The sequence below is a fragment of the Musa acuminata genome, chromosome BXJ3-2 (assembly GCF_036884655.1).
Source record: "Musa acuminata AAA Group cultivar baxijiao chromosome BXJ3-2, Cavendish_Baxijiao_AAA, whole genome shotgun sequence".
NCBI classification, from domain to species: Eukaryota; Viridiplantae; Streptophyta; class Magnoliopsida; order Zingiberales; family Musaceae; genus Musa; species Musa acuminata.
The window spans coordinates 1,926,610-1,997,302 of record NC_088350.1 but is presented as its reverse complement, the minus strand read 5'-3'; the positions used below and the strand labels follow the sequence as shown (position 1 = coordinate 1,997,302).

General features: G+C 37.1%; 6 protein-coding genes across 18 annotated transcripts; 2 read left to right on the top strand and 4 right to left on the bottom strand.

Moving 5' to 3' along the window:
* Positions 1–18,346: 18,346 nt before the first annotated feature.
* LOC103974241 (CRIB domain-containing protein RIC10) lies at positions 18,347–20,225 on the bottom strand. Of its 4 annotated transcripts, none has more exons than XM_009389012.3 (5): positions 19,867–20,225; positions 19,491–19,585; positions 19,303–19,400; positions 19,118–19,208; positions 18,347–18,924 (listed from the first exon to the last, which is right to left on the bottom strand). In XM_009389012.3, the coding sequence occupies exons 2-5, from the start codon at positions 19,549–19,551 to the stop codon at positions 18,515–18,517; spliced, it is 660 nt and encodes a 219-aa protein (XP_009387287.2). In that variant the 5' UTR covers positions 19,552–19,585; positions 19,867–20,225; the 3' UTR covers positions 18,347–18,514. The 4 variants fall into 4 exon arrangements, with proteins under 4 accessions (XP_009387287.2, XP_009387286.2, XP_009387289.2 ...); XM_009389011.3 differs by having other exon boundaries at positions 19,491–19,592; positions 19,867–20,224; XM_009389014.3 differs by having other exon boundaries at positions 19,118–19,205; positions 19,867–20,224.
* Positions 20,226–21,007: 782 nt separating this feature from the next.
* Positions 21,008–24,882, bottom strand: LOC135631135 (glycolipid transfer protein 1-like). The gene is made up of 7 exons (XM_065138570.1): positions 24,572–24,882; positions 24,055–24,194; positions 23,403–23,458; positions 23,023–23,153; positions 22,040–22,175; positions 21,423–21,554; positions 21,008–21,333 (listed from the first exon to the last, which is right to left on the bottom strand). Exons 2-7 carry the CDS (start codon positions 24,170–24,172, stop codon positions 21,298–21,300), a joined length of 609 nt encoding a protein of 202 aa, XP_064994642.1. The 5' UTR covers positions 24,173–24,194; positions 24,572–24,882; the 3' UTR covers positions 21,008–21,297.
* A 1,439-nt stretch (positions 24,883–26,321) lies between these two features.
* On the top strand, positions 26,322–28,190 carry LOC135632122 (large ribosomal subunit protein eL14-like). Of its 2 annotated transcripts, XM_065140548.1 has the most exons (5): positions 26,322–26,431; positions 26,557–26,658; positions 27,498–27,627; positions 27,706–27,818; positions 27,906–28,190. In XM_065140548.1, exons 1-5 carry the CDS (start codon positions 26,429–26,431, stop codon positions 27,960–27,962), a joined length of 405 nt encoding a protein of 134 aa, XP_064996620.1. In that variant the 5' UTR covers positions 26,322–26,428; the 3' UTR covers positions 27,963–28,190. The 2 variants fall into 2 exon arrangements, with proteins under 2 accessions (XP_064996620.1, XP_064996619.1); XM_065140547.1 differs by lacking the exon at positions 26,322–26,431 and having other exon boundaries at positions 26,548–26,658.
* A 1,150-nt stretch (positions 28,191–29,340) lies between these two features.
* On the bottom strand, positions 29,341–52,807 carry LOC103974244 (serine/threonine protein phosphatase 2A regulatory subunit B''beta). Of its 2 annotated transcripts, XR_010494416.1 has the most exons (14): positions 52,147–52,807; positions 50,473–50,724; positions 50,255–50,360; positions 50,073–50,172; positions 47,742–47,847; positions 47,484–47,574; positions 44,883–45,024; positions 43,437–43,584; positions 43,178–43,287; positions 41,669–41,825; positions 41,469–41,594; positions 41,218–41,370; positions 35,596–35,754; positions 29,341–29,936 (listed from the first exon to the last, which is right to left on the bottom strand). XR_010494416.1 is itself a non-coding variant. In XM_009389017.3 (13 exons), exons 1-12 carry the CDS (start codon positions 52,294–52,296, stop codon positions 41,230–41,232), a joined length of 1,629 nt encoding a protein of 542 aa, XP_009387292.2. In that variant the 5' UTR covers positions 52,297–52,807; the 3' UTR covers positions 29,341–29,936; positions 41,218–41,229. The 2 variants fall into 2 exon arrangements, 1 of the variants encoding a protein (XP_009387292.2); XM_009389017.3 differs by lacking the exon at positions 35,596–35,754.
* Positions 52,808–54,145: 1,338 nt separating this feature from the next.
* Positions 54,146–59,943, top strand: LOC135631649 (uncharacterized protein At1g03900-like). Of its 2 annotated transcripts, XM_065139389.1 has the most exons (4): positions 54,146–55,470; positions 58,898–59,179; positions 59,275–59,331; positions 59,635–59,943. In XM_065139389.1, the coding sequence occupies exons 1-4, from the start codon at positions 54,961–54,963 to the stop codon at positions 59,701–59,703; spliced, it is 918 nt and encodes a 305-aa protein (XP_064995461.1). In that variant the 5' UTR covers positions 54,146–54,960; the 3' UTR covers positions 59,704–59,943. The 2 variants fall into 2 exon arrangements, with proteins under 2 accessions (XP_064995461.1, XP_064995462.1); XM_065139390.1 differs by lacking the exon at positions 59,275–59,331 and having other exon boundaries at positions 54,152–55,470.
* An 889-nt stretch (positions 59,944–60,832) lies between these two features.
* Positions 60,833–65,541, bottom strand: LOC135585850 (protein GRAVITROPIC IN THE LIGHT 1-like). 7 transcript variants are annotated; one of them, XM_065138152.1, is made up of 3 exons: positions 65,405–65,529; positions 62,755–62,810; positions 60,833–62,599 (listed from the first exon to the last, which is right to left on the bottom strand). In XM_065138152.1, exon 3 carries the CDS (start codon positions 62,520–62,522, stop codon positions 61,176–61,178), a length of 1,347 nt encoding a protein of 448 aa, XP_064994224.1. In that variant the 5' UTR covers positions 62,523–62,599; positions 62,755–62,810; positions 65,405–65,529; the 3' UTR covers positions 60,833–61,175. The 7 variants fall into 7 exon arrangements, with proteins under 7 accessions (XP_064994224.1, XP_064994223.1, XP_064994221.1 ...); XM_065138151.1 differs by having other exon boundaries at positions 62,755–65,264; positions 65,405–65,491; XM_065138149.1 differs by lacking the exon at positions 62,755–62,810 and having other exon boundaries at positions 65,405–65,541.
* Positions 65,542–70,693: the final 5,152 nt, after the last annotated feature.

Below are 70,693 nucleotides of genomic sequence, written 5' to 3'. Positions count from 1 at the left end.
ACCGGAAGGTTCGTTGGAAGTTCGCGGAGCTCGCCGAGAAAGATCGGAGCTGGCCGAAGAAGCTCGTTGGAACTCGCCAAGATCAAATCGTGAAGTCTAGGAGCTTGCCGGGAGTCCGCAGAATGGTTTCCGAGAGTTTATCGGAAGACCGTCGGAAGTTCGTCGGAAGCTCGCCGGAAGAAGTCTTGACTTACAGACTTTGTAATAGCTTAGAAAATGTCTTTAAATTCATAGTTAGCACATTAATTAGGGTTAGGATTAGGTGTTAATCCTATAACCCAAGTAGGGGCCAATTGGGCCCGAGTTCAGACTGGTTTGGGCCAAGTTTGGAGCCCAACCAGTGAGTTGAATTGGCCTAGGCGGTGGCACCGCCCAGCACCCGAGAGTTGGGCGATGGCATCGCTTGACTGGGCGGTGGCACCACCAGTCCACTGTCAGTGTTAGACACTGACAGGCGGTGGCACCGCCGGCCTCGGAAACGAAAGAGAATTCAAATTTTGGAGCCCAAATTTGAGTCCTCTTGAGGCCTATAAATACCCCTCAAATCTTAGCTGAGATGACAACCTTTTGAAAAGCAATAATTTGAGTTGAGAGCTTTAGAATAGTCTTTGCAAGCTTGTTTTTCATATTGCTTAAGTGTTCACCTCCTCCCATCTTGTTGAAAAGAATTATAAGAGTGTGAACTACTTATAAATGTTGTAAGAGGGGTATTAGTCCTTCCCCTACAAGAAATTTACTAGTGGAAGTTGGAAGCCTCTTCAAAGAAGGCTTCGCAAGTGGATGTAGGTCATTTTGACCGAACCACTTTAAAAGCTGCTGCGTTATCTGGTTTGCACCCTACTCTTGCCATTTATATACTGCAAACTTCTCTACTTAGTTACTACGCTTCCATACATTTCTAAGTTATCAAGCTTCTAAAATCGGTTTCCATTGATATTGTTTTTCATCGTACGAAAGATTTCTTCAAAACTGAAGTTTTAATCCGCTGCACTAATTCACCCCCCCCTCTTAATGCTGCTCCGATCCTAACAATTGGTATCAGAGCCCGGTATTTCTCATTTCGGATTTACACCCGAGAGAAATGGCTATTCATGGCTTTCAAGAGGGCTTATCAGTTTTTCGTCCACCGTTGTTTAACGGATTGGACTACACTTATTGGAAAACTCGAATGAGAGATTTCTTGATTTCTATGAATTTGGATTTATGGAATATCGTTGAAAACGATTTTCAACTTCCCTCTAAACCGATGAACGAATGGTTGGATTTGGAGAAGAAGTATTTTTCTTTAAACGCAAAGGCTATGAATGCCTTATTTTGCGCTTTGGACAAAAATGAGTTCAATCGGATTTCTACATTCGAAACGGCTTTTGATCTTTGGCGAACACTTGAAATCATGCACGAGGGAACTAGTAGAGTCAAAGACTTGAAAGTTAACATTTTATTGCATGATTTTGAGCTTTTTTTAATGCAACCAAGCGAGACTATAGGCGACATGTACACCCGTTTTACGGATGTCGTCAATAATCTAAGAGTTCTTGGTAAATCTTTTTCGAATTTTGATCTCATAAGCAAGATCTTAAGATCCCTTCCAAAAAGGTGGAATCCTAAAATAACCGCAATACAAGAAACAAAAGATTTAAATATTTTTCCACTTGAAGAACTAGTTAGTTCATTGATAACATATGAAATGATGCACAATACACATGATGAACGTGATGAACAAAATCACCTTCCAAAGAACAGGAAGGATTTGGAACTCCGAACAAATGAATACCACTTGAGCGATGACTCAAGTGATGAGGACAATGATGAACTTGAACTTCAAACACTAAATCTTAATAAGTTTATTAAACAAAAATCTAAAATAAATAATGAACTTGAACGTAGAAAAAGGCCAAAGAAGAGGAAGGCAACCAAGGATGAATCAAGAACTTCCAAAGGTGAAACGGCAAATTGGGCTTTGACGGGCTTCGACTATAAGGTAAGTAACTCAACTCTCTTGAATTATTTTGAAATTACTTAAAGCCCTTCATGAGTGCTTAATTTAGATAGTAGGAATAGGAAATAAAAATTTGTTTTTCAAAAATTATATCATGTTTTTCTTTGTAGCATCTTTGAAAAATTAAAAAAATTTGATCATGAAAAGTATATTGCAAAGGTTTCATACATGTTATGTTTTGAAATGTTGAATGATGTATGCAACATTATGGATGATAGTTATATGATATGTGATAATGCTTAGGATTAATCCATGCATGTGTATTTTGATGATTTTATGTCATGCATGAGTTTTTAAAGTAAATGTTGATTTGATACTCTCATTTTGGATTAACATGTTGAATCTCGGATTTTGATGATGAAGTCAATTGTCATTTGTTGTCTAATCTATGTGTTGAGATAAGTGTGCAGGATTAACTACGATGAAAGATAGACAAGCAGCAGGAGTTGCGCCGGAGTCAAGTTCATGATCACGTTGGGAGTTCGAGAGTTCGACGAAAGTACGGACGGTCGTCGGAGGTTCTGCGAGAACAAATCCGAGAAGTCCAGAAGCTTGCCAAGCGAAGCTCGTCGGAACTCGCCAAGTGGATCGTCGCAAAGTCCAGGAGTTTGCCGGAAGTCCGCAGAAGCATCACCGAGGGTTCATCGGATGATCGACGGAAGTTCGCCGGAAACTCGCCGGAAGAAGCGATTGACGTACCGAAGCAAAGCTGCAGAAATTGTCTTAGATTTAATCGTAGTTAGCACGGTGATTAAGTTAGAAATGGGAGGTGATCCCATTAGCTTAATCCTGGGGCAATTGGGCCCCTGAAGAACTCAAGTTGGGTCGAATAGTTCAACCCATTCGAACCCAAGAAGCTGTGGGAGGTGCAACCGCCCAGGCAGGGAGGTGCCACCGCCCAGGCTAAGTCTCCCAGCGAGACTGGGCGGTGCAACCGCTCCAGCCAGGCGGTGCAACCGCCCAGGCTAAGTCTCCCAGCGAGACTGGGAGGTGCAACCGCTCCAGCTAGGCGGTGCAACCGCCCAGGGCTCAGTCTCCAAGCAAGACTGGGCGGTGCAACCTCCTCTGTCAAGCGGTAGCACCGCCTGAGCTCAAGTTTCGAGCTCTGCCTGGTGATGCAATCACCGAGCTCAGTCTTCGAGCTCTGGAAGAGAAGTACGACCTCTCTGGCCAGGAGATGCACAGCCTAAGCTCAGTCTTCGAGCTCTGGCAGAGAGGTGCAACCACCTCTGGCAGAGAGGTGCAACCACCTCTGGCAGAAAGGGGCGATCACCTCTGACAGAGAAGAGAAACTTCTCTGGTCAGGAGATGCACCGCTTGAGCTCGGTCTTCGAGCTCTGGCAGGAAGGTGCAACCACCCCTGACAGAGAAGGTGGAACCGTCCGAGCTCAGTCTTCGAGCTCTGCCAGGCGGTGCCACCTCTCCAGTCGAGAGGTGCAACCGCCTGAGCTCAGACTTCGAGCTCTGCCAGGCGGTGCCACCTCTCCAGTCAAGAGGTGCAACCGCCTGATCCCGGAATTCCGGGATTTGATCGTTTTGAGCTCGAAATTTGAATTGGGTTGGGGCCTATAAATACCCCACCCATTCAGCACTGAAAAGATACAGACCAACACCGAAATCTTGATCTTTTCTGTGATTCTAAGAGCTCAAAAGTGTTGTAAAGCCTTTAAGTCTCCTCCTTCTGTTCTTCAAGTTTTCAGTTGTAAAGTGAGGAGAGAAAGGTCTGTAAAGGTTGTCTCCTGAGCCTGTTAAAAGGAGAGAAACTGTAAAAGGGCAGTTTGGCCTTCGCCCATTGAAGGAAGGCCCCTAGTTGACGTCGGCAACCTCGTCGGTGGAGGAAGCCAAAAGTGGAGTAGGTCAAGGCTGACCGAACCACTCTAAATCTCTGGTTTGCGTTTATTTTTGAGCACTTTATCATTACTGCAAACCTCCTCCATTACTACTGCTCTCTGCGCTTTCACGAACAAGTTCTAAGTGCTGTTCTTCCGAATCTGCATTCAGACGTAAATTCGTATTTTCGTACATTACAGTTTACGTTTACGTTTGATTCTGCAGAACTGTCTTCCGTGCTTTTACGAAAGAGTTTCCTTGCAGTTTACACTTACATTTTGATCCTATTGATAACTGCAAACTGTCCTCTACAATTTTACGAACGAGTTTCAACATTTAGACGTAAAACTGCATTTAGACGTAAATCGGCTTTCCTCTCACAATCATCAGTTCTCAGTTCACTTTTACGTCTTGATTTCAACTGCATACTGCCTTCTGCGAGTATACAAACGAGTTTCAAAGTTTAGACGTAAATCTGCGTCTAGACGTAAAACAGCGTTTAGACGAAAATCTGAGTTTAGACGTAAATCTGCGTTTAGACGTAAAACTGCGTTTAGACGTAAATCTGCGTTTAGACGTAAAACTGCGTTTAGACGTAAATCTGAGTTTAGACGTAAACTGCGCTTAGACGTAAAACTGCGCTTAGACGCAAACTGTGTTTAGACGTAAACTGCGCTTAGACGCAAACTGTGTTTAGACGCAAACTGAGCTTAGACGCAATCTGCGCTTAGACGCAAACTGCACTTAGATACAAACTGAGAATTAGCTTTTGCATCATAATAGTTTTTTTATTGAATGAACGCAGCTTTTGGTTTTTAATCGCTGTAAGATTTCCGCTGCACTAATTCACCCCCCCCCCCCTCTTAGTGCTCTCGATCCTAACAATTGGTATCAGAGCCCGGTTAACTCTCAAAAGGATTAAAACCCAAGAGAGATGGCTTACGCCGGAAACCAAGAGGGCCATTCTATTACACGTCCACCCATGTTTAATGGGACGGACTACACCTACTGGAAAACCCGAATGAGGATCTTTCTTATTTCTATGGATTTTGAATTATGGAATCTTGTCGAGAATGGTTTTTCAAAGTCTTCTCTTCCAATGATCGATTGGAATGATTTGGAGAAGAAGGCTTTCGCTCTAAATGCAAAGGCTATGAATGCCTTATTTTGTGCACTCGATAAAAACGAGTTTAACCGTGTTTCAACTTGTGAAACTGCATCTGATATTTGGCACACACTCGAAGTGACCCATGAGGGCACAAGTAGAGTAAAAGAGTCAAAAATCAATTTGCTGTTACACTCTTTCGAACTCTTTCGGATGAAACCGAGTGAAACCATTGGCGACATGTTTACCCGTTTCACGGATGTCGTCAACGGTCTAAAAGGACTCGGAAAGAGCTTTTCGGATTTTGAGCTTGTTAATAAGATACTAAGATCCCTTCCTAAGAGTTGGGATCCTAAAGTCACCGCTATTCAAGAGGCAAAAGATCTGCGAAATTTCCCTCTTGAAGAACTAATCGGGTCACTAATGACCTATGAAATGACTTGTAAAGCTCATGAAGAGCAAGAAGACATCCTTCCAAAGAACAGGAAGGATATGGCACTCAAAACGTCAGAATACCACTTGAGAGAAAACTCAAGTGATGAGGACTGTGATGATGACTTGGCACTTCTAACAAGAAAGTTTAAAAAGTTTTTTAAAAGAAACAAGTTTAAGAATAATGCAAAAAATAAACTTGAACCCAAAAAGGACCAAGTGATCTGCTATGAATGCAAAAAGCCGGGACACTACAAAAGTGACTGTCCCCAAGTCAAGAAACGAACAACAAAGAAGAAGGCGCTCCAAGCAACATGGGATGATTCGAGCGCATCTGAGGAAGAGGAGTCCAACACCGAGCAAGTTGCTCATTACACCTTAATGGCCATCGAAGACGAGGTAACAAATTCAATAGATGCTGATTTATCTTTCGATGAATTATTAAATGCTTTCAATGACTTATTTGACGAATGCAAGAGTATAAGTAGAAAATATAAATTGCTGAAAAAGATGCATGATAGTCTTACTTGTGAGTTTGATAAGTTAAAAGTCGAACATCATGATAGTTTAAATTCATGTATCAAATGTCATGATTTAGAAACTATGCAAAAAGAAAACCTGCTACTCAAGGACACCTTGAAGAAATTCGAGGTTGGTAGCAAGTCATTAAACATGATCCTTGCAAACAAGGGTCACATTCCAAAAAGGAGCGGGATTGGATTTGTGAGAAAACCTCACCAAAATCCAACCACCTTCATAAAAGGCTCCATCTTACATGTTCAACACCAAACCAAGTGCAACTTTTGTTGCAAATCTGGACACAAGACACATTGTTGTCCATTCAAGAAAATAAGTCCAAACAAATTAATTTGGGTTCCTAAAGGAACCATGATAAACTCTATGCAATATGATAGAAAATGTAGATCTATTTATGAGGCACCCAAAAGCAAATGGGTTCCTAAAGATCATCCCTTCCTATAAAAACATTAAAAGTCTAGGCCGGAGCAAGAAATGATATTCTGCTCCTTGACTCTCAATGGTCATAAACCAAGAATCAAAAAGGAACTCGCAACGCTTAAGTAACAAGTGGAAGTTGTGAAATCACAAATTCGATACAACCTTATTAGAAACGTATGATATCCAAATTCACATACCCCCCTGATCTTCAAAACCCGTTCATCTACGAATTAATTCTTGTAGAAACTAAATATGTCATGATCTTAAAAGGGATACCAAACAAACATACGTATGCACGTTAAAAGATCTATCTTGATCGTACAAGAGCTTCTTCCTTAAATAAAAAACTCATACGAAATCATGTAACAAACATTAATTGCTCTGAAACTCTCCTCAAGGCAAAAGCTCCCTAATCAAATCATATTAGGTGCTCACTGGCTGCAGGCGGTGGCACCTCTCCAGCTGGCGGTGGCACCTCCAGCTATCACGGGTTGCCAGAGGTTGCACCGCTCCAGCCAGAGGTACAACCGCCAGCAGCTCTGCCCTTTAAACCCACACTAGGGCCGGCTGTGAAACCGACCCCAGCTCACTTCCCTTCCCTTCTCTACTCCCCCAAACCTCCTCCATCTCCACTTCACCCCGTTGAGCTTCCCAAATACCTCCCATTTCGGAGCAAAACATCAAGAATCCTTCTCTCTTTTGAAGAATCAACCAAGGTATTCTCTAAGAACCTCTTAAATTCTGTTTTGCTCTCCATTCACTCTTGCTCATCTTTATCCCTCTAAAATGTTGTAGTTATGGGATCTAGAAGATCCTCAAGGGACAAGGGAAAGAGGAGATTAGTAGAAGAGTTTGATTTCACCCTCTTTGATTCGAAAAATCATGCTGAAAAATTTCCCTCTTTCGAACTTAGAAGCATCCATAAGGGAAAATACGTAGACATACATGAACTTAGAAACTTAGAAACTATCCAATGGTTTGCAAACCTAGATCTACTTCCAATCTTGCAGATTAATGAACCCATCTATCCTAGACTAGTTCGATTGTTTTACAATAACATAAAAATAGATGAGGAAGAAATGATGTCCACCTATCTTTTAGGACAACACATCTCAATCACTAATAGATTCATTTGTGATATGATAGGCATTCCCATGAAAAGCATAGGACTTTACTTTAGAGGATCATGGGTTGATGAAACTATTGGAACATCCTATGCTGAAGCCTTAGGAACAATCTTGGACAATCCCGACATAACATTAGTTCCTAAAAGTTGTGAACATCTACTACCTATGAACACTAAATTACTTCATCATATCATGACTAGTATAATCCTTCCTAAACAATACCATCATGATGAAGTGAGTCAATTAGAATTAGGAACTATGTACTTAATCATGAAGGGACATGACATCTGTCTTGGCTATCTTATCCAACAAAGCATGTTAGAATTATCTAAGAAAGATATGATGCTCCCATATGGTGGTATAATCACTAGAATAATAAAAGCTTACGACATTCTAATATCACCAGAAGAAGAAGTAATGAAAGTAGATCGATACAGCATAATAAACAAAAATCTACTTCACCGACTAAGATGTTACTATAGAAACGGTAACTGGGTTAGACTCCCTAGAAGGACAGATCACCCTCAATCTGAACCAGAACCGGAAACACCAGTATTTAGGGGTACTCAATCTCCTCCAATCCTTCCCCTTGAGGAAACACATCCAGTTGAGCAAACTCATACATCCGTCGAAGAAATTGGGATTCGAATGGACCGATTCGAACAGAGACAAGAACGGATTAAACAACGACAAGATCAAATTCTATCAGAGCTACAGCAGATTCATAGTCAATTCGACTCCTTGTTTAGGCACTTTAATTTTCCACCTCATGAATGAACTTGTACGAACATTTGTTGTTGTAAACTTCTTATGTTACTTCTGACATGCTGGTTGTAAACATCTATTGTGGTAAACATTTGACATGTGCTTTGTGGTAAAGGTTATCTCGAACTTTAATCATATCGTTTTTTTTTATATGTGATAAGAATATTGTGTTCTGAAACTAAAAGTTTTGAAAACCTTGTGCATTGATTAGGAATGTTGATGTGTCCGAATAAATAAACTTGTTAAAATTATTTTTCGGACTATATTGAATGATCAGATCACATGAATGCCATTTTCTATGATTATATGTGAAAATCTGTAACAAAATCTTGTCCAAATGCATCTTAGTTGTTCGAATGCTATAAAACAGATTTATTCGTACACTTTCATGAAAAATAAGTTTTTGAATTAAATCTGATAAAGTGATTCCTGAATATGTATTTCATTCTGTAATATCTTTACGGGTAAAATGAATTATAACAAAAGGGGGAAGAAGTTTTCAAAGCAATCTATGTAAAATCCCTCTATAAGCTTTCGTCTAAATTGGTCTTCCTTGTATAACAATGCTTTTTGTTGATGACAAAGGGGGAGAAATATATGAATTGATAAACACTGTGATTAGAAATACCTTGAGTGATGCTATAAATAATGTTTGCACAATGCCATCCTTGCATCACCAAGAGATATATGAAACATGTGCTATAGTTTGCATTATGTCTTGAGTTGATATCCTATTTTGTGAAGTAAATGCAAACTTGCTAGAATGATAATATGTGTGCATCATGTAATAGTCCTTCGAGCTTTAAATGATAATGTTCAATTACATGATGAATAGTCACAAACACTATCATACAAACTTGATGATGAATGTCAAGCTTTGACATCATCCTTGAAGAGATACATCATGATAGGTATCATGATGGGAGTATTGATAAGTTTAACTGATCTAACTTATCAATACGTCACTTGAATTCTTAGGTCTTGAATTCAAGGTTGACTTATCTCAACTATGGCATATAGACAGGGGGAGTTAAGGATAACTCCATTATCAATTGATTGTCATCATCAAAAAGGGGGAGATTGTTGAATCTCGGATTTTGATGATGAAGTCAATTGTCATTTGTTGTCTAATCTATGTGTTGAGATAAGTGTGCAGGATTAACTACGATGAAAGATAGACAAGCAGCAGGAGTTGCGCTGGAGTCAAGTTCATGATCACGTTGGGAGTTCGAGAGTTCGACGGAAGTACGGACGGTCGTCGGAGGTTCTGCGAGAACAGATCCGAGAAGTCCAGAAGCTTGCCAAGCGAAGCTCGTCGGAACTCGCCAAGTGGATCGTCGCAAAGTCCAGGAGTTTGCCGGAAGTCCGCAGAAGCATCACCGAGGGTTCAGCGGATGATCGACGGAAGTTCGCCGGAAACTCGCCGGAAGAAGCGATTGACGTACCGAAGCAAAGCTGCAGAAATTGTCTTAGATTTAATCGTAGTTAGCACGGTGATTAAGTTAGAAATGGGAGGTGATCCCATTAGCTTAATCCTGGGGCAATTGGGCCCCTGAAGAACTCAAGTTGGGTCGAATGGTTCAACCCATTCGAACCCAAGAAGCTGTGGGAGGTGCAACCGCCCAGGCAGGGAGGTGCCACCGCCCAGGCTAAGTCTCCCAGCGAGACTGGGCGGTGCAACCGCTCCAACCAGGCGGTGCAACCGCCCAGGCTAAGTCTCCCAGCGAGACTGGGAGGTGCAACCGCTCCAGCTAGGCGGTGCAACCGCCCAGGGCTCAGTCTCCAAGCAAGACTGGGCGGTGCAACATCCTCTGTCAAGCGGTAGCACCGCCTGAGCTCAAGTTTCGAGCTCTGCCTGGTGATGCAATCACCGAGCTCAGTCTTCGAGCTCTGGAAGAGAAGTACGACCTCTCTGGCCAGGAGATGCACAGCCTAAGCTCAGTCTTCGAGCTCTGGCAGAGAGGTGCAACCACCTCTGGCAGAAAGGGGCGATCACCTCTGACAGAGAAGAGAAACTTCTCTGGTCAGGAGATGCACCGCCTGAGCTCGGTCTTCGAGCTCTGGCAGGAAGGTGCAACCACCCCTGACAGAGAAGGTGGAACCGTCTGAGCTCAGTCTTCGAGCTCTGCCAGGCGGTGCCACCTCTCCAGTCGAGAGGTGCAACCGCCTGAGCTCAGACTTCGAGCTCTGCCAGGCGGTGCCACCTCTCCAGTCAAGAGGTGCAACCGCCTGATCCCGGAATTCCGGGATTTGATCGTTTTGAGCTCGAAATTTGAATTGGGTTGGGGCCTATAAATACCCCACCCATTCAGCACTGAAAAGATACAGACCAACACCGAAATCTTGATCTTTTCTGTGATTCTAAGAGCTCAAAAGTGTTGTAAAGCCTTTAAGTCTCCTCCTTCTGTTCTTCAAGTTTTCAGTTGTAAAGTGAGGAGAGAAAGGTCTGTAAAGGTTGTCTCCTGAGCCTGTTAAAAGGAGAGAAACTGTAAAAGGGCAGTTTGGCCTTCGCCCATTGAAGGAAGGCCCCTAGTTGACGTCGGCAACCTCGTCGGTGGAGGAAGCCAAAAGTGGAGTAGGTCAAGGCTGACCGAACCACTCTAAATCTCTGGTTTGCGTTTATTTTTGAGCACTTTATCATTACTGCAAACCTCCTCCATTACTACTGCTCTCTGCGCTTTCACGAACAAGTTCTAAGTGCTGTTCTTCCGAATCTGCATTCAGACGTAAATTCGTATTTTCGTACATTACAGTTTACGTTTACGTTTGATTCTGCAGAACTGTCTTCCGTGCTTTTACGAAAGAGTTTCCTTGCAGTTTACACTTACATTTTGATCCTATTGATAACTGCAAACTATCCTCTACAATTTTACGAACGAGTTTCAACATTTAGACGTAAAACTGCATTTAGACGTAAATCGGCTTTCCTCTCACAACCATCAGTTCTCAGTTCACGTTTACGTCTTGATTTCAACTGCATACTGCCTTCTGCGAGTATACAAACGAGTTTCAAAGTTTAGACGTAAATCTGCGTCTAGACGTAAAACAGCGTTTAGACGAAAATCTGAGTTTAGACGTAAATCTGCGTTTAGACGTAAAACTGCGTTTAGACGTAAATCTGCGTTTAGACGTAAAACTGCGTTTAGACGTAAATCTGAGTTTAGACGTAAACTGCGCTTAGACGTAAAACTGCGCTTAGACGCAAACTGTGTTTAGACGCAAACTGCGCTTAGACGCAAACTGTGTTTAGACGCAAACTGCGCTTAGACGCAATCTGCGCTTAGACGCAAACTGCACTTAGATACAAACTGAGAATTAGCTTTTGCATCATAATAGTTTTTTTATTGAACGAACGCAGCTTTTGGTTTTTAATCGCTGTAAGATTTCCGCTGCACTAATTCACCCCCCCCCCTCTTAGTGCTCTCGATCCTAACATAACATGTTTTTGGTTTAATCATTTTTATGACGAATTAAGATGACATTCTCATGACATATTAAGATGACATAGTGCATGTACATATATGTATGAATTTCTTGATAGTCTTTTGATGATAGATGTGATATCATGATGTTTTATTTTTGATGTGTTTGGTCTTGACGGCTTCATGACAAAACTTATGTTTTGATTTTAAATGATGATACATATTTTCACAAAAAGACTTGAACACCCTCACATGAAATCAATTGTATGAAATGGAAATGAATTTTATATCCTATTGAGATTAATGAATTTAGTTTACCAATCTTGTGAATCTCATGAAAATAAACATGATGAATATTTTGAAAACAAATGAGTGTATCATGCATTTGGTCTTAATGATTTCTCTTGAACATACTTTTTGAAATCATACTTGATAATGAATATCAAGATATTAAAAGGATGTTATCATGGAATCATGCTTGATAATTTATTTTACGAAATTTACCTTTCTATCTTGAATGTTGACATTTTTTTTTAAAGCAAAGGCATGATTATAAGAAGCAAATCACATGAATAGAAATTTATAAAAATAAAATATAATCCTCTATCTTATTGATTTTTCAATAAATCTATGCTTGTCATATATGAATTTATTGAATGTAATTTTGAGAATGATTTCAGATTTGACAAATGCTTGATTCATATTTACGACATAAGATACATTTTAAATATGAATCATGCTTCAATCATGTTAAATGCTTCAATCATTTTCTATCTCTAGAGTTCTCGATTTTGATGAAATACAAGTGGTAAATTCATTTATGATATCTTGTAAATCACTTGAATTATGAATGAGTTTTTTTTTTATGATGTGTTAAAAGAATCACTTAAAAAGAAAATGCTTTTCTCATCTTATCGAGATTAATGATTTCATGATATTGTGTGAATCTCGAAATTGATTTTGATGAAATAGTAATAACATGTTATGAATCTCAAAAATGATAATTTGATTATGATTTTTTTTTTTTTGTAACTTGTCTTTTGATTTCTCAGAATTCAATGAAGTGTCATATTGATATCTTGATACTTGGAATATTTTAAAATGTGATCTTGATAAGAATGTTTCAAATTGCTCTTTGTGCTATATCTTTTCAAATGAATCATGAGCCTTGATATCATATATTTCATAATATAGAAATAACAAGATTTCTTTGCCTTGTATGTCTTGTGTGATGATTGTACATCAATTTACTTTATTATGAATTATATGAATCTTGATCATGAACTTGTTAAGAAGAATTTTAATGAACCATGAATCATATCTTTGGTATTCACGAATTGATCCTTATTGATATCTTTCATGAATTCTTTGCATATTTGGCTTGTTGAATGGTTGAAATTTTTAGCCATTGAGTTCTCCCTTCTTTTCGATAATGATAAAGGGGGAGTTAGTTTACTAGCCTGCATATTTCAAAGGAAGAAAAATTTGCTAGCTCGATCATTTCATTGAAAGAACTTGCTATCATGAACACTATCAATGAATTACAAATCTTGCAATATAAAGAGAAGCAAAGAATTGCTATTTCGAAAGAAGCAAAAAATACAAAACTTAGAAAACTTGCAATATAATTGCTCTTGTCATGCTTTGTATCAAAAATAGGTTGATATCCTTAAAAGCATCGCATTAAAGTTTTTAGTGTATCGCAATGTATCACATGTATCACAAATTAAAATTTTTGAGACTATTATCATATCATGTTTAACAATTGATATCTTTCATTGATATGATAAATTATCATCTCATGATATATCGCATAATTATATCATGCTTTGTGATTGTATCATGTGATCTTTGCTGAATTTTCACATTGATATCTTTTATGACATGATTTCTTTGCATTATTGTCTTGTATGCTTCATGTGATAATATGAATATATGAAACACTTATGATATGATTTTTATACAATTCCGTGTATTCATAAAATATTTATCTCATCACCCAATAACTCTTCTTGATATTCCTTATGAGATGAAATGAAATAATGCATGAAATACAAATGAGAAGTCAATGATTATGCATGATAGGATGTAATGAATTTTGACATTTAGATACCATCATTTGAATAGCTATGATCATGTTGCCAAAATGATATATCATGAATGCTTGAATATCATGTTTAATATGCTCATAATAATGATTTGGTATCGTGCATAAAAAAAAAAAATGAAATGTAATGTTAATGAATTTGTGCATTGAAACTATAATGATGCACAAAGAAGAATGATTACTTACCTTTGTCATGATTTAAAAATTGATGTAAATGGTTTTTCCCTTCTTTTTTATAATGACAAAGGGGGAGATAGATTGCTAGCACAATTCAAGAAAAAAGCAAAAATTACACTTCTCAAAAGAGAAGAAATTGCTATCTTGAACATCACCGAGAATTGCTAGCTTGAAACATCAAGAAAATGCAAAAATGTGCTCTCGTGCCTATCTCAAGAAAAGCAAATATGCCAACTTGCATATATTTGAATTTGCTAGCTTATAAAACTTGCATATTTCAAGAAGCAAGAGTTGCTTTCTTGAACATCTCTAAATTGCTAGCTTACAAGTTCTAAAACATTGTAAAATTACTAGATTGCATGATAATAAAAATTTAATATTATGTTTTTCATGCAATGAGTTGAACCCATATAACAAATACTTGATTGTGATACTTCTCCTTTTTGTTGATGACAAAGGGGGAGAAGTATGTTGATGACATGACATGTGATGCATAAGTTTATGCATATGTTCATTATGATGTGTTGCAAGTATTCATGATGAATATTGCAATGACTTGAATTTTGTTTGAATTCAAGGTTCTATCAATATGGCATATTGATAGGGGGAGTTTGTTTAAACTCCGAGAGTTAAGGTTAACTCCGTCATCAAGTGGTTGTCATCATCAAAAAGGGGGAGATTGTTTAATCTCGTATTTTGATGATGAAACCACTTGATATATGTTTATAATTTAAACTACATTTTGAGTGATGCAGGTCTACTCGATCAGGATTAGACAATTAATGCAGGAGGAATTGACGTTGCGTTGGAAGAGATCACGTCAGGATATTTGATGGCTGAACGCTTCGGACGTCGGGCATCGGGCCAAGGAGAGCGGAATTGCGCCAAGGATATCGAGGTTGCGGAGGTCAACCGCCGATTGGGCAACAAGTCGCAAGAGAGGACGATGCGCTGAAGAATCGGATGAAGCGCCAACCAATGACGTACCGGGCAACAGAATGTCAATTCGCGTTGTAATAATTGTCTAGATCGGAGTAGAGTCTTTGCTTGTGTGTGCAGGATTAACTATAATAACGATGAAGACATAAAGCAAAACAAAGTGTCGGAGTCAAGCACGAAGGATTCGTTGCGAGTTCGAGAGTTCGACGGAAGTCCGAAGGTTCGTCGGGAATGCTGTCGGAACTAGCCAAGAATAAGTAGGGAGCTTGCCGAAGGGTTTTTCGGAAGCTCACCGGAAGGTTCATTGGAAGTTCACGGAGCTCGCCGAGAAAGATCGGAGCTGGCCGTAGAAGCTCGTTGGAACTCGCCAAGATCAAATCGTGAAGTCTAGGAGCTTGCTGGGAGTCCGCAGAATGGTTTCCGAGAGTTTATCGGAAGACCGTCGGAAGTTCGCCGGAAGCTCGCCGGAAGAAGTCTTGACTTACGGACTTTGTAATAGCTTAGAAAATGTCTTTAAATTCATAGTTAGCATATTAATTAGGGTTAGGATTAGGTGTTAATCCTATAACCCAAGTAGGGGCCAATTGGGCCCGAGTTCGGACTGGTTTGGGCCAAGTTTGGAGCCCAACCAGTGAGCTGAATTGGCCTAGGCGGTGGCACTGCCTAGACTGGGCAGTGGCACCGCCCAGCACCCGAGAGTTGGGCGGTGGCATCGCTTGACTGGGCGGTGGCACCGCCAGTCCACTGTCAGTGTCAGACACTGACAGGCGGTGGCACCGCCGGCCTCGGAAACCAAAGAGAATTCAAATTTTGGAGCCCAAATTTGAATCCTCTTGAGGCCTATAAATACCCCTCAAATCTCAGCTGAGATGACAACCTTTTGAAAAGCAATAGTTTGAGTTAAGAGCTTTAGAATAGTCTTTGGAAGCCTTGTTTTTCATATTGCTTAAGTGTTCACCTCCTCCCATCTTGTTGAAAAGAATTGTAAGAGTATGAACCACTTATAAAGGTTGTAAGAGGGGTATTAGTCCTTCCCCTACAAGAAATTTGCTAGTGGAAGTTGGAAGCCTCTTCAAAGAAGGCTTCGCAAGTGGATGTAGGTCATTTTGACCGAACCACTTTAAAAGCTGCTGCGTTATCTGGTTTGCATCCTACTCTTGCCATTTACATACTGTAAACTTCTCTACTTAGTTACTACGCTTTCATACGTTTCTAAGTTATCAAGCTTCTAAAATCGGTTTCCATTGATATTGCTTTTCATCGTACGAAAGATTTCTTCAAAACTGAAGTTTTAATCCGCTGCACTAATTCACCCCCCCTCTTAGTGTCGCTCCGATCCTAACCGTCCCTATTTTCATAAACTTTAAGATGATTGGATTCACGTAAAGAGTCTCGAGTTACGTTTTGCCTTGAAATGTTTTCCTATTCCTTGTGCTCAATGGCTGGCATCTTTTGCTGCCCGGGATGAGAAAGAGAGAGGTTTCTTTAGAATAAGGAACTGGAGATTGGACATGACAACTCCAAACTCGAAGGTGGTATGAAGTTGACATCCTGAGTGATTCTTCATAATGCAAAAAGACTATCCCCAGAATTCAATATAGTCAGTCCTCTTACTTATGTTGATCCGAGCAAAAGATAAAAAGTGAAGAGTGATAATAAAATCTAAGATAACTTAATATATATTATTGTAGTTGATCCGTATTAGTTATTCTGAGTAAACTATTTGGTGAGAATTTAAATTTCGAATAATTCCAGGTATTTTATTTGTTTAACTTGAAACATAATATTGGATATGATTACAAGTGATTAACATGAATATTTTGGATGGATATTAACGAGAATTACATATATGGAGAATCCTAATATTTGAAAGCATATGAATGCTATATAAAAAATTATAATTGCATACGTGCTATTTCAAAACTTTGAAAGGTTACACAATCACTTATGCTATATAAAATCGCAGCTTTTTCCCTTTTTTTCAATTCTATTTCGTTTAGCATAGAAAAATTGAAGGGAGAGGGAGATAAGGAAATTTTTTAAATAAAAAAAGTAAAGATTAATAATTAAAAATATACTGAAAAGTTGATATAAAATGTAAATTGATTGGATAACTCTGGTCTATATCTTAATATATAAGATCAATTAAAGGATCCTTAGGTTATATCCCCACTCGAGTATAAATTTTCTTGAATACCCTCTTACAAAAAAAAAAATTAACTTCTTTAAAAACCCTAAAAAATATCTTAAGAGTACCCTTTCACTGGTTTAGTATCTTCCCTATGCTGATATGTATTCATGCATACTGGAATTAAAAATTTATTCTTTTCTGCTTCGCTTGTTCTTTTTTTTTATATTTGGTATGGATAAGTTTAACATCATATATAGTTTTTTTAGGTTAATTACATATTATCCCTTAAAGTCAGTTGTGTTTAGTATTTCGATTCCTATATTTTTAAAAATTATATTAAAATTTTTATAATTATAAAAATAAAATATTTAATCATATCAAAAATATTATACATATTATCACATATAAAAAATAATCTTAAAAAAAGTAATTTTATAGCCCCTGCCGCCATCTCTCGACACGAGACGCTCCATCGCAAGATCGCCAACCTCGAGAAGATCGGCTTCTCTGATGATGAGGTCATGGCACTGTTAGCACGTAGCTCCAACGTGCTGACGCTCTCCGTGGATAAGGTCCAACGAAACATGCCCTTCATAATGGAGACCGTCGAGCTCACTCGCGAGGTTGTCCTCCGATACCTCTCGCTCATTTTTTGCAACCTCGACAGAGTGCTCCGGTCGCGGCACATGCTTAGCGTGAAGCAAGACGAGATGGGCTTGGAACCCCCGGATCAAGAGGCCGCTTTTGTTGACCAGGGTTGTGAGGATGAAGGAGTCACGGTTCTTGAAGGTGTTGGTGAAGTGAATTGCCACCCAGAGGATGGAATCATTAGTTTAAACCCCGAACCCTAATCCTACAGATTTAAATCCCAGCCCAGCCAAGAATGCATTGTGGGCCCATTTTGGCTTTCTTCACCGCATCGTGCTACTCCCAAGACCTGACCGAATCACCTCCCGAAAGTTTTCTCGGGTGATATGGCCTTCCAACATCGAGTTGTGTGGTCAAAGCCCTGAAGGTGTTCAACGATGCATCGGTCTCACGTCTGCGTACACACCATGCGAAATTTGGCACTAATGTCTCCATGTTGCACGTGATTTGCACGTGCCCATATTCTCTCAAATACATTACAATGGAAATTTTAATTTTCATAATTTTATAGATGAATAAATAGATTAAATTGTTCGATAAATATATATATATATATATATATAAGCCAAGCAAAATAAAATAAATTAAATATTTTGTTAAATCATGCTAAATTTTGTTATACATCAAATATATTTTGTTAAAGCATGATGTAAAATTGTTTGACGACACAAATCCAACGAAAGGAAGTTGACAGTATAAAAAAAAACTAGCTCATGAACAGAGAGTATCTTTTGAAGCATCGTAGTTAAATGGCAGTTATGCAAACAACAACAGCAAGGCAAATCCCATCTCTTTATGTGTTCACGACATTCATCCACATTGACATGACTCCTCGTCCACCTCCAGCGATCTCTTGCAATACTTGGCAACTCTTGTCACTGCGCTGCGTGGTCCTCCCCGGCCGACGGCATCGCGGCCACCGGCGCCGGCTTGGTGCTTCCCTCCTCGGTCGACGCTGGGGCCTTCGACTTGGCCGCTCTGTTTTTCCTTCGGTGTGACTGCTTGGGAATAGCCGGCATGTCCTGCGCCGGCGAGTCGGAGGGGCCGGCTGCGTCCTTCTTGCGTGGCTTCCTGCCGCGCCTCGATCCGTCGGCGGAGTCGCGACTGGGGGAGTCGCTGGGCAGGCTTCCATCCGACTGATGCCGTCTTGAATGCCTTGGCTTGGTGGATGCAGGAGCCACGTCGGGGGAGTCGGGCGAGGGTTCGGCCGATGCAGCGCTGAGCCTGGAAGGCTCCGGGGTTTGCCGAGCCGGGGAGTCTTCGATGCCTCCTCCTCGAGAGAATTCTGACATCACCAAGTGAGACATATGACTTGCGGCAAGCACGCTATTCAAGCATGCATGCAGAGCAGAGAAAAGACGAGATTTCACGACCGGTCTTTGATGCAGTAATGGTGCTTTTTCTAGGCGGGGCTTGAATTGGATGGCACGAATGATTCGGATGCTAAGAAACTAGTGAGACAGAAGAAAAAATCTGACCTTGAGAACCCCATGAGTTTGATGGGGGGCTTTCCCTGCCATCTGCACCGAATGAGGAGCTGAGCGGTGCTGAATGGTAATCCTTCATCTGCTATCAATTCAAATGGAAACATCAACTGTAAGAAACAAATAAACAAACATGCTCAGTGCATCAAAAATTCTAGTTGTGGCCGATGAAAGGGTACCCAGCTCGGGGAACCAACGCTCGGTCCGTCCCATCCGATGTGTGCCACATGCTTGACATCAGTTGGAAACCCAATCTGCATCTCAGGCTCCTTGTTATCTGTGGTGAAGAAGATTTCGCTCAGATGAAAGGATGTATGACATCAGAAAAAAAGGATCACAGGGATGATGAAGAAGCGCGTCGGCATACCGAAGATTTGAGAGATGTACCGCAGGGGCTTTAACATGCCCTTCTTCATCTTTGTGCCCATTGTATACAGAGACTCTATGGGGCACTGTCAGCTCCTGTGCCCTTGAACAATGACCAAGAAACACAACTCATATCATAATGCATGAGTTAGGGACGCGATTGCAGAGAGCCATTCATGATCGGAAGGATTGGGGACAGAGAAATATGAACAGATTAACATATGATCAATTCGAAAGCCAATCGTGGAAAGAAAGAAAGAAAGAAAGAAAGAATGATCTAAATCAAATCAAACACGAAGGAATGGGTCCTAAAGAGAACCAGGACATCAGATTCTCCGAAACAAATGGCAACCTGATGGAAGCAGAAGCTACCATACCTGGGGGAATCAATGAAGAGACAGAGGGCACTTGCAACTCCAGATACTCCAACCTGATGAGAACTTCCTCATTGCCGCCTGAGAGGACCAGGCAAGAACACAAACCCCTTCCAAGGCAGCTTTGAGTTCGAATTCGCTAGGGGCAAGAGGAGGAGGACTCCGAATGAATTGCTCAGGATGAGAAACAAGTAGAGGGAGGAAGGGGAGGAGATGACGGATTGGAATGTGGTGGCATCGCCAAAATGGGAGCCATCTCCGGTTCCTCCTCAAGGTGACGCGTTGTTGGCCGTTGGAGACACCTCCAAATGGGAACGCGACCGATCGAGGTGGCCGTGAAATTTTAGTCAACGATAGGAAGAGGCCTTTGAATACCAATCTATCATTAGCGAGGGGCGCGCGCGCTCTCTCTCTCTCTCTCTCTCTCTCTCTCTCTCTCTCTCTCTCTCTTTCTTATTATTATTATTATTATTATTATTATTATTATTATTATTATTATTATTATTATTATTATTATTATTATTATTATCATTATCATCATCATCATCATCATCATCATCTACTCCACAGTCTCTCTCTCTCTCTCCCCCTTCTTTTCTTAAAATAAAAAGAGCAACCACCTTTCAGATTACTGATTTTAATAACTATGACTCTAAATTTATGTTTAGCATATGCATTAATCAATTACTAAAAACTTAGAGATACATTTAATGGAATAATATTTCATTGTAGCCGATATTTTGTTAGCTATTGTAAGTTGACTCTTCTTTGGAACTTTAATGTATATTAATAATATCCTATAAAATCTCGTTTTGATGCTAACATATTAAAGATATTTTATAGTTTTGTATATTTCTTCGACTCAAATAAACTAATGTTAACCATGATTAAAATGATTATTCTGGATTTTGTGGATGGATGCTAATGGTAGTGGCATATCTAGCGAATTTTAATATATAACGGAGTAGATACAGTTACAATCTATATTAAGATTTATGATATATATATATATATATATATATATATCACTATAGTTAATTCTTTGTCAACTAATTGGAAGTTGTCTGTTAGGTTTGCATTCGGTCTTACATACCAACATTAAGTAACTACATAATCTGTTCTTTCAATAAATAAATAAAAAAAATTAAACAAGTCAATCACCTTGATAGCTCCATATACTTGGTACAAATGATCGATTTGCATAATACACAATCCAAGAACATGAGATCTAATACTCGCCTGGTACATTCTGGTCTCCTGATTTCAAATTTGATATAGGCGGCACACCCGAACAATGCTAATAATAACATGTAGCACATAACAAATAGCTACATGCAGTAATGCCGATATGATATTGAAAGGATGAAACTGTTTCCATTGTAGTGATGGTAGAGTATCGCGATAAGAAAGCAAGCTAGCTTAGTCCTCACATCATCATGAAGCCTTCATATCATCGAGACCAACGCTAACCTGTAGAGAGACAAAAAGCAACAAGGCAATAAGCTTCTCACTTGTGGAAAATTTACACAGGCCATGAAAACTGAGTATAGTATTCTTACTAGGAATTTATGGTTCTCTGCTAGAAAAGGCGCAAATGTTATGCAGAATTTCTCTATGTCAGCATTGATCTCACCCGATCCTCCAATAACCTCCATGAATTTCTTTCTATCGGGAGCAAGTTTCATAGCAATCTGCAACCAGTTTCACAGAGTTGGATAGTGAAAATTTATATGTTGTCTGGACTTGAATGGACTAAATTTTTGCAATTTAAAAGAAGAGGGCAAGCTTGCAGATTCTAAGAGAGATATTTACACAAATTCTACAAAAGCACAAAATCATATAAGTTCCATGTCAGTCGTTAGAAGGGAATGTCAAGTAGGTCCCAACTGCAAAAATCATGACTATCTGATAATAGCTGCTAATGAAACTAAGAAAGAGCATCAATAAGCATCATCCATTTGGATCATGGTATTTCTCTCTGAATTTTTAAAGATGGATGGATCAAGAAAAAAAAAAAAGGATAGCATATTTATCTGATAGATGAACTGCTTTATCGTTGCAAGTGTCAAGTGATAAAACATCGTTTATGTCAGATTTCTTGTTCATTTAATAGATGAGTTGCTTCAGACCTAGAGATGTTAAGAAATAAATACCATGTATGAACAGCATATATTACCGTGACAGTAGAACTGGCAAGCCAACCATGCCATTTTTTTAAGGTCTTGCTGTAGGAATCAGTGCAGACTTGCGACATTGTCCAGTCTGCATGCTCTAGCAAATTCCGGAATAGTTCCACCAGGAAGTCCATTGCTCTGAAAAACAAACACATAATTGAAGCATATATTTGCCTGCTGATTTTACTGCACTAGATCGGTTAAGCTAAACTCAGATGGCTCTGCTGGAGAGCCACATTGATGACAACTAATTTATCATGATCTGTAACAAGAATGCTTACATACATCTCCAGATGCCTCACGAAAAAGTTAGTTACACATCAGATGATACGCTAAACAGAACGCTCTATATTTGTGAAAGCATGTCTTTTTTATTTAGATATGCAAATGCAAGCAGAAACCATGACATGTAGTTACTGTTGGCTTTGTTTATGCAAAGTGTATAGAATGCCATCAAGAATGAAGGATTTATTTGATTGCTAAATTCATCAAGATGCATATACCTGTCTCAAGATTACATACACAATAATCAAAAACAAAACACCCAACACTACAAGAATTAAGGAAAGGATATCCAGATCAAGTAGTCGAGAATGATAAAAATCAACATTTGTGGATTTCTGCTTGAGCCATGTGAGATGAAATTCTCATATGTTTATCAGTAGTTTCTTGGATTATAGATCGAATATCTCATCTAAAGGTTCAAGCAATTGTGGGTGCACTAGTAACAATGTTCATCCTCAAATGAACATAATCTAATATTCAGGGGGAACACAGTAACTTGCTCGTTAGTTCAAGCAATTGAAAACTTTTCCTAGTGCTTATTACTTTCCATTGTTAACAGCTTTAAATAATCTTATCAGTTCAGCAAAATTCTCACTACTATATTCCACATGCATACACATATGTAGTATGGGATTTCACACAGTAGTGTAATATCATTGAGACCTTCTAAAGCTTACTGAAAATGAACCAAAAAACAGACCTTGTTAACCATAGAAGCCCATTGCTACAGCTCGAAGAGCCTGTTGCTGTCTTAGATTCAACTTCAACTTGTACCATACTGTATAAATATTCATACTTCGATGGATCAGAATTATATTTAGTTTCCAGCCTCTGCAAATTAAAATGGTGAATATATACATTAGTGATACAAAACAAAAAGAAGGTTAAATGAAGTTGCATTGTTTAGTTAAATTATAAAGCTTGAGTAGACCAACTGGTCATTGCCAAACAAATAATGTAATTGTGGAAAAGAGAAGTGGACCTCAAAAGAGTAACATTACCCATTTATGTAAACGTAGGTTACAATATCCTGAAGAGCTTTATCTATTAGTAGGTAACAATAAAATGCAAGTTTCTTACCGTTATGTTCCCCCCTATATCAGACTTGACAATAGCCATGGCGGCTCCAAACTTATCTGGTAACATCAAAGTGGAGATCACAAGCAATATCATGGAGATATATATTGTAAGATGAACACATGCAGTTTCAATGATTAAAAAGATAATGTGAGGAAGAAATATCAATCCATGTTTCTGGTAAGCAAAAAAAAAATCCATATAAAGGATCCAAAAAGTCAATCAGGCATCAGTTCATAAAATATTTTATCCAGAAAAAGTTAGTGGAAGTGATAGAATTGGAGAAAATGATGTATATGACTACAAAATATATTAGATAGAAAAGATCACAATGTTAATGACCAAAAGAACAACTACGAATCCCCACAGGAGAGTATATTGCACAAATAGACTTAACACAACATAAGATAAATGTGATATTTTCCAATAAACTATTAAACATCCTACTGACATTTTTCATGCAATAATCTTGTGATAAAGCTTCTTTGCACGCACCGAGGAATTAGACATAGCAAACTATAAGTAAGACATTTCTAAGTCAGTCTAAAATGTATGTACCAAGAAGATTTCTTTCAAGAACCAGACAAGGCAAGTGCAAAGGGCTCCACTGAAACTTCCCCCTCAGGAAATAGAGAAAGAAGAGTAAGCCAAGTACCTAAAACCGGCAGGATGTGCTTGCACACGTCAAGGAAAGGCTTCGTAAGAATTTCTCCGTTCTCTGACTTGACATGCTTCATTCCTTCCAACGAGGGAGTGAACACGGTCCCCTCCATCTCGAGTCTCTGATCCTTGAACCTAAAATCACATCAAAACCAGATTTTTCTCAAGATTATACTGCGCGATCGGTACAAACAAGAAGGACAAATTCCATTTCCATGGCAGATCTTAGAAGATCCAGCCCCAAAACATTATTGCGGCACCATTCTGGATCTCGAATCTTGTTAGGAAGCGATGACTCTACGAGTTGTAATCTAATGCACAAGTTAAAGTTATAATAAACCGATCTCCGACCAACCAAACTAGTTGATCTTTCTAAAAGAATCCCCTTCGTGTTTCATGGCTTCAGATCGTAAAGAAAAAGGAGATGTTTATAAGATCCAATCTTTCTTCCTAAAATCAACAGAGCCGTAAGCAAAACAAGAGCTTTTCAGGTGATCTGATCGGGAACTAACCGTCTTCAACACAAGTTCTCCGACTGACTGGTCTCTCTCCCCTTGTTCAGGACTGTCAGATCAAAGCGAACGGAATGGGGTGTGCAATCGTGGAGGTCGCGAATCAGAACGATCGGAATATATAGAGATATCAGTGGCTCCCGATCTGGGGAATCCGTCGAAGAGCGAATTGGCGGATAGCTGTATTGGGATTCAGGGAGATGAACGGCAAAGAGGGCCGGCCAAGAATCAAAGACTCTTCACGACCGACGCAGAGAGGGAGACTTGTGACGAAAAGTTTGTCGGGAGGGAGGATAATACGTACGAGAGGGAAGGGACCCTTTCTACCCGTTTCTTGATTACTAATTACTAGACGATAATCGAAGACTGAAGTGGTGGGGTCCGCCTGAGCCCCCACCAGTAATCTCCAACGACAACAGTACAAGTAGGTAACTCCGGCTCCCGTTTTACGGTATGAAACTAAGATAAGTACGGGCGGTCCAACTCACCGTTATAATTTTAATAAAATAAAAGAATAAATAAATAAAAAGTCATTTTTCGAAAAAAAAAAATCCTAAGCCGGAGATTTTTTTTTTACGTAGGATTCTAACCTTAAAAAAAATTTCAAATAATTTTTTTTTAACAACCATCCTATTCTTTTTTTATAATGCCGCCTAAAGATTTGACCTATTTTTTCATATGATTACGAACGTTTTATAAAAAAATTATAAAGTAGAGATAGAATTGGCCCCATACCTATTTTAAATCTCATCAAGAATGACCAGTTAATTTGCATTGTATTTTGAGTCATTGTTCCTTTGTTGTAGTATCTTTATACATGAGTCAAATACATTGTAATCATATTCAGGAATATAATATAATATAATATAATATAATATAATATAATATAATATAATAAATAGATAGAACTGAAGTTTTCTTATATATTTTTGTTTTGTTTGAAACCCAAAAGAATGATTAGTTAGTTTATATTATTTTTTAATTTTTTATTTCATAATTATAACGTTTTTGCATATGTTTTCAATGTATTTATTGGAGGTAAAAAATGTTATAACTATATTTAATAACATTATAACTATATTTATTAGAAAATCTTAATTTTATCTTCTATTTAATTGTTTTTATTTTCTAAGCCAAGTCACTAGCTTTTTTTTTTTTTCCCTCTTCTTTCTTTATTTTTCTTTCTCTTTTCATTACGGTAACTATGACGAGGAGAGACGAAGAAAAAGAAACTATAGTTTTCACTTTCTTTGGATCAACAAATATGCCTTTCATCGAAATCACATGGCCTAAGAAAATAATTTCATTCAACTAAAATTAACGTTTGCTGAACTTTGCATACGACTTCTTTTTTTCTTAGCAAGAACAATATATTTCTCGAGTGTTCCTTATATTCCTAATTACTCCTTGAATACACTAATATATCATCAATAAATATAATATAATATAATATAATATAATATAATAATTTGATTTGAGTCAATTTGATTTGATTTAACAAAAAATAATATAATGAACCTGAAACGTTATTTATTTATTTATATAAAATATTCCTGAATAAATTCTTATTAGAGGGATAAAAAATACCCAATTTCTGCTTTCTTGGAAAAAAAAAATCAATTGCCGACAGTTTTTCCGGGTAAATTGGCTTTGACGATCCTAAGCAAGTCATTTTGTGGTTGCAAGACCAAGGCCGTTTTGGTATATCGCATCATGCCCTAGATCGGACGGTCAGGGAGGCACCTATAGGGTTTTCTGATTTTAACGATCAGAAAACCCTATAGGTGCTTTACGGCCCTCTCTCTTGAGCGTGGCGGTACATTCTCTCTCTCTCTCTCTCTCTCTCTCGCCCTCGAAATGGTGAGGATCTTTACTTGCTCGCCCGCCTTCCTTGCTCTTCCGTCGCATCTCGATTTCTTGCCCTTCCTAAGTGCTTTTGCTTTGTTCTTGAGCTGATCCGGGGTAGTTTCTGATGGATGCTGCAGCCGTTCAAGCGATATGTGGAGATCGGCAGGGTTGCGCTTGTGACCTACGGGAAGGAATACGGCAGGCTCGTCGTTATCGTCGATGTTATCGATCAGAACAGAGTACGTATCTGGGGCATCGTCCCCTCTATCCCTCAAAGCTTCGAATTTGGTCTTGATTCTCATTTAAAGGTTCTTTTTATATGTAAAAAAATCCAATATTTTCGCCTATTTTTCCTTTTTATATGCTGCTTAAAATACATCAGGTAGATTCAGATTAACAAGAACAGTTATATAGTCGTTCATTCATATGCGTGTAGCTGTTGTCAGATCTCCCTTTGATATGCAATATTTACTCGAACAGCTACTGCTGTTGTTGAAAGGTGATTTGCGCTCTTTATGTGACCGATTTGTGTGGCTATTAGGAGGAAGATAAGAACATAATTGTATTTTCTTCTTAAAAGAATTTCTAAGTAATCAAAGATCTTGCAGATATAGTTTGGAATTTGCACCAGAAGGAGTTAGAGAACTGGTCTTTTCTATGCCCTTCAAAAAAATGAGTGCCATGTCGACTGTTGAACAGTTGGCCATAACCAGAGACTAGGTTTTTTGTTTCTGGAAATGAACAAAATTAATGAACAATCAATTGGGAAGTTGGCCATAATAAAGTTCAAATTTTTATAGGTACTGAACAATCAATTGGGAAGATGAAAAGTTTATTGTGGTATGTTCTTTCATTTGGTAGCCTAGCCACAAGAATAGCAGGGATCATCAACACGGTGAATTTGTTTTGCCGCTTTGAAGAAATGGTTTGTGAATGACTACTACGTTAACATTGGGAATTCAGGGAAATTTGACCCAAGTGAATGATAATTCAATAAAAAGCCAGGAGATTTACAACACAATGTCTGACTCATTCACGGCATCTCAACCATTTATGCTAAATCACTGATCCATTTTAGGCTCTGGTCGATTCTCCTGACATGGTACGAGGCCAAATCAATTTCAAGAGGCTCTCTCTTACTGATATAAAGATTGACATACCACGGGTCCCCAAGAAGAAGACCCTTCTTGATGCCATGGAAGCTGCTGGTATGATAATCGATATCTCTATTTGAATAGTGGATTACATGTAAATTTGCTGTTGTAACATTAACATAAGTGCTATAGATGTGAAGAACAAATGGGAGAACAGCTCATGGGGAAGAAAACTAATTGTTCAGAAGAGGAGAGCTTCACTGAATGATTTTGACAGGTTCAAGGTCATGCTGGCAAAGATTAAGGTGGAGACTAATATTCCCCCATTGATTTGATTCTCTTAGAAAATCCTTTCGTTCGTCGTGTTGACAAGACTTCATGTATTTGTTCAGAGAGGAGGCGCCATCAGGCAAGAGCTGGCCAAGCTTAAAAAGGCAGATGTGGCTTGAGCTTCATATATTTCTGGTTCCTCAGCCAGGGTTCTGTTATCCATTTACATGTCCTTAAACAGATTGAATGTACTTTTTGATATTTTGCAACTCAGATTTTGCTTTTATTGATAGGCCCGAAAGTGATAAGAAGTGAGTGATGCCTATATTTTTGAAGTCATGATCTGTAGTTCCCAGATCACGTTTGTATGACAGTAAAGGTACATGACTATATTATGATCAGGAGTACATGGGTGTGTATATATATGAAGAGAAAAATTTGCTGACAGGGGCAAACAAAAAAATTAATTTTATTTACCACAGACATACATCCCTATGATCCTCCTCTCTCCCCATATGAATGCTTCCCGAGGCTGTATCAGGCGCATTAAGAAGAACATACTTGGAAAATCCCAGTTGGTGGTGGTTTGTATGCATGGCACGATACAGAGGTTTCATTACCAAGTCACAGAAAATTTACGGATCAGTTGCCCCGTATATGTATATGAATGACAACATATTTGTCGGGGGAAAAAAAAAAGGCAGTAAATGTGAATTTAGTCGAGGAGAAGCAAGAAACACACACGGCCAAGCTCAAGCTTATGCCTCCTAAACTTGGGACTACTTCGTTGAGATGGGAGGTTGCAACCAAGAATCACTTAATTACCTGAGAGGGACACTGGATGATTGCTATCACCAAGAATCACTCACTCGTTATCCAAGAGATACAGATGAGAAAGTCAATTTGGGCAACAGAAGTCGGGAAAAAGGCGGAAACGAAAGCAACCAATGCAGCAGCTTTGGAACTTTTGTAGTAGTAGGGTTTTTTATCAAAGAAATCTTTTCGAGAATGGATGAGCTGAACCGAATAAATTACGAACGATGGAATGAAACCTAAGCACAAGCCGTAGTATGCACACAACATCCTAATGCATCCTCATATGAAAAATAATTGAGCTGATCAAAATTTGGATACCTTCTGGCGGGGGGAGGGGTGGGTTCTTGTTCTGTTCGTAGTAGGAAGACCGCTACTTCCCACTTGCCACAGGCTTCTACAGGCCATAGGAATTCCCCCTGCATTGTCATGTCAGATAAATCTTCCCCAATAATTAGAAAACTAAAAGCTACAATACTTGGCACGCAATTTTAACACCTAATCCCATCAGAATGCAAAACAAAACCCATGCAATTTAGCTTAGCTTCGGTGACATGAAATTTTATGACAAGACAAACAAAAACACATCGCAATTATATCTGCATCAGTGTTATGAGCCCTCCACAACAGGTGTTATACAAGTCTCTTTATACCGGATAGTGGTTTTTCAGCCACCAGCCCATCAGACTTAACTTCATCTAGTAGAATCAAATATAAGTTTAAGACGACTTGTTCATTCACAAATGAAGTAAAAAGCCTATCGACCAATAACTTTGGTCTTTTTCATGATCATAGATTGCAGTTAAATGGACATATCAGAGGAATTCACTAAAACAAGGGCATTACATTAGCAGAAAAGCACATGGAAGGAGACAACTGAAGTGTTGCTTCCCTGTACTCCCATAAAACCATTAAAATGGAACAAATGAGAGAAAGGAAACAGAAATCATAAATCAACGTTAATTTGCTCCATCTACAAGGGGATGTGATCAACAGTCCTGTTGGCACTTGGCCTGGAAAAGTAGAGAGAGAGAGAGAGAGAGAGAGAGAGAGAGAGAGCTCTCTTGTTGACAACAAACAAAAAGTCTTGCCTTCTTGCTTGGCACTACCAGATCGAGCCACTCACTCCAGAAAGCTACCTAGCTTTCACATGCCTTGAGAGCAAAACTTTGCACATCATCGAAACATACACATGGAACTAAACCTTTCTGTTGAAATTATAGAACCAAGGCAGGCACTCCTACCAATTTCTGCCAAAGGAATATCCGATGCAAGCTATGTAGCTGCTCCTTGGGCAGCTTCTGGGAAGCTTCCAGAAACCAAATCTTTTGATCAGGTGCCTACAGATAAAAATGACAATAAGATCAAACCAAATAGCTTCAATTTACATTGAAGAAGGCAAAGGAAAAAAAAAAAAAAAAAACAATACACATGCTACCATATACTACTGATGAAACAACACTTTTGTAGCTAAAATTCACCAGGACATGTTCCTACTCTTTTGGTCATTTAACATAGACAGAAGTAAATTGAAAAAGTGGATAATTTACTTTGCTTTTCAGTTTCAAACAGAAATTTACCATTGATATCAACTTTTGGTCAGAACTTAGTACATACGATCAACCATTAAGTGGCACATCCTAATCAATTTATTCCATCGATTCATAGATAAGAAGTAGATTAAAGAACAATACTTAATTTAACTCCAAATATGAGAAATACAACATTTTATTTTCTCGACACATTATTTTTCAGCCTGATCATCTTAGGACCACTCACACAGTTATGACAACCTTGAGCTATGCCATCTCCAACTTGTAAGCATGTTTAGATCCAAATACTGATCTAGTACAAGAAAATCAACAACAAAAAGAATACGTGATGTCCCAACACCTTTTCAATGGATTGGACTTTGTTTAGGACAATATCACTAGTCAAAGACTCAAAACTAAGAGAAGACGAATATATTTAGTTATTATTTCGAATTAAGTTTACATGATCCATTGCTTATAAAGAATTCACACAACAGAATGATGGTTCGCTAAATCTCTTCCACCTGTTTATTTTTCAGCTTGCTGAATTTAGGGCCTCAAATCCATCTCCGAGTCACTCATTTGAGATATTTATTAAAAAGGATATTACAGACCATGAAAAATACAAAAAGACTCTGCCAGGTCAGTTGATGCTGTGACGGCAAGGTCTCAGCACTTTGCATGGTCATCGGTGTCCTACCACCACGGCAGCCTGAAATCTGAATCAGCATAGAGCCCATTGCCATATTAAAGTGGTGCCAATGCCAAGACCAGCTCATCATCACAGCTGCATGACTTTGCCTTGTAGACGTTATCTCAATACTAAACTAATAAAACTGATTAAAATCTAATAAATAGCCCGATCGTTGGTTACAAACACCAGCTTGCACAGCCAAACCCCAAGAACAAAACCTTAAATGGCATTTCCATGTCCAAAACCCAACTATTATTCCATAAAAGACATGTCATACCATAGAGCTACAGATATTCAACATTATGCTCCTGTGTCATCTTTGAGACAAGTCTTGTTGCACAACAAGTTCAATTACCTATCTAGCGCATACTAGGTACTCCTTACAATGGACAACCACAAAAAACAAGTCCACCAAACTTCTATTGTCTGCATAACTTCTGTGTCGCAATACTGTCCACTCAACCCAAATGCAATTGTCACGACCCACATATAAAGACTCTTCTATGAAATGCTCGTCTGCATCACTCTGAAATGCTTGTTTCCAGACAGATGAAGTGCAAAATCACTTCACATTTCCTCCCACATATGAAGACTCTTCTATGAACAAGACTAAAATGAACATCCTTTGCACCACCATTCTTATTAGTGTCTCCTATCTCAAACATCCTTGGGGGGAATTCCTAATCTCCTTAATGGTTATCTGAACTAGCTCAAACCCAAAAGTTCTCTTCCCCAGCTCTCCCAAGATCTAAAAGATCACCAGAACACAATTGCTCGGAATGTTCAAGACATCAAATTGTAGGACAAATATTGTTATGCGTAACAGTGATGGAAGCACCCAATCTCTTTTGCTGAGCATGAGCACAAAATCATTCCAATCTCTATCTTATAATCAATTACTTCCTCAAATGTCCTAAAATCCTGTTATGTGTCTATCTTATAAAAATCACTTCCTGAAATGTCCAAAAATACTGTTATGATTCTATGGTTCTATCATTATGTGCCTCATGCAACAATATTGAAATTGTCTTAGCCAGCTTTTTTGAACTATATCACATAAAAGTAGAAATGAAAATGTGCACATCACAAAAAAAATCGGCCACACTAGAATACCACTTGATAATCTTGCTGGTACCGAGTTGTATGACCTAATACCAATGGCCAATTCTTATAACCTTGAATCCCATCCCCATCTGGCCCCCCTACCTGTCATCTTTCCCTCAAGCAATAATTAATCCACTCATAGCTGATTTTGCCTATTGCTGACCCCCTCTTCCTTGCTGCTGCCTCGCCCACTCTGCCAATAACACATGCTACAGCAACTTGATCTCAGCCCCCCAACTCCATCTTGTGATCTCATGTCCTTATGTGCCACCAACCACCCCTATCAGTTGCCCACCATCATGGGCATCTGCCTCATCACTGACTTCTCCTCCGCCTCCAATTTGTGCCTCCCTCAAGGCTGGCACCACCTACCCCTATTGCCAGAGTGCTATTATCTCTGCCTTCATGTTGGTCAATGCCACCCACACCAACGAGTTTGCCCTTGCAACGTGGCCACCACCATAGTGATCTGGACCTGTTCCTGCCTTTGAAAGTTGAAAGCGTTGGCACAGACAGGTAATGCTACCAGACTGAGATTTTAGTCCATGGTCGTACTAAAGACTTGTTATCTTTGCAATAAAATTAACTGTTAACGTCTGTTCAAGGGTGATGTGTCCCAGTTGAGTTGAATATCGACTTGAAATTTGGTACATACATTGGACCTGAAACTAACAAACATGAGGATTAGACAAAAAAAATTGTTTCCAAAACTGGAACCAATCATCTAAGGCCATTCAAACCTGGTTTGATGAAATCTCTCAATCATGAAGACCTAAATCCTCCTTAGGCTTAGAGGATGTTATGATTGATCAAAAACCTCCTTCCATTAGTATCTATAAAAACAAAATCCACCAATAGACCAAGAGAGAAACATAATCCTAAAAGAAACAAGTGAGCATTACAAATTTATAAAAAATGTTGTGATTACAATGTCCATCACTATTTCTTAGATAAGGATGCGAGAATCATAAACTGGCACGCATCCAAGTCTCCAATTTGACAAGAAAATCAACGAATGAGAAGTACCACTAATAAATTATAGAAATGATAGAATAAAATAAATCAAAGGCATATATATATATATATATATATATATATATATATATATATATATATATATATATATATATATATATATATATATATATATAAGGTTCTCAATACCGTACCGTACCGGTGTTTCGATCTGGGCTCGATATCGGTATGGTACGGTATACCGAGCGATACACCCAGGTGTACCGATCGGTATACTCAGGTGTGCCGAGTACTGTAGCACTGCTACAGTGCTACAGTGTACTCGGACCGGTAACAGACGGTCCGCGTACCGACAACCTGTCAGACTGGTACGTACTGCCCGTACCGGGCGGTACAGTTTGGTATTGCAGACCATATATATATATATATATATATATATATATATATATATATATATATATATATATATATATATATATATATATATATATATATATATATATACCTCCATGATTAGGGATTTTTGTATCTATCCCTCTAAATTAAAGTTCATCATATGTATTACGCATCACTTCAAAACCAAAAACATGCATGCATATTATTATAGTTATACTTCGTTAGATAATGTAAGTTAACTATTAGTAATGATTTAAAAAACGCTAGGCGCCAAGGTGCAAAAACGCCCGAAACACTAAGCACTCGCCCGAACGAAACGAGGCGCTAAAATATAAAAATATATTAATTAATTAATAAATATAATTATTTAAATACAAATATGATATTAAATTTTAAAAAATCTTATAAAATCACAATATCACATTAACAAAAATATCTCAAAATTCAAAACAATAACAATAATTTCAAATAAATAAAAATTAGTAGTATTAAAATCAAAATAATATATTATTAATCTAATAAATAAAAAAATATTGTTACTAATATATAGTTAATAGCAAGGTCCGTCATACCGTACCGTACCGTACCAAAGTTTCAACCCGGGCTCGGTACGATACGGTACGGGTGTACCGACCGGTATACTGAGGTGTACCGAGCGGTACACCTGATTTTATCGATTTATCCCTCCAAAATACCTGAAAATTAGAAAAAAAAAAAAAAAAAGGTTAGGATAGTGTTTTCAAGTTACAAATACATACCTCTTGATTAGAAAACGAATACATACCTCATGATTAGAAAAGTTAAGATAATCTTAATTACTCTCTAATTAAAAAAAATGAATATATACCTCTTAATTAGAAAGTTATTCCTCTTAATCTTCCCAAATTAGCCTCGATTGAATTCACAAATCGTTGTTTTATAGAGTTTAGGAAAGAAAAAGAAAGTTTGAGAGAGAGTTTACGAGAGTATAATGAAATAGGAGAGAGAAGAATGGTTTAAATAGGAGGAGAAAAAGCTCCAACGATCAAATTGATCGTTGGAACACTGTAGCACTGCTACTGTGTGGTAACGGTCGATTTCGACCATTACCAAGTGGTGCCCAATTTTGCCCTGTATCGCCCGATACGGGGGTTTTTGGGGCGTACCGCCCGGTAGCGGGCGGTCCGCGTACCAGTAACCTGCCGGACAGGTACGTACCGCCCGGTATGGGTAGAGGGAGTAAGAGTAAGAGTAATAGTAGAGGCAATGGCAGCGGAAGCGGGAGCGACGATAGTGGCAAGCAGCGTTAGTGGTAGCGGCAACGATAACGGTAGCAGCAAGCAGCAACACTGTAAGAGTAAGACTGAGGCTGCTGATTGAGAGAAGCACCAGCGGTAGCAAGAGCGGGAGCGGGAGCGATGATAGTGACAATGGCAGCAACGACGGCGAGCAGCAACAACAACGACAAGCAGCGATAACGAAGACAAGCAACGATAGCGGAGAGAGGCAACAGCAGTAGAGAGGAAATGTCAGTAGCATAATCTTGAGCAGGGTTAGGGTTGGGGAAGTCATGAGAGGGATGTTGGGAGGCTGATATCGATGCTTTAGTTGGTTCAATCGAACCAACTGAAGCACCGGAGACCGAACCAAACGTAAAACACTGGTTCGGTCGCCTGGTTTAACCTAGGCGCTCGCCCAAAGCGCCCAGCGCCTAGGCGGTGCCTCTTTGAAGCGAGGTGCTTGGACATGAAGCGTGGCACTCGGGCCTCGCCTCGCCTCGCCCGAACGCCTATTGAAATCATTGACTATTAGTTAAACTTTAATTTACACCAACACCTCTTATGCACTCATCATAGTGCTAATAACAATAAAGGTATTTTTGGTAAACTAGTGTTAGATAATGATTAGTAAGTGGTCAACTTGTGTATTTTGGATGGATGTAAATGACAATAAGAAAAGTGGAGGTTCTTAATATTTAGAGGAATCTATATGTTACATTATAATTTATAATTGCGAATATGCTATTTTCAAACATTGCAAGGATAAATATATTACCCTGTCACAGTTTATATGTATATATAACTTAACATATGAAACAGAAAATTGTTGCCAAAAATTCCTGAATTCTGATACATCATGTTAAAATTATCATATAAATGTTTCTACGTAAGATTTTTTTTTTTTGAGAAAGGTATTTGAAATATTTTATTAGTTAAACTATCAAGAATCAAAGAAGCTAACTAGGTTGCTTTTTCTTGTAAATAGCAGTCATGAGGAGTAGATGCTGTGCCCGTGGCTCACTCTACTTCCTTCACATACCAGCAGCTGCAATAGGGGTGGCTGTAGCATAGTGGCATAATAAAGCAGCAGCAAAGGCAGTTCCTATCTTCTTCACCTCCTTCCACCACTCCTCCCCCACTTCTCTCTTCCTTTTCTTCCTTTTCCTTAAGCTGTGATTGAGAGCTTGGATCTGTCCAACTAAATCAGGACTCAGCTGAGTCAGAATTAGTTGTCTTTATATCATCAAGTCAGAGTGACTCAGTACATGTCAATAGTGGATACATGTCGATGCACAAAGGCCGTAGACATGTGAATCCAGGTAAAATTGATGACACATGTGAAGTTGTAATTTCTTTAGAAGAAACAATTGAAACTTACATAAGATACAAGATAAAGATAAAAATGGACCCAACAAAGAATTACTAAATCAAGTAATAAAGTACATACTTCAAGAAAATATTAAAAAGGAACTAAAAGCAAAACAACAAAACAAACATAGAAGAAGAATGAAAGAGAAGATAAAAACAGTAAATATATCCTCTTCTTTGATGATAAGCCAGGTTGTGGTCTGGATTAAAGGGATTTTTGTCTTCCTCCAAAGTGACAATCAAGATTTTGTGTGATTTGTGCTAGGTGAAACATCTTGTGCTTGTGGAGATTCTGAGCCCCAGAATCAACCACAATATAATAGTGTCAAACCAACAACATTGCATTTAATTTAATTTAAACATTTAATTTTAGATCTGAGGTTTCAATCCTCATACCTGGAAACTGCCTCTCCACAGGAGAGGCCAACTTCTACCAGATAAGCATCAGAGATGGGCCCAAGATCACCAGAGGGATGATGGGAGACCAAAGACAAGAATCTCACATGGTAGCCTAGGTGAGTGCTGTTTTTTCATCAATTTTTTTACTTTTTTGTTTCTGAAAGCACTTCTGTTTTACTAAGGTGGTTGCGTTAGCATTACATACCATACCAGTCAGCAGTCAAACTGAGGAGAACCGGTAGAATTTAGAACTTTAATGGCATTCAGTTGTAAGTAAAAAGGAAAGGAAACAAAAACAAGAGACATTCACATAAACAACAACTGCTAGAAATGCAAACCGAAGCACATAAGCAATGCCACCAGGTATGAAAAACAAATATGAACAAGGAAATTGTTAATTATACTACAAGTACTTTTTTTTAAGGAAAAATCCATCTGCACCTGGAAGCAAAAATATATTCTCTTGTAACATATGGCCAACTATATCCACTCTAATTGACCTAATAAGTAGATTTGAATGAACCTAGTTTAATTTAGAAAAAAAGATTGTATAAAATCTGGACTTTTAGCAAGGGGCTGATCTCCACATTTGGTTTTTGATCGGAACCAGGTTAATTGGTCAGGTCAGTTAAATATTTATACACCTAGTATCAGCTCAAAGAAATAGGGTGCAAGAAACAAAAAATAAAGGTTAAGATAATCTAACCACTATCCACACATTTGCTAAGAGGACGAAAACAAAATAAATATGGAACTTAACACACACAAAAAAAGACATGTTCCTTTATAAGCCCCCATGATGGCTCTCCAACTAAACACAATTATATAAGCCTTGACATGTTCCCACATATATATACACAACAACAACAACATTAACAAAGCTGTAAGTCCCAATTATTTGGATGTTTTGATATATATATATATATATATATATATATATATATATATATATATATATATATATATATATATAATCTATCACAAATCAAGGATTTATATCTGGTTGAATACTGGTTGCAATAACCTACTGGACCAGTACGACACCAATTTACTAGATGGTGTACCAGTCTACACTGTCTAGTATCATTATACAAAAAATAATAACAAATGATATTATACCAGTATCAAACTATATCTTTCGCTACGATAGTTGACCACATCAGTATATACAATTCGGGACTTACTGGTCCAACCAATATTTAAAAACTGGTTGAGGATGCCTATAAATGTTAAAACTTGTAATGGTCCACATTAGGCCTCCAACAACACCCACAAGTAGTACCCTAACTTCAGAATGATGTAATGCAATTAAGGATGTCTACTTAAGATAATTCAAAATGAGTTGCTGTAGGATAAAAATAACATGAAAAAATAACATATATGTCTAATAAATATTCCCATAAAAATTTGGTAAATGCCAAGTGTCTATGGTACCTTTTTGGCATCAGTGATTTAAAAAGCGCTAGGCGCCAAAAGGCGCCAAGGTCCACAAACGCCCGAGGCGCTAGGCGTTCGCCCGAGCGAAGCGAGACGCTAAAATATAAAAATATATAATATATTAATAATTTCAAATAAATAAAAATTAACAACATTAAAATCAAAATAATATATTATTAATCTATTAACAAAAAATTAATCATTTCAAAATTTAAATAAACTTAATATTAAGAGTATACTGTATACTGAGCCTGATGGAGAAACGAGGAAGCAGCAGCGAGCGGCGGCAACAGCAGCGGCGAGCGACGGCAACAGCAGCGGCGAGCGGCGGCAACGGCAGCGGGAAAGGGAAAGGGAGCGGAAGGCACGAGCAGCGGGAAGGCTCGCGGGAGGGCTCGCAGGAGGCGCGAGCAGCGAGAGGGCTCGCGGGAGGCACGAGCAGCGGGGCTCGAGGGAGGCGCGAGCAACGGGAAGGCTCGCGGGAGGCGCGAGCAGCGACAGCGACGGCGGGAGCAGGAGCGACGAGCAGCGAGATCGCGATCGGGATCGGGATCGGCAGCAGGTTAGGGTTGGGTAAGGGTTAGGGTTGGGGTTATATCGGTTTAGTTGGTTCGATTGAACCAACTAACAACCGAACCAGGACCGAACCAGACCTAAAATTCTGGTTCGGTCGCCTTGGTTTACCTAGGCGCTCGCCCGAAGCGCCCAGCGCCTGGGCTCGGGCGAGCGCCCAGGCGGCGCCTGTTTGAAGTGCGCCGCCTGGGACATTAGCGAGGCGCTCGGGCCTCGCCTCGCCTCGCCCGAGCGCCTTTTTCAATCACTGTTTGGCATGTTTGGTTCACTTCACCTTTTTTTAGCAAGGATTGAAATATTGTACCGTACCGGAGTTTCGACCTTCTCTCGGTACAGTACAGTACTATATACCGAGCGGTATACCGTTCGGTATATATATATATATATATATATATACCGCTTGTTAGTGAGCGATCCACGTATCGGTTTACAGTCGGACCAGTACATACCACCCGGTATCATTCAAAATTGTATATATTGCTTTTTAGAATTAAAAGGCACCTCTAGAAAAATAAGACTAATAGATGCTAGTTGTCCATTTCCAGTTCCCCAAATAAAAAAACATTGAGGATATCACAAATCAAAAATCAAATCATGGTATGTAATTTCGAATGGTATCGCCCGATACGGGAGGTACGTACCAATCCGATGGCATACCGGTACGTGGACCGCCCGCTACCGGACAGAACGTGCAGTAGTGCTACAGTGCTACAGTAAGAGGAAGAAATATATAAAACCGCTTGGTACGCCCTGGTATACCGCTCGGTACACAGTACCATACCGTACCGAGCCAACCTCGAAACACCGGTACAGTACGGTATTGCATACCTTAAATCAAATAACTAAGATTTTTTTTTATAATGTATCATTTCAAATAAAGATATTTACAAATCAAATAAGCATTACAACAACAACAACAAAATTGTAATGTGTCATGTATTTGAGGTAGCTGCATGGATCTTTTATGGTCATTGAACTATGAAAAGAGTCATATTCTTAGTTATATTAAGAGTACATAAATTTTTGCTTATGGTTTCTAATAAAGTTTTTTTAGGTCTCCCTCTCCCCCTCCTTTTTCCATAATCATTTATATCTTCTAACTTCATGTATATAAGCCTCCTTAGCATATACCAATATTATCTTAAACAAGTATCTCTCAGTATTGTTCAGGAATGAAAACACTTCTTTTCCCATTTTAGCAATTCGACACGTTTGCCTCGACAATGATAAACCTTTTCTTTGTATATCTTGTTTCTTGATTGTGTAACACTAAAATCCATAAAGCTCGTTAGTCTAAGAACGATTTCCTTCTAACCTAAAAGGTACCTAGTGATTGCACAAAACTCCTTATGTCCCTCTCTATTTGAACCATCCGATTTTTCCTCTATGAATAACATTTTCATTATTCTTTCCATCTTATTGGATATTTAATCCAAGATATATATAAGACTTTTACTTGATGAAACTTCTTGGCCATTCAAATTAATTATATTCTCATGCTATCACTAAGATTACTTAGTCCTACTTATAGACTTTTGGTTTCCAAGGTTCATTTTCATAATACAAGCTTAAATTAATTTCATCTAACTTCTAATCAACAAAAACAATAGTTTACTTCATTATCAATGTGAAAAGATAGAAACTTAATACGGATACTTGATATAGTAGTATACTAATAAAGAACTCATTAGACAAGTTCTAACACCTTTGACTACACTATGTTTCATATCTTTTATAATATCAATATGGTTAACTATAATAAATCTTTAAGAACTCTATCAAATAAGCATTACAAAAGCAAATTCATTCTTGACAGTACAAGAGATCTATATACAAGGGAAAGTCCACTAGAATACTCTTGTATCGTAGGATTCAAGGACTTACGTTTTGCCTAGACTGGAATGAAACTAGAGACACGTATTGGTCCGAGCGCCAACAGATACACAGACCCACCTCGGTCTGGTCCGCCATATAAAAGGGAAAGTGGGAAACCCTAAATCCCACTTCCACGCCGCCTATGCTTCTCACACAGCCATGATCAATGCTGCAACTTTTCTCCTTTGTCTTCTCACCGCGATTGACACCTCCTCTTCTCACACAAATGGCTATTGGCAACCTCCTCTTGCCAAGACCTCATTGCATACCACCATGCACAATCTTTGCCCTAATCACTTCTCAGGTATGTCTCTTCTCCTCTTCCTCTTCCTCTTTCTCCTTCCTCCACTGTTTCCTCTTCTTCGCTCTTTCTTCCTTCATCCTCCACTATCCCTTCCTCTTATCCCTGTTTTCCTTCCTCTCCGAAATACCGATACCTACCAATGTACCATGTGTACATAACCGGTATGTACTGATCCGACAAATCTCCGTGACAAGTTTGGTACCCGACGTGGCAAACCTTGGTAGGATTAACCTTTACAAGAAATACATGAACCACAACCAACAAAAAAGAATGTATTAACAACAAAATTTTAATTTATCATGACTAGGGCAGGGGAAGAAAATCAATAAGATACATTGGGAAGACCATTTATATTATTCCAAATTATTCTTTCCTTTAAATGAGACAATCATCAAACTCAATATTCACAATGTTAGCTAAATTATGCTAAATGCTTATTTTATACAAATAGGTATATGAAAAATTCACAATTCATAGTTGCACTAGGTGTTGCATCAGTAATTAATCGACTATTTACAGTTGACATCATGTTACCAACAGTCACTAGCACTTGTTTCTTTCTGGAGGAAAGTAAAATTAGAACAACTACCATGGCTTTTAGGATCAGAGGTGCAGTACACTAATTACTAAAAGTAAAGAACAGTTGAAGAAAGAACCACATAGAACAAATGATGCAAAAGACTTAATAAAGGGACTGCTGCTAACCATGAATTATCTTCAAAAAGGAGCCTCAAGTGATTCATCCCAGATGTCTCCACTTCCATTGGAGGCATCTTCACCATCTTCCTCCATGCTCAATCTAATATATTCTCTATGTGCGAAACGGTCCCACTCAGTCAAAGTTGGGTTTTCCCTTTCCTGAATTAACAATTACATGAACAGGTTACCAATTTATTGTATAATTAACAAGTTCCAAATAGCTAACAGCTACTGAAAATGCAGAGTGATTCACTAACCTGCCGAATGAGAAATGGATCACGAGTTTCAAATGCCATGAATTTGTTGAGATTAAAAAGGATATTAAAAACATTTCCTGAAAGTTTGCAGCCTTTTAAGTCACGCAATGTAAAGTAGCTCTCATTCTGCGAAGAAAAAAATTTTAGTTTTAAATAATTCACAAACTCATCTTAATCTTAAACATCAGGAGATAGGTCACCTCAGATCCAATCATATCAATCATCTGGCACAAAATGTCCTCAAAGAGTACAGGTTCTTGCGCCATACATTCCATACGATGCAACTGCTCCTCATAGAAAAATTGCATCTCATTGGCTGTTAAAATTCCATTCCCATCCAAATCTATACACTTGAACCTGAAAAATCAATTCATTCCTAACAAATATTATAATTAATTAAGAAAATAGTTTAAATCAATGATGATCTAGAAAGATCATGTGAAATTAATGACAATCTATCTCATCATACATGGAGCAACAATAGAAGAGGGAGCCAGCTAGTATTTGACATCTACTTACCATGAATAAAAAATGAAGAGAGTAGATTAAACTCAAGATAAAGTCAGAGAAATCAACCAAGAACACAGATTCAAAAGTAGGTTGGCACCAACAGAAGCACACCTAAGATTGCTTGCAGTGAGAATAAATGTAAGAAGTACCTAAGGTAATCCTCTAAACATATTGTGGTTGTAACTTGTGAGGCATAATCAAGAAAAACTAAAAAAAGAAATATGAGTAAAACAATATGAATGTGCAGAAGTCCCAATACAAGTTAACTCTTGCTGTTTTGATGCCAACAGGCTACAGCTAAGTACTAAAGAAGGTGACAGGAATGTGAATAAGGAAAATTGTGATCTCATGATATTATGATAGTAATTTGCACAGTTTCTAGATATGAGTTAGTTTATAATAACTCTTTTTTTGACATATATAATATCTGAACCAATGTGGAAAACATGAATCATGGTTTCGTTAACAAGTCATGATGGAAAAAAAAACAAATTTAAAAGAACCATGAAATTCAGAAATTATGATTGGATCTGAATTGGTTGGCTACTACACATTGGAAAACTTCATGCTGCTGGCATGATAAGTATAACCAAAAGAGAATGGTGACTGAAACAAGAGGCACTAATTGCCTCCTACTCTGATAATGAATTTTTTAAAAGTGAAACAAGAAAGCCGAAATGGCAGCTTATAAAGATCCAACATATGATGGGAAATAGATTCTTCATCTTGTATATGATCACAGTAGGAAATCCTAATATTTCATGGTTGCAGCATTGGTATGCGTCCTGAAAAGAAGATCCTCAGATTAAAGAAAATAAGGAACAAGTCAGATATCTAAATGAAGTTTATTAAATAAATTTTGCTAAAAGGGCAGAAACTTCGACCATATAGAAAAATCAATTGGATCCATGGCAGATCCTGATACTGTAATCCCATGTGATTACATTACAAGGATAGGACTGGAATGGCTTGGACCTATTATATGTCAGAAAGCATTATTCATATTGTTTAAATTATTAGAACTTGACAACACCAGCCCCATTATCAGACACTTAGAATTTGTACTTAAATGTAAATTTGTCAAGCAAAAGATCTTCCATCAAAACAAAGCAAAAGAGGAAGAGATTATGTCAAATCAGATGGCATCATCATATAAACCATGCATATGACATAATTTTCAGAGGAGATGTTGCTATCACCAATACTCAAGACTAGGCTCAGCAGACTTATCCTCCTCTGCTAGTATAAAATACACAAAGTCTTCGTAGCCCATTTTGCCATCAGCATTGCTTTTAAATTTCCTGGGAACCTAGATGACAATTCAAACACATTGTGAATCACCTGTACAATTTAATAATCTAACAGCTGCACTTTATCTAGCATTTAAATTATCACTAGTATAATGCTTGACCATTGCATATTAACAAAATAATCTGAAAACAACAAATGTGTGAAAACCTGTGAAAAGATCCTTTCAACAATTCTGTAGGTCAGTGCATGGTTTCCATATCTGATAAGGTTCTCTTTATCAATCAAGAAGTCATGATCTGTATCAAGTTCCCAGAACTTACAATAGATCACATAGAAGTGCTCGTATGAAAAGTATCTGCAGGAATAAGCAGCAGCAAACAAAGCTGTTATTGTAAAATGCCTCTAATTACTAACACAAAGTATAAAATTATAAACAAAAGTTATTTCTAACTCATAATATAAAAGGTTTATAATTGGGGCCTCTATCTATCATAACAAGCGACTAAAGATTATTAGGCTTGCTTATGAAATTTGAAGTAATATAACCTTGCAGTGAAAGAAGGCGCATGCATCTTGCTACTTGAATCCTTAAAAACGAAATCAATGCTCCTCTTTAACTTCATACCTTTCAAAACCCATGCATATTAATCATAAGAGGTTATATTTTAGTTTGAAAACAATGCTCTTCTATAACTTATTATCAGAACTCATATCTGTGAGGCTTTCAGTTTCGATTTGTCAATTCAGATGTAATTTTGACCATGGATTAAAATACAGCCCAATGACATTTTAGTACAGTACCAAGAAACATATCCATCTGTATCACTCGATATCAATGAGGAAAAAAAATTAAAAATTAAAATTGTACTGGAATTGAGCTATATATTTTGATACCAGTACTTAGTGAATAATTTTAGTCAGCATGTACTAATCTGGCTAATATTTAATTCCTTGATTGTGACTGCCATAAGGACCTATGTCAGAAATGGTCTTGTGCTGTCAAAAAAAAAAAATGAAACCAATGGGATTCCAAAATGCCAAAGTGAGCAGTTGTTAGTCATATCTGTATCAGCATAAACAGGCCGTTCCCTGCAAATAAAAGCAAGTTCAAGCTACAAGTTGGATAAAATTCCAAGTCTTTGATGTGCACCCAAGACAAGGAGACTCTCCACAACCATAACCACAACTAATTTAAAGAACTCTTAGTCAATCAGTCATTTCACACACATGCAAGAATAAGAAGCCAGTAAGGTCATATTTTATCACCAAGAGACAAAAGTCATACAAATGACAGAAGAATAAAAATGATCACTGATAAATTAGCAAATGATAGTATGAAACGCCAGATGCAAAATTAAATTGAAATTGCAATAGTATTTCAGGCATTTACAATATTAACTCCAAGTCATTTACATAAATACAAGGACACCAGAAGCCCGTAAGGTCACATATTCTCATTAAGAGACGAAGTCATATAAACAATGAAATAATAAACATAAACTCCAATTCACTAGCAAAAGATAGTGTCAACAGCTAGATGCATGATATAAGTCCAAACTGCAATAGTACTTCAGGCATCTACAATATAAACTTGCACAGATCATTCCAAGCTCATGTACAAGACGGATAAAAAGTGCATTAACATAAAGTCACCTCAAGACTTTGTTAATATCCTCCTCTTCGTCAGCATGATGCATCGCAGCAATTAAGTTTCCATGTTTCAACTCTCTGAGGGTAAGTTGACCATTTCCAGATCTATTCACATGGTAAAAGATTCTGTATATGACAGTTTCAGCTGGAAAAAAGGTTCCAAAACAATATGAATTAGAGAAAGTACTACCATGGCATTTGGAGAGTTCGAAGGTCAAAGATGATGATGCTGTTATCTAATATGTCATTGAACACTTGGGATTAGACAACAAAAGCAATTGGTTGTGATTATCAATGTATAGATGCAACACATGACAGAAGCACAAGGAAAGTCTATGAGCAACAGTATAGAATAAATGAATCATGACTAGAAAATGATGTCAAGATGTGATAAAAAATAATGATAGTGATGAGTTTGACCTTTAACCAATATGTCAATGGATCATGTTCTAATAAACTACACAAGACATTCTCCACATCGAAATGCAAAGCCAAAAGAAGTTCTTATGTTTTTGCTTTACATGTGCACAGTAACTTTTCTTCCTTGCCATAACTTTTCATATTTTATCTTCTTCTTATACATGCATTGCCAACCAAGAAGAATAGTATGTGGTTCACTTACAGCTTTCATGGTAGGTCCTAGTGTTCCTAACTCTCCAGAACATCCACAATTCTTTTTGCTAATCATAACTACTAGTGCTCCACAGGTTTATACTTTAAGATTCACTAACTGGATAGACTGTATAGAGCATGACTATCAAAAGTTTCACTATAATTGCATCAAACAGCCATGAATAAAGTGAACATCTGTTGTCTGCAAGCTTTTAAACAAAGATTATGCTTTTTTCATCACATGATAGGTGTATATCATGAGATGAGAGAAGCATTTCGGTTGATGGAAAGCCTTATCCATTTCTTTTTCCATAAAAAAGAAAGAAGTGCAGATGGGATTGTAGATAACAAGGACTGCCGTATTGTACCAGTCGCTGGCCGGACCGGTACATACCTGTGTTTCAAAGACGAAGGAGAAGAAGAAGGCACAATGGAGAAGAGAGGAGGAAGAAAGATGAGAAGGTAGTGGAGGAAGAGGAAGAAGGAATAAGAGAGGCAGTGGAAGAGGAGGAAGAAGAAGTGGAAGTGATGGAGGAGGAAGAAGGAAGAAGAGGAGGCAGTGGACAGTAGGAAGAAGGAAGAGGAGAAGAGGTGGGAGTGCACTAGGCAGTGAACATTAGCAGCGACAACATTGAATGACGGCGGCGGCGACAACGACATCAAATGACACTGGCACGACGCCGTATGATAGCAGCGATGACAACAGCATCACAAGAAGACAGCCCATGTTCATGAGCCCTCTACTGCATCAATTATCCAAAATGATTATTCAAACTCATGTTCTGGAAATTGATACTTCTTATCGTATATAGCTTTATATTTCCAGTTCTTTCCACTGATACTTCAGTAAAAAGATGGAAGTCACTCAATTATTGCATTCCCTTCTAGAACATTTATTATCAAAACTCCAATATTACCAAGGAAATTGAAGACATGAAATTAAAAAATATTGAATGAAGCACAATAGTGTTATTTGAGCTTCAATATTGTACAGGTTGTGCATCTTCTATCTTGTCTTTAGAAACATAAAAAATGACTTATGCTGATCACCATAAAAGATCTCACTAATATATCCAAAGTTCCCACAGAAAATTATCATGGATTTCACAATCATAGATCTCTCCTCCAATTCCCCCAACCCAAAAGAAAAAAACCTCACCGGGCCCCTAGGAAATGAATATAATTATCAATCACAGATATCCAAATAATCAATTAAACACATTTTGGTTCATAAGCTCAAACAATAAATATCGTGACAATTGTGAAGTAAAAGAGTAAGGAAGAAACAGGACAAAGAAAGCAGCAATATGGTCAACAAAGAAAGCAACAAAAAGAAAGAAAGGAAAAGCAGGTGTTTACAACCAGCTCATATAGTCAATATGAACTTCAGATGCCTGGTCTTTTCCATTTTGGTTTTCAATGAAGGAAAACTTGCTTAATGGTTGGCCTTTCTACTTTTCTTGAAGAACAGAACTGTTACCCTTTCAGAAATTAGTTGAGTTTGATCTCTTGCATCACATAGATCTTACCATTTGTAATGAAGATAAAATGATAAAAGATGCAAGTGATTATACAGGCACATCCTTTAGGAACTGGACCTTAAGAAAACAAAACAAGGGACACTATTAATGCCTCAGTGAAAACTGTGAGCTCACTTAAGGTGAGAGTCAAATTATGCAAAATCATCATCTGAAAAGATGAACATTTATCCCACAAGTAATTATAGAGGTACACCTTTTAGGATCTGGGCCTCAAAAAATTAACCAAGAGACATGATTAAGGCATGTCTCAGTGAAGGCTATGAGCATGCAATTGAGGAGATGACCAAAATGTGCAAGATTGTTTTTTGACAAGAGGAACAACTATCCCAACTATATATGTATTCACTTGTAACTTAAATATCATGATGATCACCCAACTAACTTATTATAATGCCAAACATAATGAGAATACTTAATAGTAAAGGCATCTTTATCATAAGTAAGAACTCACCATATCTATCCTGGAACTCAGGGGTTCCCTGTAGGAACTCCAAACCTGGATGGGTTGCCAAAAGTTCTCGCAGGACTGGTTTAAAGTCCTCCTACAGGAACCCGGAGTAAATTTAATCAATTTAGTGTCAAAATTAGAAGGAATGAAATTAATCTCCTATAATGAATGTACCATTAATCTTCTGCTTAAGTCAGATGAAGATTGTGAACACCTGTCTAAGAAACAATTTATTTAAATGCTTGGAAAGAGGAAACAAACCTGAGTAAGGTACTTGTGGTCCGGTTGCTTCAAAATGGTAAATATTTGTGTAGCTATATCCTTTATCATCATGTTACTGTTAATCCAATATTCGACGAATGAATCCCTAAAATAGTATCAAAAAGTTACAAATTTCAGTGTGACGAACACCTCCAATAATAAAATATAGAATAATAAGCAAACCTAAGTTTATTTATGAATGATCATAGAACCTATATGTTGTAAAAGAGAAAGCTGAAATAAAACAATGACAAATGAAACAAATGACTATATTTGAAGAGGGTAATTGGGAATAAACTAATTGACTTAATAATGTAATGTAATCATTGTAGTGTCTTCACAATTAAGCAATGAATTAATTGACTTGACTACATCATAAAATAAATCTTGATGTCACCTACAACACTAAATAACTCGAGCAAAAGCTTCAAAGAGTACCATGGTCCCAAAAGAAAAGAACATAGTATTACCTACCACATAGCACATGCCAAGCTAACCTACAATAACCGCACCCTAATATGTACCATGACAATGAATTTACTGTTTTCCAACTAAGGCTGAAAAGACAGACACCTTTCCTGTCTCTGTCTTAGCAAGGTCTGATTCTAAAAAAAAAACAAAACACAAAACTTATAGTAAAAGAGGGTACAGCTGGCAACAAAAGCAGAAGGCAAGAACATTAAGTCTTTCCATTTAATGGCAATGAAAGTTATTTGTAATGGTGACTTAATGTATGAGGTTCATGAGATACCATGAAGTCCAATGTAATTTGTCTAACCCTTGCAAACATAGAGGCTATATTTAGGGGTCCTAATAAGATGTCTTGGACAGGATTCATGTCAAGTTGAGAGAGATGAAAATAATAAGATAACACCCTCAATCCATAAAATTTTTTATGAGAGAAAATTTTAAACCAAAGTCAAACCAACTTAATACTGATGGAACCATATCTGCAACATGTATCTCAATAAACAAGTCAAATCAAGTAAAAAATGATACCATCAACTAACTTCGATTCAATATGACTTTCTTACACAAAGAAAACTTGAGATATTAATCCAATCAACCTATCAATGATGGTTAACTTCTATAACCTAATTGCAGGGAAACTAACATGCAGAACCAAAAGCATAATTAACACATTTAACCTGATTGTTCATTATATCAAAATATATCAAGATTAATTATGAAAACACAAAACCTATTAACAAGGCAATTTGCAACATTTCATTTATGGTTTGAACCCATAAAGTCCACATGACCCCACTGGTTTCATGTCAGGTCATATCCAATTTGTGGCAAGTCAATAATAGCCACATAGTTGTATATATTAGTTATCGTTCAAACTGTTTTCACATCACAAGAAAAAAGATACCTTACTATGGTGCCAAACTCCACCCCGTTCTGAAGTTCTAAGATGGCTACTAAATGTCCAAGTATGACTCTGAAAATACAGGTATATGACTGTGGAGATTAATTATGATTCCATTTAATGAAAAGATGATTTCTTTTGGGTACTACTTTCTTCCTCTTCTACCTTCTCTATCTTACCCGCAGTCTCTCTCTTCAAAATACTGCTGCTTTCTATTTTACTATGAAAAAAAACTAATATATATATATATATATATATAATTTCATTCAATACATGCCCAGCTTCCTCACAGCCAGATGTGGATACAATTTTATATTTGCAGTGGAAGATGGTTAATTAATCAAGTATATGTCTAAAATTTGACACAAGCACATGAATGCTTAAAAGTTTAACTTAATGCACCATCCAATCCAGACCATCTATTAGGCTGATAGCATGTTATATGCAACCTGATGTTACATGCCTGCTAAACAATAACATAACAACAAATCATTTGAATTTATGGCAGGCTCAGGTTCTGAAAATATTCACATATGCTATTTGCAGGCTGTGATTAAACAAATTTAGAACATTACTGTGTAGATTGTTGCAGATAATACATCAGTCCCACATCATGAGAAAAAATGGTTAAAATCACATTAAGATTTAAGATCAATTGAGAGGAGGGAGGGTAATGCTACTCTTTTGTGCTGGTTGTCACTTGCCACTAATAAGATGCAATGACATGATCCCAAATATAATCAACTTTCAGAAAAAGAAAAAGATAAGCTTAGACTGCAAAGCAATGGACGATCAGAAATTTTATGATTTTATCTTGAATATTAAAGAATTGGAAAATAGTTTTAAGCAGCAGTAAAAGCTAAATAACCAATACAAGTTTAAGCAATGAAATTGTAGAAGCTCCCAAAGATCAATTTGTAGAATATAAGTAGTCTTGATTCTTATAAGGTTTTACATACCTTGTTACCATTCCAGTGCACTCAACATCAATTTTTCTGAAAAGAGAACTGGAAAGAAATGATGGTAACTTGCAGATTTCCTTTGTCAGGGTTTTGAATTCTAAAATAGGAAAAGCCAAGTTTAAATGATTGTCATGCTGATTAACACTATAAGCATTAGCATGTGTCACATGCAAGTTCACCTTGTATTTGTAGTCCGTCCATGTTGCCAAAGAAAAGATGATCAATTCTAGATAAGCATTGTTCCTTCAGTTCTCTTGGTGGAGGACGCCCATATTGGAAGTAGAACTGTGATTGTATCAATCATTTAAAAATCAGTTAAATAATAGAATCCTTAGCCACCTACAAAAGATATTTTAGTCTGCATTGCGAATAAATATGATCAACAGTTAGACACCACCTGAGGTATAACTTCTTTGACAGGTTCATTAACTAATTTTAGTGGAGAACCAAAAGGTGAAGGTCCAGCTGCTGAACTACTACGCTTCATAAAACGAGGAGATCCAGATGTGCTCCTAGGTGAGAGAGGAGGCACACTGCCAGCAGGAAACATGGAAGGCAGTGAATTGTTAGCAGCAGCAATTGCAGTACCAGAGCTGCCAGCAACATTCAAAGGTGAACCTGCTTTTGCATCTTCAATCAATGACTTAACCTGAGACCAAAGGCTAAACGATGAGATACTAATGTGAAACATTGGCAGAAGTACCCTAATTACTCTTGAGTATATTTTATCAAGAATCCTTTCTAATAGTTCAGGACAAAAGGTTGTTCTCTTTAAGATTTTTTCCATTTAACGTGAACTGGGGACAAAGGATTTGCAGTCCCCTGCCTTGCCACTTGGCCATGTCGCCAAGGTCGTAAATGATCAAGTGGCATCCAATCCATGAAATGATTTGATATATACACTGAGGCGTCTACATATCACCAACAAATTACAGTCCATCCCCTCTTCCATTATTTAAATATTTAATCTAGTTTAGGGACAGAAAAACTTAATGAATTGTATCTAAAGACATGGAAAGGGATATTTTTATGACAGCAACAAAAGTCCAAGCTCATGACATCATTGATTTTGTATCTCGAGTTATTCAATGGTTTGGTATGAGTTTTTTTTTTTGCAAATGTAATTTTGTAATTTGCGGAGTTGTAGCTCCAATAGTGAAGGACCGAAGAAGATTAGCCACCACTTGTCTTGGAGGTAGGTCATAATGGATACGTAATAGGTTGAGTTCTTGGTGCTTTAATGATACAGCATATGAGGAATGGCATGATTGGAAGTGGATTATATTAACTGTCGTATAGAAATAAATGTAAAATATCTAAGCCAGACTTAAGTGCATTTATACATATGTCTTATGTCATTATCTTTGACGATACAGTTTTCTTTTTTGAATTCAACATCATCAACATTATGCTTTTTTTCGTCACTGTTCTCCAACAAGACCTTTTGATGCTATTTCTGACCTGCTAGCATCAATATTCTCTTATTTTGCTCTCTAAATTGGTATGATACTAGGGCAAACAAAAGTTATACTCACAAGAAAGAAACAGTGAAGTCGTCACAAGTATGTTCAAGTCATGGTGCATTTAATATAAATTTTCATGATGCGGTGGTAATCATATCTATTTCAGCTTAAGAAATCTAACGCATATTAGAATTTGAATATATACAAGAATATTACAGCTCTTAAATTCCTTAAATGAGCTCGTTAAGGAATGTGTCTTAATTTCAAAAGGAATAAAATAATAACTTAAATGCTCCTTCTAATATTGCAAAGAATCATAGGCATATATGCCAAGAAAAGACTCTAAATCTTCAACAAAGCCAATTATGCTAAGTTGCTAACTGATCTCCAGAAACAAGAGGGCAGAGCATATCATGCACATTACCAACAGAGACATCCTGAATAGATAGCTCATCAATTTTTGAGCGAAAGAGTCCTTAAGATCAACAAAGGTATGTTATGCACAATTAAGCGTCCCACCACTTGGCGCAAAAGGTTAACAGAAGAGTAAACAAGACTAGCTGAGTTGAATTGACTGTCACAGGACAAAGAAGGTAAAGAAAACGTACCAATTTCCTCGTTTCTGGCAATGAGAGCCACTGGCAATACAGGTCTTCAGCTATTTTAGGTTTCTCCTTCAGAGCTAATTGAGATACCTCCGGAAGCTGCAGCAGCTCCGGGTCAAGTGATGCCATGTCCCTCACCATATCCGTATCCATTCCAACCAAATCCTTCCTCGCGCATAAAACGAGAACAGAAACAACCAACAAAAAGAATACCGGAAACCCTGGATCCCCAAGCTTTCTTGACCAAAGAATCCAAAAATCAAATCCTTGGTTTAAAAATCACGGGCAACAAACCCTAAGCCTTCCAATCCGATCGTCGCCCTCCCTACCCTTCTCCATCTGCACATTCTAGCAACCAAACCTCGAATCCCTCCAACGAGTTGTCAAATAAATCCAAGAAATCCTATATTGGAAGCTGAGAAGCTGGAGAAACCTCAGATCACTTCGACTCGGCGGGATCCTGGCTTAACCCGACACCGAAGCAATATGAAGCGAGATCGTCCTCGAAATCTCTCTCTCGGAAGACCGGAACCGATGGCAAGCGGAGGAAAGCACGATGATTGTATCTGGAACGGGAGGGAACTCGGATCACGGAGCTCGCCGCCCTCGAGGACCAAGGTGAGAAGAGGTGGCTTTGGACCTCGAAACGCCGAGAGAGGAAAGAGAAAAGTGAGAAAGCAGCATGATCGTCGCCCATCATATATATAATACTATTTAATTGATTGATATAATTGACATGAGCCGTCCGATTTGTCATAACCATGCGGAATGAGATCTGCGGCCGATAGAAACAGACGAGTCCATCAGAGGCTTCGGATCAATTACATCATCGATGGACCCAAACCACTAAGAACGCACCACGTTGGTCATTCTGAACGAGGTGGGCCAACAGACGCGTGGGGCCTAATTAGGCGGACTGAATCAGCCGCGACAATTATCAGGGTTGACATGGTCTCGTACAGATCTGATGTGTCGCATGGACTCCAACACTCAAGATTATAAATGAGGGTGATACCATCACCGGAAATTTTACGACTGAGTTTGTTCTAATTGTTAATCTAATCGATCCATAATTGATCATAATAAAAAGGATCTGAGATGATTCAGCATTCTGAGTTTGTGCTTTGAGTGAGAGGATCAATAAAATAAAAAAAATGGAACAACTCACTCAATTTTTTTTTTTAATTTTAATACATATAACTATCAATAATAATATAAATTCTAGGCAAAATCATACTATGCATCGCATTATGTCAATTACGATAATAATCACTTTTTCAATAATAATAATAATAATAATAATAATAATACATAAATTTTAGGTATTTTCCAATCAGTACCTTTATTATATTTTTTAAAATAATATCTTTAATTTAAAAAAAATAATAATAATAAGAATAATAATACTCAAACTGTCCCTTAAAAATTTTTACATCTGTTGCATTGACTTGGCTTGTTACAACATTTTTTTTTTTTGTCTCGTACAGAGTTTTAGTCATCATAATCAAAATACTATAAAAAACATACTCAAAAATATTATAAACAATCGAAATGGATTTTCTAATCTCAATCAGAATAACTATAAATCTAAAAAATATAATATTATAAAAATATATAATATAATATCACTTACAGTATTTTTTTAATAATATTTATAGTGTTTTTAATACCTCAATAAAAATATTATACTGAAAATAATATAAATACTATTGAAAAATGAATCAAATGAAAACATTGTAACGGTTGGAAACTGATTTTAAAAAGGTGACAAATTCGGTGGAAAAACTTTTGAGGGATATTTTAATTTTTTTTAACTAGGGATATTATTTAAATAATAATAATTTTTGAAAACTATATTATTAAAAAAAGAGTATTTTCTAAAAAACCGTTCTAACTATAACTAATAATAATAATTAATAAAGCAACTAATAACGACGAAAACCAAAGACAGACTTGGAAGGCATCGAGACGAGGATCTAAAACAGGTTCGAGTAAGGAGAACGCCCACCTCCTTCAGGCGTCTCGTCGAACACCTAACCGACAGTCTTCAAAAACCCTGCTCGACCTTATTGGCATAAAAAGAACCTAAATTTCCTGATTCCCATCGACAACATCTCCGCCCCGTATATCGGGTGGTGATTTCCGGCCATCGTAATCCTTCACGGGACAACTTGCAGTACATGTTCATAGCAAAGAGACCGGTGATTCAACCCGAGCCCGTTGAGCCGACGCTCCGAGCGCATTCGGATGAACGTGGGGATGGAGGGCCCGAAGAAGCAGCCGCCGGCTGAAGCGTACCAAGGTGGGGATGTGGGCCGAGAGCTGAAGCTTCATAAGAGGAGAGGTGGTTAGGTTGGTCCGTGGACGAGAAGAGGAGTCCAAAGATGTCATTTTGAAGACCCCATCGATAATATAAACCTTGATAAGAATCTTGTACATATATGTGGTTAATACAACCTTGATTCTTTTCTGTCAAAATAATCTTTGGTACCTCCGACCTCCCCTCCCATCCCACGTCTTCCCGAGGAACCTATTCTTTCTGCTCTCACCTGCTTAAAAGAGACCTTCTTTGTCTCACAAAAATCCAATTATTATCCAGTTTGCTTCCAACTGTTCTTTCTTCTGTTTGATGGTCTCTTCATCCTTTCTTGATTTCCGATCATCCGAGACGGAAAAGTTTTGATCTTTGCATTCTTAATGTCCTTTCTTGAGTTCTGATCAATCGAGAAGAAGAACAAAGATTGATCTTTGTAAACATCGGGAAAAAAGTAATTTACGGATTCGACGATCTGCGATCGAAGCAGCCGGCGGGAGATCATGTCGTCGTCGTCGCCGCGGTGGGTGGAGGAGGTAGCAGAGGAGGAGGCGTTCGAGCACACGCTGCTGGTGGTGCGGGAGGTATCGGTCTACAAGATCCCGCCGCGGAGCACCAGCGGCGGGTACAAGTGCGGCGACTGGCTGCAGTCCAACAAGATCTGGTCGGGCCGCCTCCGGGTCGTCTCCTGCGGTAACCGCTGCGAGATCCGCCTCGAGGACCCGGGCTCCGGCGAGCTCTTCGCCGCCTGCTTCGTCCTCCCCGGCCAGCGCGAGAGCTCTGTTGAGCCCGCCCTTGACTCCTCCCGCTACTTTGTGCTGAAGATCGAGGACGGCCGCGGCAAGCACGCCTTCATCGGCCTCGGGTTCAACGAGCGCAACGAGGCCTTCGATTTCAATGTGGCCCTCTCCGACCACGAGAAGTACCTGAGGAGAGACCACGAGAAAGAGGCGGGCGAGGAGATCGATGAGAGCCAGATCGGTATACATCCCTCGGTGAATCATCGCTTGAAGGTACTCTTTGCATGTGCAATCCTATGGTTGGCACTTGATCAGTACATCTCCCTGATTGATTTCATCATCATAATTATTCTTTTTAGCATCTATGTATTGATTTTGTGTTGATAATCTCATATTGCTTGATTGATATACCATGCAATAAATATTACAGCACTTAATCTTTGCAGTGGTGTACAAGTTTGTACTTTAGATTGTTAGCCCACAATGTTCTTTTCCTGCTTTTAATGTTTGTTCGACATCTTTGTGGTCAGCTTTTTGCATTCATTAGTACTAATAGAAATATGTAGTGATCTTCTGATCTCTTGAAAGGTGTGAGGGTAAATATCCTATTAGTTAGACTTGAGGACTTTTGACACTCTTCTAGTCTGTACTTAAATCTTTGTTTTTTGGTTTATGTTAAATGAGCTTAAAGTTGGTTATGTTGTTCTCGCTATCACAAATGTTAATGCAGCATTGTCGAGTTATTGTCCTCTAACTGATTTATTGAAAACTCTATTGGTCATTTGCCTGTCAGAAGGGCTGAATGGGTTCTTTTGATTTTTGAAATGTACACAATGCTCAGTCAACTCTTATGATTGTCATAATTGTTGCCTTCTTCCATCAAGATGTAGTCAATTTAAGACCATGCACTGGAATGAATAAATTATTTGGAAAGTTTGATAGAATTTTTAGGATGGTTATCAACCTGATGCCTAAATCCGTGGCAAATTCTAACTGAGGCATATTTAGGAGAGGAACTTAGCATAAAGCTTAAATTGTTATATATAATTTAAACTCATTAAACCAATAGGCAATTGTTCAGTCAACTCTTACTGTTGTCTTTATTGTTGCCTTCTTCCATCAACCTTGAGTCAATTTAAGACAACTTGGCAAATTTTAGGTTGGGTTGTCTACCTGATGCCTAAATCCTTGGCAAATTCTAGCCAAGGCATATTTAGGAAACGGCCATAGCGTAAAGCATAAATTGTTATCTATAATTTAAACTCATGAAACCAATACGCGATCATCTTTAAGATTGGGGATAAAAAAGAAGGTGAAACAACCATCTTTGCTCTAGGGATAAATGGAAATAGTGAATATCTCAAACATGACTAATAAGCCAATAGTGAAATGACTGTATGCCTTGAAATTTCATTGCAAGGAATGGCATGTGTATCTACACTGTTTATAAAGCATAGACCCTATGCTATGCAAAGGTAGGAAGCTTCTTGGTGATGTGTTAGGACCTTGTCCATTGAATTATACTAAGTACCTAGCATCTTTTTATTTTTCCAATAAGCTTAAGAAGTCTTGATATTCTTCAACATCATGAACTTGGGAAGAGTTGCAATGTAAGTGAATATTGTATCAATGCATGAAAATACTTTAAATTATTTAGTATATCAATATTGGATATATGGTGGATAAGATACTAGTAGGATCCTTGTGGATACATGTCAAATACTTTCCCGAGGTATTCAGTATGCCTATGGTCTTTAGATCACTTGTGGGTCCTTCTTTGGTAACTTGTTTACTCAATTGTTGATCTTTTATTCTAGATCAGATATATTTTTCATGTGATCTGTATTAAGCATCAAATAGTGATGAATTATAATCTTTCCTCGATCATTAAAATTTTTGTTATATGCCTACGTTCATTAATCACTGAATAACTAAAAATATATCTCTCATGATGAATAATCAGGAATGCAGCTATTATTTTCATGATATGTGACTACATATTCAAAGTGTATAAATAAATATGAATCTTTGTCAAATATAATAATACTATTTGTTTATATAATATATAAGTAGCCACATTGTTGATATGGAATCAAGTTTGTAAAGGAGTTCCAGGGAGTTTTGAGAGGATGTGTTGAAATAATGCTGTTGGTAGCACATTCTAGCCTGACACTGATGCTAATTGCTAATGAAATGTTGATTGAATGAATCACATAAATCAGTAAAAATATCAGAAAACATCGTGTTTAAGGAAAAAAAATCAAAGTATTTGTTGATTATTGGCATCTTACCTAGGACTGCAAGATGCATGTTACTCATCAATAATGATATATTACTAGAAAGTTTGATCTTATTTTTGAATCTGATATTTTTTTCGTTACTATATTGAAATATTGTCCCTACATTAAACTTTTATTTCATGTGTGCTATTTCATTATTTTGCTTTATGCTACAATTTATTCTTTTTCTTTATTTTTTCATATTTTGTGGCTTCTATTACTCATTATTATGTTGTTTATTTTGCACTGTTTGATGTACTATGTTTTCTAGTTGATTAAAATTTTGATGCACCAATTATTTTGGGATGTTATGGATCAGATTGGCCAATTTTTTAAACCATGATTTTATGAAATGCTATGATGAATTCTTTATTATATTATGATCCCTTATGACAGGCACATTAGGAAGTTCTAGACATCTTTATCGAATTTTATATGTAGTTCATTTTAAAATAGATATTAACTGTGTTGGTTATACATTTCCAGAATTAATTACCTTTTTTTATTCTGTACCTAAATTAAGCCTGTTAACTGCTTCTGAAGTACTTTACAGTTCAAAATTTGCCTCCATCTTTTTTTTCCATTTTTTCATCAGTGTCCAAAGGCATGAACCTTTATAGAAAAGAAAAAGAAAGAAGGTTGCTTATAAATTATTAAAGTTATAATATTGTTCTCTTTAATCTTTTGCTCAGACTTGATTCAAAACTTCTAGCAACTTTTTGCAATAATGCAAAACTACATTTACAATGGCCTACATTATTACCTGATATTAGGGCTTTTAATAGTAGAATTTATAGCAAAACATGCAACAGAGTGAAGACCTCGAAGTTATCAACTCGATGATATTTTCTCTTTTTGTTTAGCTTTCTTGTTGTATAATTTATTTTGTGCTTTTTCTAAGTGGATTCTACAGTAGAAACAGATCCTATATAACATTGAGATTGGATCTCCGAATTCGATGATTGGGATTGCATAACATAGTGAAGAGGGATATGAAAACATTTTGAATTGAGACGTAGAACCTGTATAGCAGTTGACGCAAAATGCTGACTGTTGCCATAAAGTTTGCTAAGTTGATCTGTCACCAGTGTGACACTCTGAAGTAAATCCTTATTTTTAACTAGTGGGTTTTTACTGACAACTTCCGTTTTTTATGTACATAAACCAAATGTTTAGTTATTACAAAACCTTTTTTATGCTCCTGTTTCTCTATGCAGTTATTATTTGCTTGAAGGTGGAGCATGATGGGCATTTAAACACTTCCATTAAGTATCATAATATGTGCACCTTATATTGGTCTCCTCTTCATGTACAAAGATTCACAATCTGATTTTTATTTTCCTTTCTTGGTTGCCTACCATTATGTGGCACTCCGTTATTTCTTCTGTTCCGTATTACCATACCTTTTATCCAACATCTAGGAAGGAGAAACCATTCGCATAAATATGAAGAACAAACCTGCTACGGGAGGTGGTATGCTTTCAGCTGCTGGCTTGAGTGCAGGAATCTCGAGCAAACCAAAAGGGAGCACACTCCTTGCACCACCACCAGGTGGGGCAGGAAAGGTCAGGTCGCCTCTTCCGCCACCACCTAACGATCCTGCAGTTGCTAGGATGACTGCAGGTCATCCTGCTGGATTCAAGGCTCCCAAAGAATCTACAAGGCATCCTACTGATTCTTTCTCTGATCTTTCAGCCATCAAGGTATAACTCTGTGCGCTGTTAGATTCTATACCTTGCTTCTCAATTTGTGAAAATGGGAAAATTTTAGTCCAAATAATGGAGTATAATTTTTGCAGTATGATTTGTGCCAACCACTTTGCCCCATGTGGTTGGCCTGGTCCTTTCAGAACAAGGTTCGATTGCTTTCTGCTCTTGTGCATAAACTGAAGCTTCCTGATTAGCTGAGAAATTAATCTCTTCCACTTGTCTTCTCCTTGGCTTCTTTAATAAGAATATTCTGCCTCTTCAGCTTTTTTATCTTCATAATTGACAAGATTCATACTTGTGCTCATTCATTAACTTATTTGTTTTTATAGTCTTAATGCTACATCTGAGTTGCTTGAAATATCTAAGTCGCTTTCTTGATGATGTGCGTGCCAGTAATCTCTGTGCCAACTTTTCAGTGCCTTTGGATCTTATTCTTGTTACTTATGCAGAGAAATCTGCCTTCTACGACCGGGTCAGGTTCGAATAAAAACACAGCATCTGGATGGGCATCATTTTGATGCAAAGTAACATCATCTACTAAGGGAACAATACACAAATGCTCGCATTTCCTGAGTATCTAAAGAATGATTACAGGAAAATTACTTGTTCTTATTTTAGTCATGGATTGGACTGTCAAGTGCTTGGTGTAAGTGAGAGCAACATTCTTCTTTTTCATTTCCATGAAACCGATGTAAACTGCTTCTGATCTCATCTGTATACAAGATATTGTTGAAGTTCCTTAAAGGTTGTTTTGAATCTGTGCTGTATTGCTTCTTTGTTGGAAGTGGAATCCTCTTTGAATCCCACAGATTTCATTGAAAACTTTGCTGATAATGTTCATATGAATCTCTTCTAATGTGCATCACTACATCTGATGCAATCTAATCTATCCAGTACAAGTCACTTTGGTGGGAGGAGCTGCACCAGACCCAGACTTAGTCCGGTTCTGTGAACATATCCATTATTAATCTATTACAAATTTAATACCATTTTAATCTTCTATAAATTTGATAGATTATTTTAAGAAGTTGGGAGGATATCGAGGGGATGCTATTTAGATAGACTGAACTATTCCTATGACCACTTAACAGACCTGATGTAATAATGCAAACCATGAGTTGATCCACCTAAGATTTTAATTTCGATCCCTACCAATAATACCAATCAGTATTTACCGATCCGATCATGAACCAATATCATCAGACCAGACCATACCATACGGATCTCTAGACTCTGTCGTCGTGTACTATTTATTCTTAGATGAGTTTTCTATCTATCCCTCTTCACTAAACCCAACCCACAATACTGCAGAGTGGACCCAACTGTTTAGCTATCCAATTAATTGTTCTTCAAATGCGTCTAAGAACTGTAGTCGAAGAACAACACTGGACTTTCATGAACCACCATCCTTCTCCTCTTAACCTGGCCTGATGTGATGTTTGATCTCCGTTTGTGCCACTGTTAACGTACAAAGCATTAAGCGCCACTCCTATTTACATTTTGCAAATAAATTCAAGAGAAAGTTTCTTCCCCCAACTCTCTTCCACTTGTTTTCCATGAAGTTCTTCACAGCTTCAAAGTTCAAAAATACTCGGATGCACCCACAGTAACAACAAATGACCCACACAACATCATCAAACCGAGAGATATGGATGGCGTTGATGTCTGAATATGGATGGAGTTGAGTTCCGAGTTTAACACAAAACATGGACAAAAGTTACAAGACTTCTAAACAATATTCATAGGCCCAATATATATATATATATATATATATATATATATATATATATATATATATATATATATATTAAAGGCACTTCAATTAAGCTCCTCTATCTACACTTGCAACCTTGAAAGACAGTACTAATGGAAGTTACTCCATGAATACAAACAATAAAGTTTCCAAGAGTCCCCTAACAGCACAAGGCATAGAATGAGTCTTAATTTCTTCGACGCTTGAGCATATAGTTTGAAGCAAAACCTAGATCCATCAAACCCCAAGAGATATAAACAGGTGAGGTGCACAATACTTCGCTTTAGAACAATAAAAAAGTTCAAAGCTCAGTACTTGTTCAGAACATCTCACACCCGAAAGATACACTAGAGATTGTATAACACTGCCTCCAATCATAAAACCTGGCATGACCATAAGCCCAACTTTAGGCTTTGAATCTCCCTCTTCGAGAATTATGTTCCTCACAACACTTTCCATATAGACCTCCGAGAACTCGATTCCTTTCTTCACCTGAAAAACCTCCACTTTAGGATAAAATGAATACGCTAGCCTATGTAATAGCCATACTGATTTAGCCAGCTTTAGAAAAGCCTGGTAGAACGGTGTCCTTGGGTGCCCACCACTCATTACATAGTTTCTCTGATCCAGGTTACCGAAGAATGAGGCTTCCATCTTTGGGTGCACGACTAATAGGTACTTTTTCCGTGAGAACTTCCCAAAAACCGAGTCCGGATTTTGGCTCAATACATCCAGTGGATCCATAGCTCTTATAGCAAGAAACTGATGGAAGAAACCCTCATGAGAAGCAGTAAGATTGGATGGTTCCATGGAGAAGTTCTCCTCCTGGAACCCACTGAACATTTTCTGACAAATGTGTGACTCAAATGCATACTTCTTATGAGCCCTTTTTGCATAGACAACTGCAGATTCAATTGCGTTGGCTGCTGCATCAAGATCCCACCTGGCCATTTTCATCATGTTAATCAGTGGTTTTGAGAAGTCATGGATGGATTTGTATGCTGTGTCCACAGCAGAAGAGAAAAGACTAGGAGTCAACTCGATGGAGAAGAAACTGTTTTCTTCTTCAAAAGCCTCTGATTCCTTGGGAAGCAGACCCCTCTGCTTAAGTTTCTTCTCCAATTTCATCTTTCTCTGGCCGGACTCCTGGATTTGTTTCTGCATTTGAACAATCTCAGAGTCTCTTGTTTGAATCTGGGACTGAAATTTCTTTACCATGACTTCATAGGTTTTGAGTAAGTTTTGTTGCTCTTGGATTTCAGCAAGTAGACGTGAATCTTTAGGTGATGCTGATGTGAGTTTGGGGTTTTTATCCCTATAGGAATGTTTGAGTTCGGAAAGCTTCATTAGTTCCTCGATTACAAGTTTATCAGCAGCCTGGATCTTGTCCGGATCATAGGGAGTATGAGCATTCTGAAGTTGAATGTATGCAGTTTTCAGAGAGGAAATGTTGTTGAAGATCTTTAATATCAGTGCATCCATGGATTCCTTGTTATGATTCACAGTCTCATCTATTGGTTGAGGATAAACCTTCTGGTTATTGTTATCATGACTTTCTGTTTCCTTGTGCCCTGTTCGTAGCATAGCTTCCTTCCCTGAAGTAGCAGCTCTTGTGGTTCTTCTTTGACAGACAACAAACAAACCTCAGCCTGTATAATTTCCTAAATCGTGTAATAGTGTATTAATATTTACAAATAAAGCAATTATGGTTTAGAACTTATACAGCCAAGTAAAACTAGAAATATCAGCAGGATGACATTTGATGGCTCAAATATTCTTGTGTAGTTCAATAAAAAAAAAAATCCAATTTATACACCTTTCATGAACTCTTCCCAAATGGCCCAGCATTATGGTCTCCATGTATGTTCCTAGCTGGCACAAAAGATAAGTAACCCAAGGTAAACTGAATTTTCTAAATAAAAATAAGATGGCAAAACTGCTTATTCCCAAGAATTGCTCATTATAGGTGCAGTATTGTCCAAAGTAACTTCACCAACAGAGTGTGATTTTTCAAGGGATTTACAGCAGGACTTAAAACAGGATCTTTTCTAAAATGCAAGTTAGAATTGCATATTTGTTTGCATGCTCCTCAACGATGTTTTATTTCCGCTACTACTTTCTCCTGTAATAAGCCAATGACTGATGATCTGGTATCGAAGAGACCGGAGAAATGGGGGAGAAAAGAGAGGAGATGGAGGATCAAGCCCAGTGAAACCACATTAAAATATAGCAGTTCTGTAGCAAATAAAGATCATGGGGTTTTTCTTTTGGGAAGCAGATATTTGCTTCCATGTATCACTATTTAATCTACATGGCCAAGTAGAAAGGTGAATAGGTAAACAGTTTTTCATGAAATACAGGAAATGAATTATGAACATCTATACAAGGAAAAGTTCAAATTCAAGCTCAAACATGTACGTATACAACTCAAGCCATATTCGCATATTTTGCAATCACAAGAAGTTAATCTAATAAAAAAAAGAAGAAAAAGCATCTTCTTTTCATCCAGAGATCTAATACCTAAACTGTGCATTCAAACCTTCAAACACGTGATATTCATACATTTCTTCCAAGAGATTGCAATAGCAAATACAAACTTAATTGTAAGCCATAAAATTATTTCAGTCCAACAGAAGTTTAAAGAAATAAGATCCTAAGCAAATCAAGTAAAAATCATACATTAATTAAACATGCAGTAATCATAAAATGACAAAGCATCTTCAGAGTGCATGAATTGTATAATATATTCAGCAAAGATAGAACTTCCTATTTAACTTGGAAAACTTTTATCGAAATTATACAAGTTGAATACAAGCTAAGAGGTCAGCATCATCTATAATCATGCGGGAAGACAGCTTGATAATTGCTTAAATTTGCTTAGTTATGCGTTCCGAGCTCATGAGGCCATGTTTTGGTGACAAATGCAAAAGGAATTCTTTTGCTTTGATCTACCCACCTTCTAAGCTAAGTGCTAACGGCCGTTTTAGCCCTAAAATCTTTCTGTTTTGCAGCATTAGATGACATAAATCAGGATGAAAAAGAGTGCAGGTACATGCCTCTCTATGCATGAAAATGCCATATTTATATCATTTTTTCTATGAAAATAATAAACAAACATTACATAGAAGGATATGAAGTCACCAGTTATTTCCGAGTTCTAAAAACTTGGACAATCTCTATTTGCACAGGCTGATCTGTGTACAAGCCAAATATCTGAGATAACGATTCTAGTTCTTGGAGAGTCAAGAATCGGAAAGAATTGGCCAATCAGCAACAGGATCAAATGGGATTAGCCAACCCTCCTAATCTTAGCCATGATCCAAGCAGAAGAAGAGAAAGGAGGAAAGAAAAAGATACAAAAAGAGAGGGAATGAAAAGAGGAAAGGAACTCAACTTCAGAATATAGAATTTAGAAAAATATACCAAGAGGGGTTTAGGGTCTAGGTTTTTAAAGGGTCCTTTTTTAGGATTCAGGAATGATATCAGAGAAAAAACAGAAAAAAATTATTCACCATTGAACGTTTAGCTTATATCGATCTAGAAGTTAAAAAAGAAATAAAAACCAAATGCAATTTAGAAAAAAGGATAAAAGTTAAGCAGTAGAATTCCCAAATACAATTTAGTTAAGGTTCATTTGTAGAAAAACTAATAGTAGACTGCTTCATAAAGTTGTAGCAACAAGAGAAAATGAATAGATAATGAATAGATAAATATCAGAATTCTTAGAATTGACTGGAAGACCAAGTCAGAGCAGTCCACGAACTATACTAGGAAATATAGACTATATAAGAGATCAGATCAAAGAAGCAGTTGAATTAATAAAGCAAAGTCCTAATAAAAAGAGCTGAAAAAGGCAGTAGAAGCAATAAACATCACTGATCCTAAAACTATTAAGCTAGAAACTAAACAATTATTAATTGACTTACAAAAAGAAGTAGACTATGTTAACGGAATAATAAAAATTTGCAAATACAAATAAAAGATTAGAAATAAGATTGTGCATGAGTAAGGTGGATAAAACATTAGGAAAAGCCATAAACAAACCGAAGGCTAAAAATATACCCGCAGTAGACTTTGACACAGCCAAATACGATAAAAATAGCAATAAAAAAAGGACTTCGAGCATCAAAAGATTCAATACATGCATAAAGAATGCTACAAGACTGGCTAACATAACAAAAAAGACAAAAGTTGCAGATTACTTGCAGACAAAAAAAGATCAGTGCAAACACTCTATTAGTCGATCAGAAGCACCATCTCCACCTTTACAGAAAAAAAAAGTTCCTCTTTTTCTTTTTGCCCATAATCATCTAACCGAGTTATCAACTTGAAGCCGGACATGGAAACATAAGAAATCGCAGAAAGGGTAAGTACTCGCCTTCTGCTCTATATGGTTCATTCCGCTCATCGAACAATAAAGACAAGCAGAATCTAAGCAAACGAGAAGCGACTGGGAGTGATCTTACTCTTTCTCGTCGCGAATGTGGAAATCGACTGCGAGGAGGCACTCGGATCGGAGGATATCGAAGGAGGAGGGTGGCCGGAACGCTTTTCCTAGGGCTCACTTTCCCCGTCGGCTCGGCTCCCGTACTGCATAGCTAGTTAGGTGAGGTCATGTGTAAATTGCAGATATACCCCTGTAAACATTTGAAATTGTGGTCCTTTTTCCACATTATTAATGAAGGACAAATATATATATATATATATATTAATAGAATGACTTGGAAATAAAATTTAAATAAACATAAGTACCTAAAAAATTATTTATATTATTTAAAAAACAAATTGAACTGAATATTTTTCTATTATTTTCAAAATTTATTAACCAAGAAATATATTGTATAGATGTTAAGTAATGTTATAAATTTGAACTGAAACCATATTTTAATTAAAAATATTTATTATTGCAATGTATATTTATCTCATATTTTAAATTAAACATAGCACATGGTAAGAAATTAGGTTTCAAAATTTAGTATGCAAACCTCCAATTAGGTCCATATGATTCTCATATAATATTTTAGTTATTGTATGTGTTCAAAATTTAATTCTATATTTTTTTTCACTTCAACTTTTTATTAAAAAAATTAACTAAATTTTAATTAATCTAAGGAGGAAGAGAACAATGGGAAGGTGGCAAAGGAGGAAATAGATGAAGAAGAAGAAGAAGAAGAAGAAGAAGAAGAAGAAGAAGAAGAAGAGAGGAGGATCAATAGGAGAGGAAGGAATTGGAGGAGGATAATAGGGAAGAGACTGAGGAGAAAGGCTTAGGAAATTATGAACGGTTATTGATCCGAATCGATTGAAAGAATAAAAATATATATATTATTTCTAAGATTAAAGATAAAATTAAATTTTGAAAAAAAAAATATCTTTCAGTAAATTATCTATCTTAAAAATAATATCTTAAAGAGTATATTATATAAAGAAAATAAGAAAAAAAAATTTCACACTAATTGAGTATTTGGTATGCAATAGATAAAAACTACATTTTAAATATTAAGTATTGTCTCATAAAATTATATTTCAAAAGTTCATTGAATATTACGTGACAAATTTATTTCTTCTAATATTTTAAATATTGATTCAAAAGTGACTACATATTTTTTATTTGAATTAATAATTAAACAAATGGTGTTAATTTCTCAAAAATAATATCAAAAAAAAAAATTCAACCTTATAGAAGACATAAATGGTGTTAATTTCTCACTAAATCATATGAACAATTCTATAATTTTAGATAATATTATAGAATATTTTAAAAATTTTAAAAATTATAGTAACATCCCACAAATAATAAAATGCTAATGGGGATTTAAGCATTTGTAATGCACCATTTAGGGCATATCCAATTGAAAAATAAAAAAAGAAAAGAAAACTTACTAAACACCAAATTACATATAAAATATGTATTAAGTCCTCGTTGCATATTTTAAATGTGTGTTTCCATGGGCACCCTCCCTAAATCACACAAATCCTATGGAGGTTGAATAGAGAATATTATTTTACAGATTAGATCTAAGTTAGCATCGCATGAACATTCTAAGATGGTATAAAATATTTAGTTTTGTAAGGTCATAATGCTTGGTTGGGGAGCAATCATAATCGTAAATGTCGTCACATTAGACCCATCCACATTAGATATAATCTCTTTTGAGTTTGATGAATAATAGTGGTAAATCTATCTATCTATCTATCTATCTATCTATCTATCTATCTGTTTGTAATATAACAAAGAGAGGTTGAGCTCAAGCCACACTGGATTTCATATCTCTTTATAATATGACAAAGGGTGTGTTTGATAACATATTTACTTTTTTTCCTTTTAATGTATAATAGAGAAAACGATAATGAATGTATAGTTGTGGAATGTGTTTGGTAAGTAATCGATAAAAACTATATTGACATAAGTGTTCTTTGGGTAAAATTAAGTATATTTGAAAACTTCAAATTAAATATTATGAGACAAATTTATCATTATAATATTTTTTAATATTTTATTTTAATATATATATATATATATATTTAAATTAATAAATATATGGAATTTTTTTAAAAAAATAAGGATTAGGATGTCAATTATATAGTGATAATCTTATGATTCTAAAGAATTTCATAGGGTATCTTAGAAAATTTAAAAAAAATCATTAACATCCCATAAATACTGAAATGTTAATACTATGATTTTTTTTTAAAAAAAATATATATATCAAACATCATTGCACATTTAAAATATAAAATATAAAATATATCAAACATCATAATAGGAAAAGTCACATGAGAGAAAATTTCTTGGAGTTCCGCGAACGACAATGCTATGGATCAGAAACATTTTACGTCGACATTAATTGTTTCACGCGTTGAATGGTCACTTAGAACAACAATACATGAATTCAGCAGTGTTTGCAACTCTCACACACCAAATATTTGCAACTCAAAACCCCAAAAAGACAGACACGCAATCACATCTTCTAAGAACAGCAATAAATAGTTCAAGCACTCGAAACTATCACATCTTGTAACGACAGACGAAGGCCAATTCATCTGAAATATGGTAATTAACGAACGTTTGCGAGTTGACAATTTCGAATCTTTCGATGCAGTGAGTTGGGCAACTTAGGAAAAGTCAGTCAGTCAGTCAGTCAGTCAGTCAGTAAAATCTTCGGGACCGGTCTTTCACATCGAGAATACAAATCCTAAATAAGTTGCTTTTCTACGGGATGGAAACTTCTTTAAAGTTATCTACTTTATTATACTTCAAATGTGTTGTATGTTCTGATAAAAATATATGGAATATGGGTACATGTTTTAGAAAATAATTATAATGGGGTAAGTTGTTCTCATGTCAAGCCATCGTCTTCTTCCTCTTCCCTCTGAACACTAAAATGGCAATGATTAACCCATTTACATGTGCAGTTTCTTGTGAATACAAACACTACTAGCATCATTTTGGCACAGCCACGTCGAGCGGTCACTGTCTTCCTCGTGACGGTAATGAGCTTCTGGATGTACCTACCTACCTGGGACCTGAGAAGAGGAAGCTCATACCACGAGGAAAAAGTTCCTTGATCCTGCAGCAGCGAATCGATTCTTGTGATCGAGGTGCTGCTACGTTTAAGCTTTTCACACAAGAAGAACTAGATAAGGCAACCGACATGTTCGACGCCAAACAAGTCGTCGGTCGCGGAGGTACAAAGGAACGCTGGAAGACAACAGGGCAGTGGCGATCAAGAGGTCTACGATAATGGACGAGGGCCGAACCAAGGAGTTTGCCAGAGAGATGCTCATTCTTTCGCAGATCAACCACAAGAACCTCATCAAGATCCTGGGATGCTGCCTGGAAGTGGAAGTTCCGATGCTGGTGTATGAGTTCATACCTGATGGCACTCTCTTCCGGTGTATATCTACGTGACAAGAACCACAAGATTTCCAATAGCGATGGAAACTCGTCTGAGCATATTGCGGAAGAAACAGCAGCAGCACTGGCCTACTTGCATTCACCAACTTCTCCATCCATCATCCATGAAGATGTACAAAGTCCTCCAGCATCCTCTTGGATGAGCAGTACTCAGCCATAGTGTCTGATTTCGGAGCTTCCAAGCTGGCTCGCAACGACGAAGCTCAGCTGGCCACAGTAGTGTAAGGCACCTGTGGGTACTTAGGACCAATACCTGTGTGTAAGACAGAGAAGAGTGAGATGCGTATAAAAGAAAATAATTAATTTTCTCAAAAGAAATATTCATTATATCAAGAAAGATTTATTATATAAAAAATTTCTCGAAAGAAAATGATTTATTTTAAATATAATTAATGTAATGTATATTTGAGTGGGATCTTCCAAATCAATATGATGATGGGCCAACAAACATGATCGATGCATCAACTGTTGCTCGTTATGCTAGTGGGAGAAGTACCATGGAGATTCTACCTCTGTTGGATGTGGAATTGGGACGATGATACAAGTAGAATTGAAACATTACGAGCGAGTTGTGCCTCATAATTATATTGAATATGGTCACCATGTAAAGGTGGTCAAATATATGATACCTAATGTCATATTTCCCTATAAATAGATAAGGATTTATTATGGTAGGGGGAAGAAGGGAGATTAGAATAAGATACTTCTAACAATGAAAGAGGGTTTTTTTTTCAAAAATACATTTTTTTAAAACTTGATAAAATTCAATTATTTTTATGGCTCACACACATAGTTAAAGGGAATAAATCCTAGTTTTATATAGCCCAATAAAGACTCAACATAATGTATCCTATTTAATCTCCAGGTGAAATCCAAATTAAATTCTTCTCATCTTTTGAGTACCAAATTCTAACTTGTTTATTATCTTACCATGAACTTGTTATGGAAGCGAATAAGTTTAACACTCTTAACATTCTTCCTTCTTAAATTTGTTCCTCTTCTACATCAAGTTTCATATTTGAATATTTCAACTATTAGGGGTTTTGTAAAAGTATCCTTGATCAAGTTTCATATTTGAATATTTCAACTATTAGGGGTTTTGTAAAAGTATCGTTGATTTGTTCTGTTCTTGCATAAAGTAGCTTCACATTTTTGTCCTTAACAATCTTTATTATAAAATAAAATCCTATATCGATTTGTTTGGATCTCTCATGATGGATTAGATTTTTTGCTAAGGTAATAATCGATTTATTATCAATATAAGTCTTGGTTAACTTATATTGAAATAATTAAAATTATTAAAATAATCTTTTTAGTCAAACTACATGACAAACACAAGAAGATGTTGCTATATATTTTGCTTCACAACTTGATAGAGCAACGTTAGATTATTTTTTAAGGACCGTGTGAATGCAATTCCACCAAGATAAAATACAAATATGGTTATACTTTTTCAATTGTCATAGCTTCCGGCTTAATCACTGTCATGTCACTGTATCTAACAAGCTTCAAACTTTTAGATTATGAATAAAATATATCGTAAAATTCTTTTGACATCCTTTAAATGATATGTCTCTGGGAGCTTCTACATATCTACTTTTTAAATTAACTTGAAATAGTATATCGGGTTAAATGCATGTCAAATATCTTAGTAATTTTATAATACTTTTATAATAAGTTGGATTGATTGGTTAGCTAGACTTGGTATCACATTCAATTGGTTTATCAATTGGTTGGCAATCCTCCATACATAATTTCTTCAATATATCTTTTGTATAACTTGCTTATGAAATAAATATCCCTTTATTGTTTTATTTGAACTTAATGCCTAAGAAGT

Bases quoted from the DNA above. Each gene is read 5' to 3' on its own strand.
- LOC103974241 (XM_009389012.3), bottom strand. From the start codon at position 19,551: ATGGGCACAAAGATGAAGAAGGGCATGTTAAAGCCCCTGCGGTACATC. The intron at 19,209-19,302 runs GTACCCTTTCAT...TTGAATTGATAG, and splicing joins GCGTTGGTTCCCCGAGCTGG to CAGATGAAGGATTACCATTC. The intron at 18,925-19,117 runs GTCAGATTTTTT...TGGTGATGTCAG, and splicing joins AAACTCATGGGGTTCTCAAG to AATTCTCTCGAGGAGGAGGC.
- LOC135631135 (XM_065138570.1), bottom strand. From the start codon at position 24,172: ATGGAGGGGACCGTGTTCACTCCCTCGTTGGAAGGAATGAAGCATGTC. The intron at 23,154-23,402 runs GTAAGAAACTTG...TTTAATTTGCAG, and splicing joins ATATAGGGGGGAACATAACG to AGGCTGGAAACTAAATATAA. The intron at 22,176-23,022 runs GTCTGTTTTTTG...TTTGTTTTTCAG, and splicing joins GGGCTTCTATGGTTAACAAG to AGCAATGGACTTCCTGGTGG.
- LOC135632122 (XM_065140547.1), top strand. From the start codon at position 26,548: ATGCTGCAGCCGTTCAAGCGATATGTGGAGATCGGCAGGGTTGCGCTT. The intron at 26,659-27,497 runs GTACGTATCTGG...GATCCATTTTAG, and splicing joins ATGTTATCGATCAGAACAGA to GCTCTGGTCGATTCTCCTGA. The intron at 27,819-27,905 runs GTGGAGACTAAT...GTATTTGTTCAG, and splicing joins TCATGCTGGCAAAGATTAAG to AGAGGAGGCGCCATCAGGCA.
- LOC103974244 (XM_009389017.3), bottom strand. From the start codon at position 52,296: ATGGATACGGATATGGTGAGGGACATGGCATCACTTGACCCGGAGCTG. The intron at 50,725-52,146 runs GTACGTTTTCTT...CTTTGGTCTCAG, and splicing joins TGCCAGAAACGAGGAAATTG to GTTAAGTCATTGATTGAAGA. The intron at 50,361-50,472 runs GTGGTGTCTAAC...ATACAATCACAG, and splicing joins TCAAAGAAGTTATACCTCAG to TTCTACTTCCAATATGGGCG.
- LOC135631649 (XM_065139389.1), top strand. From the start codon at position 54,961: ATGTCGTCGTCGTCGCCGCGGTGGGTGGAGGAGGTAGCAGAGGAGGAG. The intron at 55,471-58,897 runs GTACTCTTTGCA...TCCAACATCTAG, and splicing joins CGGTGAATCATCGCTTGAAG to GAAGGAGAAACCATTCGCAT. The intron at 59,180-59,274 runs GTATAACTCTGT...TAATTTTTGCAG, and splicing joins CTGATCTTTCAGCCATCAAG to TATGATTTGTGCCAACCACT.
- LOC135585850 (XM_065138149.1), bottom strand. From the start codon at position 62,522: ATGCTACGAACAGGGCACAAGGAAACAGAAAGTCATGATAACAATAAC.